At 41.7% G+C, this 72,089-nt stretch overlaps 1 protein-coding gene and 1 long non-coding RNA gene across 2 annotated transcripts in view; both read right to left on the bottom strand.

Annotated features, from left to right (window-relative positions):
- Positions 1 to 10,634: 10,634 nt before the first annotated feature.
- On the bottom strand, positions 10,635 to 32,351 carry LOC308621025. Its single transcript, XR_014016373.1, has 3 exons — positions 32,314 to 32,351; positions 31,345 to 31,390; positions 10,635 to 10,668 (listed from the first exon to the last, which is right to left on the bottom strand). It is a non-coding gene; the product is annotated as an uncharacterized lncRNA (long non-coding RNA).
- Positions 32,352 to 52,092: 19,741 nt separating this feature from the next.
- The window catches only part of FMN2 (formin 2), a gene marked incomplete at both ends in the record, with an annotated part of 311,706 nt that continues 291,709 nt past the window's right edge, over positions 52,093 to 72,089 (bottom strand). The window contains 2 exons of the mRNA XM_081254035.1: positions 52,093 to 52,119; positions 53,420 to 53,501. Of these exons, the coding sequence (XP_081110161.1) occupies positions 52,093 to 52,119; positions 53,420 to 53,501 (109 nt within the window). The remainder of the gene's footprint in view (positions 52,120 to 53,419; positions 53,502 to 72,089) is intronic.

A 72,089-nucleotide genomic window follows, 5' to 3' on the forward strand; every position in this document is an offset into this window, starting at 1 on the left:
TCAATGGCTGTCAGTCTAACTGGAAATCACTGTCCACATACAGCAAGTGCAACTAAAATTCAACGGATATCCGTCCAATGGGAAATCAGTGTCCACATATAACAAGCTCTATTACAGCATCAATGGCTATCTGTCTCAATGGAAAACAGTATCCACATATAACAATGTCAACGACAGCCTCAACTGCTATCAGTCTCTCTGGAAATCAGTGTCCACATGTAACCAGTGCAACCACAGAATCATTGACTATCATGCCCACTGGAAATCAGTATTCACGTATAAAAAGGGCACTGACGGAATCAACGGTTATCTGTCTCACTGGAAATCAGTGACCACATATGCCAAGGGCAACCACAGTATTAATGGCTATCAGTCACACAGTAAATCAGTGTCCACGTATATCAAGGGCAACCACAGGTCAACGGATATCATTCTCACTGGTTTCTGTGTCCATATATATCAACAGCAACCACAGCATCAACCGCTAACACTCACTGGAAATCAGTGTCCTCCTATAGCAAGGGCAACCACAGCATCAGTGGCTCTAAGTCTCACTGGAAATAAGGTCCACATATACCAAGGGCAGCCACAGTTCAATGGCTAGCTGTCTCATTGGAAATCAGTGTCCAGATACAAGAAGGGCAGCCACAGCATCAACAACTATTAGTGTCACTGGAAATCAATGTCCACATATAAAAGGGCAAGCACAGCATTAATGGCTATCAGCCTCACTGGAAATCACTCCCCTCATATCTTTTGTAGTACTTGAGCTAATCACACAGCAAGTAAAGTCAGGGAACTGGAAATAGTGTAACTCCTGTTTCTGATTTAATTTACAGAGGATTTGGGTGGTCAGACTCAGTTAGTCCAAATAACTAAGAAGTCAGTTGGAAAGAAATCATCACCTGAGTTCTACTTGTTGGCACAGTAACACGATGTGTGCCTGGCGAGTAGAGGGTATTCACATGACGACGAGAGGAAGACTTGACATTCCAAAGAATGAATAACAAATACGATATAGAACATACAAATAAGGTGTTATGGTCCATTCTTCAGAGATGTCACACCTGAATTTAAACACTTAAATTACAAATCTCCAACCTGTCACTTTCTCAAATATATATCTTAAGAGAATCTGGATAAAACAGGGGCTGCATTTGACGTTCAAAAAATTGTTGCTTAATAATGAATCATACACAGTTACTGGACAGGTGAGCTGGTCAGCAGTGCACTGGCAAGAGGGACAAGGAAGGTATGTGGGATCTTGGAAGATCCTTTTATTATAGTAGGAAAATCAAAGTTGGGCAAGGGAAAGCAGATGGAGTTCTCTAATTTTTCAGAAGTATTTGACCTATATTTAGAAATCCATTTCTATGTAACTTAATATCTGATTTGTTGTTTGACTAGGAAGAAAAAAAATTCACTCAAGCATAAATGTCTCTTTCCTAATCATATATTAGGGAGGAAACGTGTTTCATGGACCTTACTTGCAACAATGATAAGAATACATTTATGATATAACAGCAATAATGTTGTGAACATCACCCAGGGAAGTCAGCTAACTTACCCAAGGTCATTGCATATCCAGGAAAAGAAAGTATATTGTCCTACCTCCAACTAAGCAGATAAGCTTTCCTGCAGTACAAAGAGCCTATATACTGAGACCCTGAAAAATGATGGTTTTTAAAAAAATCCAAGCTGAATACAACTTGATATTCTGGTTGGATTAAATATGTAACAGAGTTTCTAGTATTATCCAATGGAAAGAAATAAAAAACAAATGGAAGTGGTAAGATGTTCTGGCAATTAGCAAGGTACATTTATAGTTTACAAACATTAAGTTAAACCTTAGTTCATAGTGTTACTTTTGAAAAAGTTACTTAATCTCCCTGAACTTCCAATTTTCCTGGGTACAATGAGGATAGTATGAGTTAATTTTTGCAAATCACAGTGCTTCAAGCTCTGGTAAATGCTCGATAAATAAGTACCAACTGTATTTATTAATAATAGTTAATACTGTAATAATTTACTACTCTCAACTTCTGATGACCCAGAAAACAAAGCTATTATTTCTCTCAGTGACTGACAACTTAAGGAAAGCATTAACCTAATATAACAATGACTAAGAGAACACTATTTTAGTGAAGCCACGCACGCCCACACATCTCCCACCACTACACACACATTTCAGTTCTCGGAAATAATTAACTGTGAGCAACTATTTTATTCCAGATATACAGTAAATGCTGTAAAGTGATCTACATTTCTACAGCTTTAGAAGATGGTCTCCCCATAAAGTATTAGCTAACAGCACAACACTGCAGGGGGAAAAATGACCTGTCAGAGTGAACAAAGAAAACTGTTAGGTAAATCCATAGTTTGATAAAGTCCTTAGTTACACACCTTCTAAGACCAAAAAAAAAAAATTTTTACTTTCATTTTCTGGATTTCATAAGTACAGTTAAGGGTAAATGAACTTCAAATTGAAAATTCTGTTCTTCCATTCTTCCTAAAGCCTTCAAAAGCCTTCTGAAGTGGCAAAATAAATATTTGTTTGTTTCTAGACCATATTTTTCCTTCCTTCTTCTCGTCTTTCCCATGTATTATTGCTCAGACGATGAACAACTGTGTCTGTTCATCCTCGGTGACCCTTACCAACATTCAGATACTCAAATTCCATGTTCGTGGTCAGAACATTTTGCTTTACTTTTTTGGGATACAGGTCTTGACACAGCTCTTTTATTTTGCATGAGGCCTTCCCACTACAAAAGTGGATTTCTCTTACCATCCCAGGGTCCAACAGCCTGTCAGCTCTGGCCTGCTCTAATTCAGAGGTTGGAAATATTAAAAAAAAAAAATCCTCCTTGGAGGCAAGTGCATGGCCTGCTTGAGAGACAAGCCTGCCAGGCACCACCTCCCACCCCATCACCATGGAGGAAGCCAGGTTCCTGATGCAGCGTGGCCTCCCCAGAAAGCCTCTAAAAACAAAGCTTGCACAGCAGACATGAATTAAATAGAAACTCCTCTGCAGAGATTTAAGGCTTTTGAGCAACTAATCAATAAATATGAAGTACCCTAAAATGAAATTTCATAAGCACTGACTGGGTTGGAATTTAAATAAATGCTTTTGATCTGCCTCAAACCAAGCTGAATGCTTCCCACTGCATGGGAAGCATTCTCAGTGACACACATTCCTAACAATCCCAAGTTCTAGCCAATATTAAAAAAAGGCATCTAATTAACTTTGATGTGCCAACTTTCAGTTAAATGATGTAACTATGGAGTCCTTTCGTAAACTAACAAACTGTGAATTGTTCAAAAATTTTGACAGTATCAATTATTAAAAATTAGTAAAAAATTACATCTTCCATCCAGTCTCCCAAACTAGAAACCTTGGCTTTTGACAACCCTGCACATCCTAAATCCAGTCAGTCACCCAAACCAATCATCTCTAATTCAGACAGGCCTCTAGAATTAGACTCTCATTCACCCCAACCACTTTCATTCTTGGACCTAGTTTGAACGATTTCAATACTCTCTTCCTTGGTCACAAGTCTCTTGCATCCACCTCTCAACATGCAGTAAGACCTCACCAAAAGCAAAGATAAGCACGCCCATCACTTGCCAGGAAAAACCTTGGAGATCTCCAGTGATTCTGAGATGGAATTCCGGGTCCTGGTCTGGCCTGTGATGATTCCCTCATGGATGACCACCTGCCAACCCATCTCCTCTTGTCCTTCTCAAGTCCCCCTTTGTTCCTGCCACCCATGATGCCTCCCCACTTCTTGGATGTGACAGGACCCATCAGAGCCTCTGGGGTAGAATGAGCTCTTCTCTCAAAGACAGCTCAGCTTTATACCTGGTGCACTCCTACTTAACCTTCCAGTGCCTCTTTGAATGCCCCCTCTTTATGGGGGGCTTCTCCCCCTTTTCCTTCCCCAAGCCCTTGAGTACATTATCGTGTGTTTCTGCAGCATGTTTAGCATCAGCATTACCTCTGTGTGAGTGTGGTCTGTGTGCTGCCCTCTCCCCAGCAAGAGCATGAGCTCCCATAAGACATGAACCACGTACTATTCCTAGGCCGGTATGAATGCTAACATTGACTGAATCCTTTACTGCGTGTTATCTTCATCATGATGTAACACAAAGTACATGAAATTAAAGCCAGGCAACTCCTGGGTTTAAATCATAAATCCTAGCACCGTCTTCTTCTAGAAACTTAGCTGTGGAGCATTGCACTTCGTCACCTGTAAACTAGTAACACATCCAGCTCATGGGAAGGCAGGGGTGGAGGGAGGGAGAACTATGGAAGATTAAATGAGATGATACGACCACTGTCTGGAAACGTCCGGGCATGAATATATTTATTAATGATAACAAAGAAAAAACGGCCCTGGCACCCACTCTGTGCTGTCATGAGGTTAACAAACTCCCCATCTAACCAACTAGTAACAAAGGCCCACGGACGACATAGGAACTGACGGATCCCACAGGGTAAGTGCCAGCAAGCCAAGACTCAAAGCCAGTTGGGGATCTAACCATAAGCTCCGAAAATTACTTTACTTACCTAAGTACCTGATAATTTATCTGATCCTCATCAAAATTCCTTTTACCTTCCTCATTTTATGGATGAAAAAACTGAGCCTCAAATACATAACTTGCCACAAATCATACATACAGTTACAGGGTAAACAAGCTAGGATTCAATTCCAGTGTGCCTAAACTCAAAACACTTCAGTCAAAATCCCATAGGCTATTTTCAATATAAAATGAGCAGACATACTATAAAACAGAAGACTGGCATGAACCTCTGGAACAGCACCTGTGTGGTGGTGATTCAAAATGAAGCCAGATTCCCCCTGGTTAAGGTGATCAGGAAACCATCCTGGAAGGTTTTTAAAAGTATTTAAAAAAAATAAAATTTGACATTTGAAAAATGATAATTATTATTGGAAACAAAAGTATGGCTGGAGAGCATTCAGGATAAGGGAGAAATCTGCAAATCAGGGACAGAGAAACACAGGGTCCTCAGGGGACCAGGGGAGGGTCAGAGTTGGGAGGGCAAAGGTGGGGAGTGGGGATCCAACAAGGGTGTGCACCACATGAGAAGGAAATAAGGCAGACCCGGTCCTGGTGAGAAAAAGCCACAAAGATAAGGGGATGGGATGTACGGCGACTGGTAGACGCAAGAGGCCCAGAGCAGAGATATGGTGGGGGCCCTGGGCAGAGAGGCAGACTTCCCAGGAGCTGAGGGACACAGGTGTGGGTCACAGGGTCTCAGTGCAGGGGAGATTTTACACATGGAAGAAAGCCACAGTCATGCCCTTGAGAAAGGAGGACCACTTGATGACGTTCTGCAAAGGAGTCTGATTTCAGGTAAGTTGAATCTGAGATGCCAGTGGAACACCAAGGTCAAGTCTTTCATCAGGCAGACAGACCCACAATCAGAGCTGCAGGTGTGACTGGAGCTGGGTGTCTGCATGTACGTGGGCACATGCATGTGTGGAGACAAAGAACGAGGGGCGGGAGGGGAGAGAAACTCAAGGACTTGACTTTCTACATTTTAGCAGCAGGAAGAAGAAAGGGGAAGAAATCATGCTATGCAGCAAGCGGAGTTTGCAAGAAGCGTTGTCTAAAACCACCTCAAATCCTACTAGAAGTTATGGAAAGTGAATTCTCAAAACTAAGGGAAGAGACACCTTTTCATAAATATCTGAAATGTGTTGATGGGCCTGGAAATTGGATAGTTAAGGACGAAACGGTGATAGAAAAGTAGAAGCAAGTTTTCCCGAAGTCTTGCAAGAAGAATTAGTCCATATAAGATGAAATTGAGGAAGGTCACATAAAACTGCAAACCTTCCAATAAAATGAGAAAGAGTCCCATCTCAGATCCAGTGTCTGGATGGTTGCTGAGAAGAAGGAAAAACATTTGATCATGGCTACAGCTGTGATCATCCTCATTCAGAGACCAGCCACTCTCCAGAGCGCAAACACAACTACACAAAACAGAGGCCTTGACAAGCCATTTCCAAAGACCAAGCACTTATAGTAATGTCACAATCAGGACTTAGAATCAACAAATTTATCAATAGGACCCATGTATGCACAAGCTATCCAGGGAAGATAGTTTATTAGCTTCACTTTACTACATATCACTTATTTTCTGAAGTTATTAACAAAGGAAGCCTCCTGTTAGAACATGTTCATTTGCCTTAGACCATACTTAAGAGATGCTAACATGTTTGTGTCCATAGACTGTACTGATTCTGAAAGAATTTCAACGGCCTCTGCATGACAGACACAGTCGTCAAGAGGAGGCGTGTCAGAGTTCTACAGACTTAGATGGTGACCATTTCCTGCTAATTGCAATGCCCAGTCTCCCTCTCTCTAAAACAGAAATTAATAATAATACCTCCAGGGTGTTATAAGGTGTGTAAGATCAAATGACATGTGTAAAATCATTAGCAAAATAACGGCTCCACAAATGTTACTGTTATTTGAAGGATCATGGAACTGTACTTCATTTTACCAGTGAGGTAACACAACTAGTAACAGAGCTTAGAAACAAAATCAATTTTCATCCCTTAGTTCAGTGCTCTTTAGTTGGATTTTAATTTCAAAGTATTATTAAATGTCAGTGTGATCTTAATTAAAGTCGTGACCCAACAAGATCCTGAGTAGGAGGTGCCTTAATTGTGTTTGCTTGGTTACATTGTGGAAACTTTGCTCGTGCTCAAAGACACTGTTTCTTGCTCATAGCTAAGGAGAACATGGGATGGCCTGGTGTCTCGTTTAATCAACGGTAGTTTACTGCTGGGTACAGAAGAGGTTAACCGGTTCCCATCAGTACTCTGTGTTCACTACGTCTGATTTGTAGCCCATCATATCTGTAAGCATCCATGATCTTTATATCTTGATATAAGCTCCTTCACAAAGTTTTGTACAAATCTTTAAAAGTGAAAGAATATTTCAATACAAGTTAATCCCTTAGCTAAAGAAGATAATGGCTTAGCAAATTCAACTTAATGCAAATTGTTTTTTCTAAAAGGGAAGGTGTGTTGTTTTAACCAGAAACTCAACTGAAGGGAGTTATCCCAAGCTTTAACTGAAAGAGTGCTGGGTCGGAAGAGTAAAAAAGTCCTATAACTTCATCAACATCAGCATTCAAAATATTGGATTATTTTCTCTAATATGAGTGTAACCAGAACTATATCTATACTTGTTTTCATCTGTTCTTAGAGAAAGAAAACTACAATGACTCTTTTCTTGAGCAATGTAGAAAGCAGCTTACATTTCACTCCAATTTTAAAAATTTGCTAAATGAACAAATACTTTACATTTTAAAAATCAAAAGTAGTAAAATTAACTTTCCATGGAATATATTTTGTGGTGCTGAAGTTTGAAAACGTCTTCCAGCAACTCTGTAGCCTTGGAAATTACAGCTGACCATTGAACAACAAGGGTTTGAGCTGCACAGGTCCACTTATACTCGGATTTTCTCAATAGTAAATAGTGCAGCCCAACCAGCTCCTTGAATGGCAGACATGGAGAGCTCACTACAAATTATAGGCAGCCTGTAGACTGCTTGGAGAGTAGCCCTCACCCCAGGTTGTTTGTTCAAGGGTCAACTGTAATCCTGTTCTGGGAATTCCCTTTCCATAATTTGAAATCATCAAGAGGGCACAGGTAACTATGTGATACTTGGATTCCCTGGGCATGAATGTGAAGAAACTTTCAAAATGAAGCTGAGTTCTATTTTTCACTGAAATTAGCACCTCACTTGCTCTTTTTGCTGAGCATAGAGACTTGCCTAGAAGAAATGGCCACCTAATTTCTCTTACGCACAAACAGGGGATAAAAATCAACACTGCAATAGAATAAATGCAGTAGAAATGCCTGACAATTAACAGAACAAAGACATGGAAGAATATAATATTTATAATACCTTGCTCATTTTATGCATATGCATTTATGTGAAAAAATTAAATAGCTTACAAATCAAATCAGAAATAACCTGGTATATGTGATAATGGTAGACATTAAAATATCTGTAAAAATTAATCTGTAAAAAATAACTTTATCTGTATATGCAGTACGTAAAAACATCTTAATCTAGACTACTTACTTACCCTGTAGACAAGTTTCTTGAAAAGTTTAAAAATTTTTCTCTATAGAATTGTTTGATACTTTGATAAACTCACAAATAATTATTCTAAGTCTTAATATTCTCTAACTTCAATGTTCCACAACCCCTTATACTTCAAAAGTAAAATTCAGAAGAACATGCTTATAAATATATAAAGGAAAAAAATCCCAGGGATTATGCCTGGGGCCACAGTAAATATTGAATAAGATTAAATTTAATAAACTTTTTTGTTAAAGATAGGGATTTATTCAGAGTTACATTTCCAGGTCTGAATATTTTAACATCTCAACATTTTTCAAATAAAAACAATGAAAGAGTTAAACAGAGAAAGTTCCCCTAAGAAATTATATGTGGTATTAGCTCCACTGAAGAGTCTGTCAACCACCTGGAGACCAGCTCCATCTCTCTCAGCTGAGCAGCTTCTCAATTACACACAGAAAGTGGACCAAAGCATTAACCAGCCGTCCGGGGAAGATGTTCTGTAAATAAGCTTAGGGCTCACCCAGCGGACCTCATCACCTGTGCAAAAACTCTTGAGAATTCAAAGGTAGGACTTCCTTGGAGTTAAATAGGCAAAAAGCAGCATCTACAGCAAAGCTGCAACTAATTTCTACAGAACACATTTTCTGGAGCAAGGCTTTCCCAAACCTGGCTGATCAAAACCCCTATTTTCAGAGTCCAAACTCAGGCTTAGCCAGTCGGACATTCCAAAACTGGAGGTCAAACTAGCATTTTAGGAGCTGCAGACCCAGCCAGGATCCCTCTGAGGGAGGGCCCTGCAGGCATGAGTGAGGGCTCTGAGCCTGCCTCAGGTCCGAGTGAGCATCTCCAGCAGGTGACGGGATTGCTTGTCTGTGGGGAAGGAGCTGAGGGGCAGGAGGAGACACGGAGGCCAAGTAGAAGGCACAGAGGTGATGTGCACCAGAGTGATGACAACAGAAGAGAAACAAGGCCAGAATTTATAGATGGACAGGTGACCCCTGAACAACACGTGACTGATTGGCGTGGGTCCACTTACATGTGTATTTTGTTCAAGAGGAAACACTTCAGAACCACATGCTCTGCAGAGAGAACCACGGCTGCAGTTGGAGGGCCGCCCATCACTTATGGGAGGATGCTCCACTGCGGGGGTTCGGGGGCCCTGAGCCCCGTGCTGTTCAAGGGGCAGCAGCATCTCTGAATCAACAGCTTTGGCAAAAGATCAGCTACAGGAGGTAAAGAAAAGGCAGGAGACATGGGATCAGCTTTCCTTGGTGTGGCTTCCACCTCTGCCGCTTACAGAACTGTGCGACTTAGCAAGCGACACTTTCTAAGTCTCAGTTTTCACACCAGGAAATGGAAATAGGGTTAAATACATAAATGTTTACATTAAAATTAATCAATTTAAGTGATCTATGGTAAACACTAAGCACAGGGCTTAGCTCTTAGACTAAATGCTGGCTGCTATTCATGGGTTTTGTTGTAAATGATGCTGCTGTAAGAACACCATTCGCTGAGACCTACTTTAGGCCAGGCACTGTGAAAATAAAGACTTTTTTTGAAAGGGAAAAAAAGCTCCCCTGATGATAAATGTGTGCTCCCCAAGACCACTTTCAGTTTCCCCCATAATGCCTGCAGACCTATTTATTTTTTTTGCAAAACAGAGAATTGCTGAAGTATGGAAACAGTTTAGTTTGTTACCAGGATCCTCAAGGCCACAGGTCATCTACAGTATGTGTCTCATGGTATCAAGAACAAGAAATAAGCCCCAGTTTTCTGACTCTCCTCATTCCTAACACCGGGACTGAGGGAACAAAACACACCCACGTGGGTTCACTTAACCTGCATTTGCCTTGGACCTAATCACTCCCTCTCGCATTTTCTCACTCACACTAAAGAAACCATTGCCCACCTTTAGGTTTTCATTGCCTGTGTCCACAGTGAGTCTGAAATTCCTGCTTTGTCAAGATACCATTTTAAAGAATGCGCCTATAGCAGTTGTCAACTGAAATGACACAATACTTCTATCAGATCGGTGCCCGATAAATCAGGGGCAGCTTCTTAAATATCAAGTCAATATATCCTGTATGAGAGTAAATTTTTCTTATTAGATAGCAAACAAGACGTTATACTCCTCAGTATATATTGTACTTCTCCCAAGTACTATGAGAGTCAGCATAGGTAGACCACTGTCTTTCAGTTCCGTAACTGACACTTGGGAACAGGAGTGATGGATGCATCAATGGGGGCCCCTCAAAGACCCTCTGCCTCTTGTTGCACGAATCTCAGAGCCTGTGTTGCAAAGCATTAATCAAGATCAGCATTCTAAGTTGCATAATGCAGGATTTCTCCTGGGACCTTGCCCTGGCTTCCACTGCCATCTATTTTGATTCTGAAAATCACTTCGTACTGCAGTAAACATTGGTTGCATTCATAATAGAAAACTGGAAAGGCCTTCTCCACTGTGTGTTGTGACCCTCCTCAGGACTCACCTGTCCTCCTTCTCCACCTCCACGTGTCCAGACGTCCTCTTCCCCGTCCACCTTCAGTAAATATATAGACAACATACAACCAATATTTACTACAAAAGGAGGCCACTTTCAGATTCAGATTCCATTAATGTCAATCCCTAACCTCAGTTATATTTTGACTTTGCATCAGATGCTTTGTTTTCAAGGATAACCTATTCTCATGCCCCCGACGGGATCAGTAAGACCTTCACTACAGCCCATCTGGTATCTCGAGAAGCTTGGCCTTAAAAAATCATGGTGAAAACAACCAGGCGCCTTACTCCTAACCTGCAGGCTCACATGTGGTCTCTCCAGACTCACAGGTATCAGGACACGCCAACACGTTTCTGAGCTGCACCCACGGCCCAGCCCTTCAGTCTCTGAACAAAACAGACCTCCTCCCAGGCGGCTGCTCTGAGTGAACTTGTGACACTGGGGTTCTCATATGGAACGCTGTGGGAAAATTCTCGTTTTTAAAGTTCTCCTTTCAGGGCAGTATTTAAAGTACATCTTTGGGTACTGATTTTCCATGCAGATTTCTCAGGCTACTAATACTAGCTCCATTCTTCCTAGGCCACCTTTGAAACCCCAGTATTTACTTACAAGGATCCCCAAAATCTTTTTCAAACAGCTTAAAAAATATCCAGGATTCTTTACAGCACATTAACCTGAGCCAGAAGTCACACAATTGCTTCGTTAAAGAAATACTCATTACCAACCACTGTTAAGGAATGAGATGGTACCATTAGCCACCAAGAACATGGGGAAAGTTAGAACTTGTTTCTAGTGGAAGAAGTTTTTCCTTCTCTCACAGAGGCAGGGTGGTGTGCAGGAAAGTGATTGACCTGAATGTCAGGAGACTGAGATTTCTGTCTCTGCCCAAAGAATTTCGGCCACAGGTAAGTCACTTCCCCTTTCTAAGCTGGAGTGACCTCATCTGTCAGCTTTTTCCACTCTCAACTCCCATCCTCACTCACCTTCAGATGCATCACCCGGCACAGTGCCAGCCTGAGTTCCATGCCTTGCTTTGCCTTTGTCACACCTAGTGCTGCGGCAGAGCCAACATTAACCCACCACCCTGAACCTCCGCCGGCCTCCACAGCACCCCCATCCCTCCTGCGGGCCCTCAGTCCCACTTCTGGGACATCCAAATGAACCGTTTACACACCTTTTTCAAACATCTGGCCTCAAACGCCCCTACTCACCCAATGCAGAGGTGGACGTCACCTAATGCACAGTGAAAACGGAAGGTGCCAGCACTCCCTCACCTTCCCGTGAGCCACCTAGAGAGCCCACCTGCACTGCATCCCCCTTCCCACGGCTGTTTTCACACATGTGTTCCTGTCTGTGTCCCAGGCCAACCCCCACCTGAGGTATACATGCCCTCCCTCTGCTTTCCAGCACCACAGGCTATCCATCAGTTCACCTTCTCTATTGGATCCCTCCCATCACCATCTGCACAGGCTGTAAACATTCCCAAGCTTTTTTAAAAAAAGGTACTTCTCTTTCCCCACTCATAACACACCTGACACAAAGTCGCTGGCTCTCATCACACACCTGCACTGACCCCCTCTGATCTCCCTATCTAACCTTGACTCTCCATCCAGCCTCAGCCTGCAGAGGCCTGGCCAGCGACCCTGCACCCCACCCAGACTGCTCTCTACATCTGCAAGGTTATTGACGATTACTTTGGCAAATTCAATGACTACTTTTCAGTCTTGCTCTTCCTTGACTTCTAAGCAATATTTTTACATCACTTAATACACAATCTGTTTTCTTAATCTTTATTTCTGCCCCCACTCTGACTGCATTTTATCTACCCCATGGGGCTTTCCACCTGCCCGTTGCATACATGTTCATCTGTATGTCAGGCCCTGCTTGATTCTCAATCTGCAGGCACTTTTCAATGCATAACATCTTCAGGGATCATCTACGAGGTGAAGATTCCTCCATCTCTCTCCCTCTAGGCTCTGTGTCCTGATGCCTAGACACAAGTAACCAGTTACATTTGAGTACCTTTCAGGAGATTATCCGTAAATTCAATAAGACCTAAACTGAATTAACTGTTCTCCCGACCTGCTCCTCCTTTACCTCACACAGTATAGAGCACCACCCTCTCCCCTGTCGCCCAAGCTGGAAATCTGGTCACATACCCTCCTTATTCCTGCCCTCTCCCTCACCTTTATACCATCAGCCAAATCCCTGAGGCTCATCATCTGGACCTTCCAAGGCAGAGCTTCTCAGAAGGTGGTCTCGGACCACCAGCAGCAGCATCACCTGAGAACCCAGCTCAGACCTCCTGACTCAGAACCTCTGGGGTGGGCCCAGTAATTTTGCTCAAGTGTCCTCCAGGTGATTCAATACTTGCTCGCATTGGGAGAACCACTAATCTACGAGTATCATCAGAACTGCCCCTTCTGCATCCCCAGCACCACGTCCACAGCTGAGGGCAGCACCTCTGCTCCCCTGGATCCCCACATCATTTACTCAAAATCTTCCAGCCTCCAAGTCAGACTCACAGAACACCCCTCAGTCCAGACTCCACAAGCACCCAGAAAGGTGTCTCTAAAACGTTCCTCTGCTGAGTTTAGGTCTGTGCTTTGTGATCTCGGCATCCATGTCTTGTGCCTGCCCTCCCTCTTGGGAGAAGGGCCATGCCTGTCTCTGCTAACAGCTGCTAACTGCTAACAGGGTGGATTGTGGTGGGCAGTGGGGGTGAGACCTGGGAACTCACTTCACCCTTTGGAAGCAGTTCCCTGGCTAGGGGCAAGTTGTGGCTCAAGAAGGTGGCTCCTATGTGTGCCTGGGTGTAGTTAACACGTGGCCCAGAAGCCTTCCATGGTACTGTCAGTCCAGGCAAATCCAAGAGCATCTGAGCATGTCTCTGACTTCCCAGTGACAGCAGGTTTCTCAGAATTTGAATTTAATGAAACAGGGTGTAAGTTTTCCACACTCTGTGTGGTCTGGCCTTGCAGGTAGGGAGCAGTCAGTCTAATTAAAAATTGGGCAGGTCCTCGTGACAGGTGCCAGAGGTTATGATACATGTTTCTTGTGTCTGTTGTATAGTGTGAATAAATGCTTGCAGCTCTTAGCCCTTTGTTGATCAATGAAGCACTTTTTTATTACTGTTTTTCGTCATATGTCAAGGAGGAACCGTAACTCTCCGCAGCTGTATATATAACCCTTTTCTCCTAAAGAGGAGTTGCGCAGTGCTCCTGTATTTCTTTCATTTTTTGGTCAAAGCAAGAAGTAAATACTTTAGAACTGTTAAATATATAAATAAAGTGAATAAAGTTTAGTGTTCTGCATGGTAATAAATAAATAAACAAAACATTTCTCTGTGTAAAACTCGCCAGTGTTTCCCCACAACTCCCAGGATTGAGTTCCAATTCCTAAACCCGTCTTCCAGAAGCCTCCACCAAAGGTTCTAGGTAACAAACAGAATCTTCTCTGCAGATGACACCCCCATGCCCGCCCCTCACACTGGACACTGTGCTCCAGCCACAGTGACCACTTGGAACTCAAGTCTTCTGTCACCACGAAACACTGTGTCATTGCATCTTCCCACCTGGCAGGCCTTTGGACAGTGAGCGACACAGCACAGGGAGAGGAACTGCATTTTTCATGAAAAAAAAAGTCAGTAACTGTTATGTGACTGGCTGGTGACCACATATGATTACAGACAGAAAGAAAGTCACACTGACAGGATACATTTACATTTTACGTTTTACCTAAGTATAGACCAGGGACCAGCAAACTTCAGCTGCTGCCCATGTTTGTAAATGAAGTCTTGCTAGGAAATAACAGCCACGCTTATTCACTGCACGTTTTCCATGGTGGCTCTCAGAGGATGACAGCAGAGCTGGGTACTGTGACAGAGGCTGTAAAACAGTTACTAAAGCCTAAGATATCTTCCCTCTGGCCAATTTTAAGAAACTGTGCCAACCCCTCATCTAGACAATAATGTAATACAAAGGAAATAAATCATCTTTCAGATTTACAAAGGCTAGTAAAACTCTGGAGGAAAAGCCCTCTAAGCTCCTGGTTAGCTGGTGTCCTCTGTGTCCAAGGGCCCTTCAAGTTCTGCACTCCTCCTGGCTCTTGAGATGGGAGAAGGAGACCACCAAAATATACTTGTTTATAATGGTGTGTTAGTTTCTGCTTTATTACCAAGTGAATCAGCTATACATATACATATATCCCCATATCTCTTCCCTCTTGCATGTCCCTCTTTCCCACTCTCCCTATCCCACCCCTCTAGGTGGTCACAAAGCACTGATCTGATCTCCCTGTGCTATGTGGCCGCTTCCCACTAGCTATTTTACATTTGGTCGTGTATATATGTCCATGCCAATCTATCACTTCCCAACTTACCCTTCCCACTCCCCATGTCCTCAAGTCCATTCTCTACATCTGCGTCTTTGTTCCTTTCCTGCCACTAGGATCTTCAGAACCTTTTTTTCCCTTTAAATCCATATATATGTGTTAGCATACAGTATTTGTTTTTCTCTTTCTGACTTACTTCACTCTGTAGGACAGACCCTAGTTCCATTCACCTCACTACAAATAACTCAGTTTCGTTTCTTTATATGGCTGAGTAATATTCCATTGTATATATGTGTCACATCTTCGTTATCCATTCATCTGTTGATGGACACTTAGGTTTCTTCCATGTCCTGCCTATTGTAAATAGAGCTGCAATGAACACTGTGGTACATGACTCTTTATGAAGTATGGTTTTCTCAGGATATATGCCCAGCAGTGGGATTGCTGGGTCGTTTGGTAGTTCCAATTTTAGTTTTTTGAGGAACATCCATACTGTTCTCCATAGTGGCTGTATCAACTGACATTCCCACCAACAGTTCAAGAGGGTTCCCTTTTCTCGACATCCTCTCCAGCATTTACTGTTTGTAGATTTCTTGACGATTGCCATTCTGACCAGTGTGAGGTGATACCTCTTCGTAGTTTTGATGTGCATTTCTCTAGTGATTACTGATGTTGAGCGTCCTTTCATATATTTGTTGGTAATCTGTATATCTTCTTTGGAAAAATGTCTATTTATGTCTTCTGCCCATTTTTGGATTTGGTTGTTTGCTTTTTTGATATTGAGTTGCATGAGCTGCTTGAAAATTTTGGAGATTAATCCTTTGTCAGTTGCTTCATTTGCAAATATTTTTTTCCATTCTGAGGGTTGTCTTTTCATCTTCTTTATGGTTTCCTTTGCTGTGCAAAAGCTTTTAAGTTTCACTAGGTCCCATTTGTTTATTTTTGTTTATGTTTCCATTTCACTAGGAGTGGGGCAAAAACGATCTTGCTGTGATTTATGTCATAGAGCGTTCTGAGTGGGTTGTCCACTAAGAGTTTGATAGTGTCTGGCCTTACATTTAGGTCTTTAACCCATTTTGAGTTTATTTTTGTGTATGTTGTTAGGGAGTGTTCTAACTTCATTCATTTACATGTAGCTATCCAGTTTTCCCAGCACCATTTATTGAAGAGGTTGTCTTTTCTCCATTGTATATTCTTGCATCCTTTATCAAAAATAAGTTGACCATAGGTGCGTGGGTTTATCTCTGGGCTTTCTAGCCTGTTCCATTGATCTATATATCTGTTTTGTTGCCAGTGCCATACTGTCTTGATTACTGTAGCTTTGTAGTATAGTCTGAAGTCCAGGAGCCTGGTTCCTCCAGCTCCGTTTTTCTTTCTCAAGATTGCTTTGGCTATTAGGGGTCTTTGTGTTTCCATACAAATTGCGAAAAGTTTTGTTCTAGTTCTGTGAAAAATGTCAGTGGTAGTTTGATAGGAATTACATTGAATCTGTAGATTGCTTTGCATGCTAGAGTCATTTTCACAATGTTGATGCTTCCAATCCAAGAACATGGTATATCTCTCCATCTATTTGTATCATCTTTATTTTCGTTCATCAGTGTCTTATAGTTTCTGCATACAGGTCTTTTATCTCCTCAGGTAGCTTTATTCCTAGGTATCTTTTTCTTTTTGTTGCAGTGGTAAATGGGAGCGTTTCCTTAATTTATCATTCAGATTTTTCATCATTAGTGTATAGGAGTGCAAGAGATTTCTTTGCATTAATTTTGTACCCTGCTACTTTGCCAAATTCATTGATTAGCTCTAGTAGTTGTCTGGTAGCATCTTTAGGATTCTCTCTGTATAGTATCATGTCATCTGCAAACAGTGACAGACTTACTTCTTCTTTTCTGATTTGGATTCCTTTTATTTATTTTTTTTCCTTCTCTGATTGTTGTGGCTAAAACTTCCAAAACTATGTTGAATAATAGTGGTGAGTGTGGACAACCTTGTCTTCTTCCTGATCTTAGAGGAAATGTTTTCAATTTTTCACCATTGAGAACGATGTTGGTTGTGTGTTTGTCATATATGGCATTTATTATGTTGAGATAAATTCCTTCTATGCCTACCTTCTAGGGATTTTTTTTAAACATAAATGGGTGTTGAATTTTGTCAAAAGCTTTTTCTGCATCTGTTGAGATGATCATATGGTTTTTATTCTTCAATTTGTTAATATGTCATATCACACTGATTGATTTGTGTGTATTGAAGAATCCTTTCATTCCTGGGATAAACCCCACTTGATCATGGTGTATGATGCTTTTTTTTTTTTTTTTTTTTTGGTGATACGCGGGCTTCTCACTTTTGTGGCCTCTCCCGTTGCGGAGCCCAGGCTCCGGATGCGCAGGCTCAGCGGCCATGGCTCACGGGCCCAGCCGCTCCGCGGCATGTGGGATCTTCCCGGACCGGGGCACGAACCCGTGTCCCCTGCATCAGCAGGCGGACTCTCAACCACTGCGCCACCAGGGAAGCCCCAGTGTATGATGCTTTAAATGTGCTGTTGGATTCTGTTTGCTAGTATTTTGTTGAGGATTATTGCATCTATGATCATCAGTGATATTGGCCTGTAGTTTTTTCTTTGTGACATCTTTGTATGGTTTCGGTATCAGGGTGACTGTGACCTCGTAGAATGAGTTTGGGAGTGTTCCTCCTTTTGCTATATTTTGGAAGATTTTGAGAAGGATAAGTGTTAGCTCTTCTCTAAATGTTTGATAGAATTTTCCTGTGAAGCCATCTGGTCCTGGACTTTTGTTTGTTGGAAGAGTTTTTTTTTTTTTTTTTTTTTTTTTTTTCTGCGGTATGTGGGCCTCTCATTGTTGTGGCCTCTCCCGTTGCGAAGCACAGGCTCCAGACGCGCAGGCTCAGCGGCCATGGCTCACGGGCCCAGCCGCTCCGCGGCATGTGGGATCTTCCCAGACCGGGGCACGAACCCGTGTCCCCTGCATCGGCAGGCGGACTCTCAACCACTGCGCCACCAGGGAAGCCCTGTTGGAAGAGTTTTAATCACAGTCTCAATTACAGTGCTTGTGATTGGTCTGTTAGTATTTTCTATTTCTTCCTGGTTCAGTCTCGGAAGGTTGTGCTTTTCTAAGAATGTGTCCATTTCTTCCAGGTTGTCCACTTTATTGGCATATAGTTGCTTGTAGTAATCTCTCATGATCCTTTGTCTTTCTGCAATGTCAGTTGTTACTTCTCCTTTTTCATTTCTAATTCTATTGATTTGAGTCTTCTCCCTTTTTTCTTCATGAGTCTGGCTAATGGTTTATCAATTTTGTTTATCTTCTCAAAGAACCGGCTTTTAGTTTTATTGATCTTTGCTATTGTTTCCTTCATTTCTTTTTCATTTATTTCTGATCTGATCTTCATGATTTCTTTTCTTCGGCTAACTTTGGGGTTTTTTTGTTCTTCTTTCTCTAATTGCTTTATGTGTAAGGTTAGGTTGTTTGAGATGTTTCTTGTTTCTTGAGGTAGGATTGTATTGCTATATACTTCCCTCTTCGAACTGCTTTTGCTGCATCCCATAGGTTTTGGGTCATCGTGTTTTCATTGTCATTTGTTTCTAGGTATTTTTTCATTTCCTCAGTGATCTCTTGGTACTTAAGTAGTGTATTGTTTAGCCTCCATGTGTTTTTATTTTTTACAGATTTTTTCCTGTAATTGATATCTAGTCTCATAGTGTTGTAGTCAGAAAAGATACTTGATATGATTTCAATTTTCTTAAATTTACCAAGGCTTGATTTGTGACCCAAGATATGATCTACCCTGGAGTATGTCCCATTAACACTTGAGTAGAAAGGGTATTCTGTTGTTTTTGATGGAATGTCCTATAAATATCAATTAAGTCATCTTGTATAATGTACTATTTAAAGCTTGTGTTTCCTTGTTTATTTACATTTTGGATGATCTGTCCATTGGTGAAAGTGGTGTGTTAAAGTCCTCTACTATTATTGTGTTACTGTCATTTTCCCCTTGTATGGCTGTTAGCATTTGTCTTATGTATTAGGGTGCTCCTATGTTGGGTTCATAAATATTTAGAATTGTTATATGTTCTTCTTGGATTGATCCCTTGATCATTATGTAGTGTCCTTCTTTGTCTCTTTTAATAGTCTTTATTTTAAAGCCTCTTTTGTCTGATATGAGAATTGCTACTCCAGCTTTATTCTGATTTCCATTTGCATGGAATATCTTTTTTCATCCCCTCCCTTTCCGTCTGTATGTGTCCCTATGTCTGAAGTGGGTCTCTTGTAGACAGCATTTATATGAGTCTTGTTTTTGTATCCATTCTGCCAGTCTATCTCTTTTGGTTGGAACATTTAATCCATTTATATTTAAGGTAGTTATCAATATGTATTTCCTATTACTATTTTCTTAATTGTTTTGGGTTTGTTATTGTAGGTCTTTTCTTCTCTTGTGTTTCCTGCCTAGAGAAGTTCCTTTAGCGTTTGTTGTAAAGCTGCTTTGGTGGTGCTGAATTCTCTTAGCTTTTGCTTGTCTGTAAAGGTTTTAATTTCTCCTTCAATTCTGAATGAGATCCTTGTTGGGTAGCGTAATCTTGGTTCTAGGTGTTTTCCTTTCATCACTTTAAATATGTCCTGCCTCTCCCTTCAGGCTAGCAGAGTTTCTGCTGAAAGATCAGCCATTAACCTTATAGGGATACCCTTGTATATTATTTGTTGTTCTTCCCTTGCTGCTTTTAATATATTTTCCTTGTATTTAATTTTTGATAGTTTGATTAATATGTGTCTTGGCAGGTTTCTACTCGAATTTATCCTGTATGGGAATCTCTGTGCTTCCTGGACTTGATTGACTATTTCCTTTCCCATATTAGGGAACTTTTCAACTATAATCTCTTCAAATATTTTCTCAGTCCCTTTGTTTTTCTCTTCTTCTTCTGGGACCCCTATAATTCGAATGTTGGTGCATTTAACGTTGTCCCAGAGGTCTCTGAAACTGTCCTCAATTCTTTTCATTCTTTTTTCTTTATTCTGCTCTGTGGTAGTTATTTCCACTATTTTATCTTCCAGGTCACTTATCGGTTCTTCTGCCTCAGTTATTCTGCTATTGATCCCTTCTAGAGAATTTTTAATTTCATTTATTGTGCTGTTCATCAATGTTTGTTTGCTCTTTAGTTCTCTAGGTCCTTGTTAAATGCTTCTTGTATTTTCTCCATTCTATTTCCAAGATTTTGGATCATGTTTACTATCATTACTCTGAATTCCTTTTCAGGTAGACTGCCTCTTTACTCTTCATTTGTTTTGCCTGGGGTTTTTAACTTGCTGCTTCATCTGCTGTGTGTTTCTTTGTCTTCTCATTTTCTTTTTTTTTTTTTTTTTTTCTTTTTGCGGTATGCGGGCCTCTCACTGTTGTGGCCTCTCCCATTGCGGAGCACAGGCTCCGGATGCGCAGGCCCAGCGGCCATGGCTCACGGGCCCAGCCGCTCCGCGGCATATGGGATCCTCCCAGACCGGGGCACGAACCCGCATCCCCTGCATCGGCAGGCGGACTCTCAACCACTGCGCCACCAGGGAGGCCCTCTCATTTTCTTAACTTACTGTGTTTGGGGTCTCCTTTTCACATGCTGCAGGTGAGTGGTTCGTATTGTTTTTTGTGTCTGCCCCCAGTGGCTAAGGTTGGTTAAGTGGGTTGTGTAGGCTTCCTGGTGGAGAGGACTGGTGCCTGTGTTCCAATGGATGAGGCTGGATTCTGTCTTTCTTGTGGCAGGATGGCAGCCAGTGGTGTGTTTTGGGGTGTCTGTGACCTTATTATGATTTTAGGCAGTCTCTGTGCTAATGGATGGTGTTGTGTTCCTCTCTTGCTTATTGTTTGGCACAGGGTGTCCAGCACTGTAGCTTGTTGGTCGTTGAATGGAGCTGGTTCTTAGCGTTCAGAAGGAAATCTCTGGGAGATCATTCTCCGTTTGATATTACGTGGATCTAGGAGGTCTCTGGTGGACCAGTGTCCTGAACGTGGCTCTCGCATCTCAGAGGCACAGGCCTGACACCTGGCAAGACAATGAAGACCCTGTCAGCCAAAGGGACCAGGTCACTCAGTGGCTGGGACGGGATGGAGAACAGCTTTCATGGATTCTGGATTCCCAGCTTTCCCCAATATGTATGTATTATATAAGTTTTATGTAGAAAAATTTATGATACATAATATATATATTATACACATTGCCTATAATATATAAAATATGTATCCTAAACTTATTCTATATAATCAATTCATGATATAGAATATGTTTTTTATATATAATCTGGTATATTATATATAGAATACCTACAAGTGCACATACGTACACAAACACACCTTGTTAGGGTTCAGTTTCAAATTAGGATTTTTGCGTCTGGAAGGCTTGCACTGTGTGACTCCTCAGTCTATATTGGAGCTGATCCCCTCGTCAGTTCCATCATTGGCAAATCAATGTTTTCTCACGTTCACTCAGCTGCCTTTTTCATCGTGAGGACACTTTTCCTGTGACGTTTAAAACACTTTTCAGTCGCCTGGAACCCCAACTGCCTTATTGTGCTTCTCTTTCCCTAGCCTGAGGAGAACGATCCACAGACATGCTTCTAAGGCTGAGGTGCAATAATGTACTGCCTATGGGTTTCTTCTAGGGCTGGGCTGGCTTAAGGTTTTATGATGTTGTAGTCGATTTGGTGTGAGGTTCTTGTTGTACGTGGCACAAGAAAGGAATCCAGTGTGATGCTTTTGCATGGAGCAGTCCAGTTTTCCCAGAACCATTCAATTCACAGGCTCTCTTGTACCCATGGACCCTCTCACCTCCTTTGATGGCATAAGCATGGCTTTTTTGGGGGCTCTCTGCTCCCTTGCTTGGATCTATGTGGTTGTCTTCTGTGCCAATGCCATGCTGTCTTGATGATGCTAGTTTGCAATCCATTTGGAAATCAGGCAGTGTTGGATGTCCGAAGTCTGCACTACTTTCTGAAGAGTGTATGGAAACTCTCTAGGTTCATTTGGGTTTCCGGACCCATTTCGGTATTCTAGGTTATACTTGTCTGAGAGAATCTGTGGGTATTTTGAGAGCAATGGCATCAACTCTCTGGATTGCCTCGGGTGTGTGGAATGATTTGCACAAGATGGACGCTTTCGATACATGAGCACTGCCTATCTTTCCATTTTGCATGTGTGTCATCTCATTTTCTTTCATCAGTATGTCTCTCATTCCGTTTTCTGAGCTACGGGTCTTGTAGGTCGTGGGTTAGATGGACTCATAGGTATTTTCTTTGTGTTTTACCATCATTGTTGATGGGGTTGTCTTCTTCCTCATTCAGATAGATTGTTGTTAGTGTAGAGAAACACAATGGATTTCTGTAGCGTCAATGAAGTTTCTACCCTACAATTGAACTGAGTTTCCAGAGTTTTGTTCTGTTTTGTTTTGTTTTATTTTTTGTGGAGGGGCTGGGGTTGCCTGCAGCATTTTCTATTAAGAGAATTGGGTCAACTGGAGTCTTTCCTCTGCCGTCAGATACTTCTTCTTTCTTCTTACCATGTTGTTGTTATGGTGATGACTTACTCTGCCTTGGTAAATGAAAGCAGGCCGTGTGCCAGGGTTAGAGTTAGGTGTATGTAATAACTGGCCCTCTTCTCCTTCCTCCCTCACCATCTCTCTGGGTCCTCCAGGAATGGCAGGACATGGCCAATGCCCCATAGGACTCAGCTCGGTGAGCTGGATGGCTGTTCGTCTGCCCCTCCTTCCCATACGTAATTTGGTCTACCATCTGTGACCCTTATGTGGCTGGAGGTTGGGGCTTGGGGGTTGTGGGTGCCTTCAGACCTTTCCCTCCTTTGAGACCAATCCTCTGTTCATATGTGTAGGCAAATTGCTGTCCACCAGATTGGTGGTCTGAGGCCAGCCTTTGGTCCAGGCCCAAGACCAGCACCTGGGGTCTCACCCTGTGGGGCCCAGCATTCAGCCCCAGACTGCTCACCTTTGTACTCCTCCTTGGTGAGCTCCAGGTCTTGCAGCTGACTTGGGGGGAAGCATGGCATGGTGCTCCTGGTCAGAGCCAGCTGTGCTGAGCTCTCTTAGTAGCCCAGAAGCGGGAACTGTAGTCCCCTGCGCCCAGGATCCAGATAATCCTCATGGCCAAACTACCCATAGCCGGTACTGGCCCTCATGGGGAGTTGGGGCAGGGTTCGGGGTGGGGCAACATGTCCGTACACTCGTGGAGATGCATTGGTTGTCCCCATCAATGAGCTCCTCACCGATCTCCAACCTGGGGCTCTGCCATGACAGTGACCAGCAGATGGGCAGGCCTGCCCCGAAGGGATTAGGGCCCTGCCCAGCCATTATCACTGCTTTTTCTGCCCACTCGATCTTCTCTTCCCAGATCAGGCACAAACCTAGGTCGGATCACATATCCACCTGGGACCAAAGAGATCGACCTAGAGTCTTTGGCATAAACTTTGGGCTGAAGATCACTGTCTGGACTCACGCCATACTGACTGGCCAGCTTGGGACAGGGCTGTGGACGTGTCCAGCCCACTGGGCTTCTCACCCCTCATCAGCCTGCCCATGACGGAGGCAGACCTACCCCCCAAGACAGGAACATCCAGCCCCCAAACGCACTCCACACATCCAGGCAAGGTTCAGAGGGCTACAGGGTTGGCATCAGGGTGGTGGCCTTGCCTGGGGCTCCCTGGCTTACCTTTGCGGTCCTCCGGGCAAATGGCCCAAGTCCTCTTGGGTGAGACCTCACCCAACGTTGACAGAACAGGAGGACACCTTAACTATGACCTTTTCTAAGACCACAGCCCCAGAACAAGGGGCTGATCTTTCAGCAGAAGCTATGCAAGCCAGAAGGGAGTTGCAGAACGTATTTAAAGTAATGAAAGAGAAAAACCTACAACCAAGATTACACTACCCAGCAAGGATCTCATTCAGAATTCAAGGAGAAATTAAAACCTTTACAGACAAGCAAAAGCTAAGAGAATTCAGCATCACAAAACCAGCTTTACAACAAATGCTAAAGGAACTTCTCTAGGCAGGAAACTCAAGAGGAGGAAAAGACCTACAATAACAAACCCAAAACAATTAAGAAAATGGTAATAGGAACATACATATCAATAATTACCTTAAATGTAAATGGATTAAATGCTCCACCCAAAAGACACAGACTGGCTGAATGGATACAAAAACAAGACCCATATACATGCTGCCTACAAGTCTACAAGAGACCCACTTCAGACCCAGGGACACATACAGACTGAAATGGAGGGGATGGAAAAAGATATTCCATGGAAATGAAAATCAAAAGAAATCTGGAGTAGCAATTCTCGTATCAGACAAAATAGACGGTAAAACAAAGACTATTATAAGAGACAAAGAAGGACACTAAATAATGATCAAGGGATCAATAAAAGAAGAAGATATAACATTTGTAAATATTTATGCACCCCACATAGGAGCACTCAATACACAAGGCAAATACTAACAGCCATAAAAGGGGAAATTGACAGTAAGACAATCATAGTAGGGGACTTTAACACCCCACTTTCACCAATGAATAGATCAACCAAAATGTAAATAAATAAGGAAACACAAGCTTTAAATGATACATTAAACAAGATGGACTTGATATTTATAGGACATTCCATCCCAAAACAACAGAATACACTTTCCTCTCAAGTGCTCATGGAACATTCCTCAGGATAGATCCTATCCTGGGTGACAAACCAAGCCTTAGTAAATTGAAGAAAATTGAAATCATATCAAGTATCTTTCTGACCACAACGCTATGAGACTAGATATCAATTACAGGAAAAAATCTGTAAAAATGCAAACACACGGAGGCTAAACAATACACTACTTAATAAATAAGAGATCACCAATGAAATCAAAGAGGAAATAAAAAATACCTAGACACAAATGACAATGAGAACATGACGACCAAAAACCTATGGGATGCAGCAAAAGCAGTTCGAAAAGGGAAGTTTATAGCAATACAATCCTACCTCAAGAAACAAGAAACATCCCAGATAAACAAACTAACCTACACTAAAGCAATTAAACAAAGAAGAACAAAAAAACCCCCAAATATAGCAGAAGGAAAGAAATCATAAAGATCAGATTAGAAATAAATGAAAAAGAAGTGATGAAAACAATGGCAAAGATCAGTAAAACTAAAAGCTGGTTCTTTGAGATGATAAACAAAATTGATAAACCATTAGCCAGACTCATCAAGAAAAAAAGGGAGAAGACTCAAATCAATAGAATTAGAAATGAAAAAGGAGAAGTAACAACTGACACTGCAGAAATACAAAGGATCATGAGAGATTACTACCAGGAACTATATGCCAATAAAATGGACAGCCTGGAAGAAATGGACACATTCTTAGAAAAGCACAACCTTCTGAGACTGAACCAGGAAGAAACAGAAAACACTAACAGACCAATCACAAGCACTGTAATTGAGACTGTGATGAAAAATCTTCCAACAAAGAAAAGCCTAGGATCAAATGGCTTCACAGGTGAATTCTATCAAACATTTAGAGAAGAGCTAACACCTATCCTTCTAAAACTCTTCTAAAATATAGCAGAGGGAGGAACACTCCCAAACACATTCTACAAGGCCACCATCCCCCTGATACCAAAACCAGACAAAGATGTCACAAAGAAAGAAAACTAGAGGCCAATATCACTGATGAACATACATGCAAAACTCCTCAAGAAAACACTAGCAAACAGAATCCAACAGCACATGAAAAGGATCATGCACCATGATCAAGTGGGGTTTGCCCCAGGAATGCAAGGATTCTTCAATATATGCAAATCAATCAATGTGATACACTATATTAACAAATTGAAGAATAAAAACCATATGATCATCTCAATAGATTCAGGAAAAGCTTTCAACAAAATTCAACACCCATTTATGCTAAAAACCCTCCAGAAAGTAGGCATAGAGTGAACTTACCTCAACATAATAAAGGCCATATATGAAAACCCCACAGCGAACGTCGTTCTCAATGGTGAAAAACTGAAGCAATTTCCACTAAGATGAGGAACAAGACAAGGTTGCCCACTCTCACCAGTATTATTCAACATTGTTTTGGAAGTTTTAGCCTCAGCAATCAGAGAAGAAAAATGAATCCAAATCAGAAAAGAAGAAGTAAATCTGTCACTGTTTGCAGATGACATGATACTATGCATAGAGAATCCTAAAGACTCTCCCAGAACATGACTAGAGGTAATCAATGAATTTGGTAAAGTAGCAGGATACAAAATTAATGCACAGAAATCTGTTGCATTACTATACACTAATGATGAAAAATCTGAAAGTGAAATTAAGAAAAAACTCCCATTTACCATTGCAACGAAAATAATAAAATACTTAGGAATAAACCTACCTAAGGAGAAAAAGACCTGTATGCAGAAAACTATAAGACACTGATGAAAGAAATTTAAGATGATGCAAATAGGTGGAGAGATATACCATGTGTCTGGATTGGAAGAATCAACATTATGAAAATGACTATACTACCCAAAGCAATCTCAGATTCACTGCAATCCCTATCAAACTACCACTGGAATTTTTCACAGAACTAGAACAAAAATTTTCGCAATTTGTATGGAAACACAGAAGACCCCGAATAGCCAAAGCAATCTTGAAGAAGGAAAACAGAGCTGGAGGAATCAGTCTCCCTGACTTTAGACTATACCACAAAGCTATGGTACTCAAGACCATGTGGTACTGGCACAAAAACAGAAATATTGATCAATGGAGCAGGATAGAAAGCCCAGAGATAACCCCATGCACATATGGTCACCTTATCTTTGATAAAGGAGGCAAGAATATACAATGGAGAAAAGACAGCCTCTTCAATAAATGGTGCTGGGAAAACTGGACAGCTACATGTAAAAGAATGAAATTAGAATGCTCCCTAACATCATACACAAAAATAAACTCAAAATGGATTAAAAACCTAAATGTAAGGCCAGACACTATCAAACTCTTAGAGGAAAACATAGGCCGAACAGTCTATGGCATAAATTCGAGTAAGATCCTTTTTGACCCACCTCCTAGTGAAGTGAAAATAAAAACAAAAATAAACAAATGGGATCTAATGAAACTTAAAAGCTTTCGAACAGCAAAGGAAACCATAAACAAGACGAAAAGACAACCCTCAGAATGGGAGAGAATATTTACAAATGAAACAACTGACAAAGGTTTAATCTCCAAAATTTACAAGCAGCTCATGCAGCTCAATGTCAAAAAAACAAAAATCCCAATCCAAAAGTGCACAGGAGACCTAAATGGACATTTCTCCAAAGAAGATATACAGATTGCCAACAAACACATGAAAGAATGCTCAACATCATTAATCATTAGAGAAATGCAAATCAAAACTACAATGAGATATTATCTCACACCAGTCAGAATGGCCATCAGCAAAAAATGTACAAACAATAAATGCTGGAGAGGGTGTGCAGAAAAGGAAACTCTCTTTCATTTTTGGTGGGAATACAAATTGATACAGCCACTATGGAGAACAGTATGGAGGTTCCTTAAAAAACTAAAAATAGGGCTTCCCTGGTGGCGCAGTGGTTGAGAGTCCACCTGCCGATGCAGGGGGCGCGGGTTCGTGCCCTGGTCTGGGAGGATCCCACATGCCGCGGAGCGGCTGGGTCCGTGAGCGGTGGCCGCCGAGCCTGCGTGTCCGGAGCCTGTGCTCTGCAACGGGAGAGGCCACAACAGTGAGAGGCCCGCGTACCGCAAAAAAAAAAAAAAAAAGCAAACAAACTAAAAATAGAACTACCATATGACCCAGCAATCCCACTACTGGGCATATACCCTGAGAAATCCATAATTCAAAACTAGTCATGTACCACAATATTCATTACCGCTCTATTTACAATAGCCAGGACATGGAAGCAACCTAAATGTCCAGTGACAGATGAATGGATAAAGAAGATGTGGCACATATATACAATGGAATATTACTCAGCCATAAAAAGAAACGAAATTGAGTTATTTGTAGTGAGGTGGATGGATCTAGAGACTGTCTTACAGAGTGAAGTAAGTCAGACAGAGAAAAACAAATACTGTATGCTAACACATTATATGGAATGTAAAAAAAAAAAGTTCATGAAGAACCTAGGGGCAAGACAGGAATAAAGATGCAGACCTACTACAGAATGGACTTGAGGACATGGGGAGGGGGAAGGGTAAGCTGGGACAAAGTGAGAGAGTGGCATGGACATATATACACTACCACATGTAAAGTAGATAGCTAGTGGGAAACAGCCCCATAGCACAAGGAGATCAGCTCGGTGCTTTGTGATCACCTAGAGGCATGCGATAGGGAGAGTGGGAAAGAGGGACACGGAAGAGGGAAGAGATATGGGTATATATGTATATGTATAGCTGATTCACTTTGTAATAAAGCAGAAACTAACACACTATTATAAACAAGTATACTCCAATAAAGATGTTAAAACAAAAAAGACTAACATATTGTGGGCAAAGTTCTACATTTCTCATATGCATGAGTTTATTTAAGGATTATACATATCTGACTGGGCTTCTCATCCTCACCATCCCTCAGATGATATCTGACCACCTTTGTCTTCAGTGGGAATCCTGTCAGGTCGGCTTAGCCAGAGTCTCCCTTAATTATCCCTGCTGTTGCCTCTTAGGAACTTTCCATCCAGTGACACCTGCCTCCCCTCCTCCTTGGCTATAAGTTCCCACTTGCCCATGCTGTGTTCAGAGTTGAACCCAATTTCTCTCCTGCAGTGTAAAATCCTATGGCAGTGGTCTGTATCCCTATCTTAATGGTCCTGAATAAAGTCTGATTACTATGTTTAACAAGTATCAGTGACTGTTTTTTTCTTAACAGCACACACATACACATGCTTGAGCACATCCCTCAACTCAACCAACGGCCCAGATTTTCTCTTGGCTCTTGATTCTCTTCGTGTTCAGGGTGACTCAGAAAAATCTCCTTGATGGATCCCAAGACCCCAGGTAGAACTGCAGATTTTTATCCTCAAAGTTAAGAATGACTGTCACAACCACACCATGACCTCTGTGACCCCTCCAAAATATGCCCTGCACATCGGCCACTAGGGGGCAGAATATGTTAGGTCTACAGATTCCTGGCCTAATGTTTCTCTATTTAGAAATCATGCCTGCTTGCTTGTATGTCTCTATGAAAGAGTGAGAAGTCTGTTCTTCAGAATACATCCAGAGGTTTTACAAATCATCAAAAACAAAAAGACAACCCAATTGTATGAAGAGAAAAGGACTTGAACAGACCCTTCTCTAGAAGAGAAATGCATATGGTCAATAAGCACATAAAAAGATGTGTACCAAGAAGAAAGGAAACCCACAAGATGGAACTGTGTCAGAAGAAAGCAGGAGTCCATGGAAAGAGCTCTCAGTAGGCAAAGCAGGAGTGAATTGAACAACCAAATACTGTTCTGCTGATTTATAACCAAAAGCTTAAAATAAAAATCTGGGTGGAGTGTCCACAATGGTAAAAAAATAAATGATTAAACAGTGTGTGTGTGTGTGTGTGTGTGTGTGTGTTTATGAGTTATGTTTAATACAAATCTTCTATGTGGAAGAATTCCAAATAGTTGATGTTTGTACCTAGTCACTTATTAAGAAGATAGTGCTAACTTCTATCTCCTGATGTGTGGGTCCTGCATAGTGACTTCATCTTAAAGAAAACACACAGTACAGACTTGGGGAAAAAGTAATGTCACAGTGAGGAAAATCTGACAAACACTACCTGAGCCAGGAAGGCCAAGTTAACATGAACAGTGATAAGCTGCCTTGAAGTACATTCCCATGATAAAAAGTCATGCAATATACTTCCTCAAAATGCAAAACCCCATTCTAAACACAAGAAAAACATGAAGTTATTTACTAAGTGATACAGTCTACAAAATACCTGACTAGTCCTCCTGAACACTGCCTAGGTCACTGAGAGAAGGATACTGTGAGAAAATGTCAAAGCCAAAAAGATCCTAAAGTGACATGATGACTAAATGCCATATGATACCCTGGGTGTGATCCGATGGCATAAAAAGTAGAATTAAGGGAACCAGAATAAATTATGGATTTTAGTTCATAGTAATGTATCCATATTTGTTCATTGACTGTGACAATTCTGTAGAAAACTAGGATGAGAGGTGAAATTGAAAATCAAATAAGAGCAAGCTATTACATCGCCCTGTAAATCTAGAATAAAAAGATGATTTCCTAATAACACACAAAACGAACCCTAAAATACAGAAAATACAAGCACACCAATGAACCATCCTATGACCCTTTCTCCGGGCTAGTTCTTCTCTCATTGTTCTGGGGTTTCCCTCTCCTGGGACATAGATGAAACAGGCACAGAGCTGTTTGGCAGCTCCCCTAAGATCTGACCCCACCCAGGGTCTTCATCTCCCCAAGACACGCCCACCCAATTGGTCCTGATGTGTCAGGACTTTTTTGATTACAAGGGACTAGAAATGCTTACTCATGTCAAGTAAATTAATATTATTATAAATGATAGAAGTAAATTAATACAAGAGACAAGCTGAAGAGTGGGGTTGGAGGTGTCAGGCCCAAGGGCTCATGTTCTCTTGGTGACCTGGTCCCTCTCCAACTGTCCATCCTGCTGAGTGCCTGAGCCATCCATGCACAGGCACAGTCTCCCTCACTGCATCCAGGGCCTCCAGCAACTCCAGGCAGGCACCTGTTCCACGTCGGTTCTACCTGGAAGGGTTTGGCCTTCCCTAGGATTCCATGAAAACCCATGATTTGGAACGCCTTTGGCCTGGCTTGGGTCACATTCTCATCCTTGAACCCATCACAGCAAGCAGAGGACAGAAAATGGGATTGGCTAGACTTGGATCATCCACCCATCTTCCAGGTGAGTGGAATGTGGGGTCTGCTCTCTGAAACTGTTTGGACTGGAAGCAGGTGAGATATAGTTCCCACAGGAAAGCTGATGTGTTGCACTTGGACATGAGGACAGATGCTGCCTCAGTGAAAGCAGCAGATTCCATATCAGTGATGGCCTGATGCACATAACAGAATCTGAAGCATAAGGTAGGAAAGCATTCACGTAGGGTCAGGGCTGCAGCCACCCACCCGAGGCTCTTGCTATACTCCCACGAGAGCAAGAAGTTCTTTCATTTGCTGAAAAGCAAGGTTGAGGACGGTGGTAAACTCAAGTATCCTTCCTTGGCTGTTGGGTCCTTGCATCTCAGACACTGGCCCAGAATAGCACATGTGCCCTAGGAAGACACACGGACCTCATTTTTGTTCCTGGGAGGTGGTCGCCCAGGATTCATGCCTGCTCCCTGGCCATGTTACTCACCGTCCTCGAAGAACAACGTTGCTCATTTTCCAGTCTCTTCTCTCTCCTGTACAAAGAGCAGAGACCAAGGGCTAGGGATGTAAGGAGACTCTTGCTCAGTGAAGAACTGGGAAGCTCAAGGATCATTCAATACCACAGAATTCATAGTCAACAGACTTTTCAAAGTCCACCTGGGTGCACTTGGCTCTCCAATGCCACACAGCCCCTGGGAAACCACCAGTTGGGAGGCCCAGTTGCCCCCATATCTTTCATGCTTAATAAGTATAAATGTCAAAAGTTTATAACGACTAGAAGACCAAAGGATTGCAGGGCCGTGATCTGCCACATGGTTCTTGTTGCAGGACCACACTCAACATTTTGAGGTTCATTACCTGTCTTGCCAGGCTAAGAGGCTCTGAAGGAGGAGACCCTTTTCTCAACCACAGGGATGTTGGTAATGGAAACATCCCTAGGGGCTGTATATGCAGCTTAGGTGTAATTGGTCATGGGGGCTTGACAGGGCTTAGGCTGCCTGAACTGGAGAAACAATGGGTGCTTAGCTTGATGGTCAGAGGTCAAGGGTTACCCTGTCTGAGATTTCATTTTCTTTTGATGCCTGCTCAAATGGGACAAAGGATCTATCAAGTCCCAGGAGGGCTCAGCAGCCCTCAAGAAGGCAGCACCTGAGGGCCAGCTGGTCACTGCACACAGTCCTGTATAAATCCACACATGTCTTCTGAGTGCCCTCGTGTCAGAACTGTGCTGGAACCTGGGACTGCCCAGGCAGAGTGGGGCCAGCACCACAATTTTCAACTGGGAGGAAGGGCAGAGGGAAACACTGTGTGACTTCAGATGCCCTCCACAACCCTCAACTGAGGTTGAGTTGTATTTGAAACAGTCAGAGACAAGGACACACATTTCATTCTTCTCTTAGAGCCCAGGACAGGGAGGGGATGGCGGGGCAGAAAAACAATGATACAGCTCACCTACCTGACTCAGGTGTGACCCTGGGAGAATCCTGTCCATCCTGGAGGCCTCAGGGAGATGGAGAAGGGAGAAGGAGAATGAGGGCAGGTTACACTTAAACTTAACTGTAACCCTAACCCTAACCTATAACCCTCATTTCCTAACCTATAGCCCTACACCTAACAATCTTAACCTGGGAATCTAGACCTTCCATCCCGACACCCCAGCTCTAATCCCTGACCCTGACCCTTAAACCATCACCCACTCCCCTGACTCCCCAATGCTGAACCATAATACTGACTATAACCCTATACCCTGACAGTGGCTCTAACCACAGACTGAAACCCTAGCAAAGTAGATACCAAGGGAAGACTCTATAATCCCTCAAATAAAACAAGGAAATAAGTCTTCAAGACCTTGCATTTGGCAGTTGATTCTTAAATCTGACACCAAAGAACAAGCATTAAAGAAAAAGTTGATACACAGTATTTCCTCAAAGTTAAAAACTTTATCACATCAAAAATGCTATCTGGAAAGTGAAAAGACAGCCCACAGAATGGAAGAAAGTATTTTCACACTATACAACTAGTAAGAGTCTGCTATCCAGAACATATCAGGAAACTCATCAACAAAACCATAAAGAACTCAATTTTTTTCCTTTATTTTATTTTTATTTGCTGGGCCATGCAGCATGCAGGATCCAAGTTCCCCGACCAGGGATCAAACATGTGCCTCCTCCAGTGGAAGTGTGGAGTCCTAACCACTGGACCACCAGAGAATTCCAAGAACTCAATTTTTTAAATGCACAAAGGACATGACCAGACTCTTCTCCAGGCAAGACATAAAAATGGTCAACAAGGACATGAAAAGATGTAAAACATCAGTAGTGCTGATGGAAATGCAGACTAGTACCATAATGCAATACCCTTTCAAACACACTAGAATTGTTATACTCAAGAAAAATTAGGAGAGACCTTCAAGATGGTGGGGGAGTAAGATGTGGATATCACCTTCCTCCCCACAAATACATCAGAAATACATCTACATGTGGAACAATTCCTACAGAACGCCTACTGAACGCTGGCAGAAGATCTCAGACTTCCCAAAAGATTTTTTTTTCCTTTTTCTCTTTTTGTGAGTGTGTGTGTGTATGCTTCTTTGTGTGATTTTGTTTGTATAGCTTTGCTCTTACCATTTGTCCTAGGGTTCTGTCTGCCCGTTTTTCATTTTTCTTTTCTTTGTTTTAGTATAGTTTTTAGTGCTTGCTATCATTGGTGGATTTGTTTTTTAGATTGGTTGCTCTCTTCTTTCTTTCTTTTTTTCTTTCTTTTTTCTTTCTTTCCTTCTTTTTTCTATTTATTACTTAATTTTTAAAATTTTTAATAATTTTTTCAACTTTTATTTTAATAACTGTATTTTACTTTATTTATTTTTTCTTTCTTTCTTTCTTGTTTTCTCCCTTTTAGTCTGAGCCATGTGGCTGACGGGGTCTGGATGCTCTGGCCGCGTGTCAGGCCTGAGCCTGTGAGGTGGGAGAGCAAAAATCAGGACATTGGTCCACCAGAGACCTCCCAGCTCCACAAAATATCAAATGGTGAAAGCTCTCCCAGAGATCTCCATCTCAACGCTAAGACCCAGCTCCACTCAATGAGCAGCAAGCGACAGTGCTGAACACCATATGCCAAACAACTAGCAAGACAGGAACACAACCCCACCCATTAGAAGAGAGGCTGCCTAAAATCATAATAAGGTCACACACCCCAAAACACACCACAAGACGTGATCCTGCCCAACAGAAAACAGGATAAAGCCTTATCCACCAGAACACAGGCAACAGTCCCCTCCACCAGGAAGCCTAAACAACTCACTGAACCAAACTTAGCCACTGCAGGCAGACACCAAAAACAATAGGAACTACAAACCTGCAGCCTGCCAAAAGGAGAGCACAAACACAGTAAGTTAAGCAAAATGAGAAGACAGAGAAACACACAATAGATGAACGAATAACATAAAAACCCACAATACCAAACAAATGAAGGGAAAATAGGCAGCCTAACTGAAAAAAAAATTCACAGTAATGATAGTAAAGATGATCCAAAATCTTGGAAATAGAGTGGAGAAAATACAAGAAATGTTTAACAAGGACCTAGAAGAACTAAAGAGCAAACAAACAATGATGAACAACAAAATAAATGAAATTAAAAATTTTCTAGAGGAATCAATAGCAGAATAACTGAGGCAGAAGAACAGATAAGTGACCTGGAAGATAAAATAGTGGAAATAACTATCGCAGAGCAGAATAAAGAAAAAAGAATGAAAAGAATTGAGGACAGTCTCAGAGACCTCTGGGACAACATTAAATGCACCAACATTCAAATTATAGGGGTCCCAGAAGAAGAAGAGAAAACAAAGGGATTGAGAATATATTTAAGGGATTATAGTTGAAAACTTCACTAATATGGGAAAGAAAATTGTTAATCAAGTCCAGGAAGGGCAGAGAGTCCCATACAGGATAAATCCAAGGAGAAACATGCCAAAACACATATTAGTCAAACTATCAAAAATTAAATGCAGAGAAAAAATATTAAAAGCAGCAAGGGAAAAACAACAAATAACATAAAAGGGAATCCCAATAAGGTTAACAGCTGATCGTTCAGCAGAAACTCTGCAAACCAGAAAGGAGTGGCAGGACATATTTAAAGTGATAAAAGGGAAAAATCTACAACAAAGATTACTCTACCCAGAAAGGATCTCATTCAGATTTGATGGAGAAATTAAAACCTTTACAGACAAGCAAAAGTTAAGAGAATTCAGCACCACCAAGCCAGCTTTACAAAATGCTAAAGGAACTTCTCTAGGCAGGAAACACAAGAGAAGGAAAAGATATACAATAACAAACCCAAAACAATTAAGAAAATGGTAATAGGAAAATACATATCGATAACTCCCTTAAATGTATGGATTAAATGCTCCAACCAAAAGACATAGACTGGCTGAATGGATACAAAAACAAGATCCATATATATGCTGTCTAAAAGAGACCCACTTCAGACCTAGGAACACATAAGGACTGAACGTGAGGGGATGGAAAAAGATATTCCATGCAAATGGAAATCAAAAGAAAGCTGTAGTAGCAATTCTCATATCAGACAAAATAGACGTTAAAACAAAGACAATTATAAGAGACAAAGAAGGACACTAAATAATGATCAAGGGATCAATCCAAGAAGAAGATATAACAATTGTAAATATTTATGCACCCAATATAGGAGCACCTCAATACATAAGGCAAATGCTAATAGCCATAAAAGGGGAAATCGACAGTAACACAATCAGAGTAGGGGACATTAACACCCCATTTTCACCAATGGACAGGTCATGCAAAACTAAAATAAATAAGGAAACACAAGCTTTAAATGATACATTACACAAGACAGACTTAATTGATATTTATAGGACATTCCATCCCCAAGCAACAGAATATAATTTCTTCTCAAGTGCTCAAGGAATATTCTCCAGGATAGATCATATCCTGGGTTACAAATCAAGCCTTGGTAAATTTAAGAAAAGTGAAATCATATCAAATATCTTTTCCAACAACAAAGCTATGAGACTAGATATCAATTACAGGACAAAATCTTAAAAAAATACAAACACATGGAGGCTAAACAATACAGTACTAAATAACCAAGAGATCACTGAAGATATCAAAGAGGAAATGAAAAAATACCTAGAAACAAGTGACAATGAAAACACAACGACCCAAAACCTATGGGATACAACAATAGCAGTTCTAAGAGGGAAGTTTATAGCAATACAATCCTACCTCAAGAAACAAGAAACATCTCAAATAAATAACCTAACCTTACACCTAAAGCAATTAGAGAAAGAAGAACAAAAAAACACCAAGTTAGCAGAAGGAAAGAAATCATAAAGATCAGATCAGTAATAAATGAAAAAGAAATGAAGGAAACAATAGCAAAGATCAATAAAACTAAAAGCTGGCCTTTGAGAAGATAAACAAAATTGATAAACCATTAGCCAGACTCATCAAGAAAAAAAGAGTGAAGACTCAAATCAATAGAATTAGAAACGAAAAAGGAGAAGTAACAACTGACACTGCAGAAATAAAAAGGATAATGAGAGATTACTTCAAGCAACTATATGCCAATAAAATGGGCAACCTGGAAGAAATGGACAAATTCTTAGAAAAGCACAGCCTTCCGAGACTGAACCAGGAAGAAATAGAAACCAACCAATCACAAGGACAGAAATTGAGACTGTGATTAAAAATCTTCCAACAAACAAAAGTCCTGGTCCAGATGGCTTCACAGGCGAATTCTATCAAACACTTAGAGAAGAACTATCAGCTATCCTTCTCAAACTCCTCCAAAATATAGCAGAGGGAGGAACATTCCCACACACATTCTACGAGGCCACCATCACCCTGATACCAAACCAGACAAAGATGTCACAAACAAAGAAAACTACAGGCCAATATCACTGATGAACATAGATGCAAAAATCCTCAACAAAATACTAGCAAACAGAATCCAACAGCACATGAAAAGGATCATGCACCATGATCAAGTGGGGTTTCTCCCAGGAATGCAAGCATTTTTCAATATACGCAAATCAATCAATGTGATAAACCATATTAACAAACTGAAGGAGAAAAACCATATGATCATCTCAATAGATGCAGAAAAAGCTTTTGACAAAATTCAACACCCATTTATGATAAAAACCCTCCAGAAAGTAGGCATAGAGGGAACTTAATTCAACATAATAAAGGCCATATATGACAAACCACAGCCAACATCTTTCTCAATGGTGAAAAACTGAAACCATTTCCTCTAAGATCAGGAACAAGACAAGGTTGTCCACTCTCACCACTATTATTCAACATAGTTTTGGAAGTTTCAGCCACAGCAATCAGAGAAGAAACAGCAATAAAAGGAATCCAAATCGGAAAAGAAGTAGTAAAACTGTCACTGTTTGCAAATGACATGATACTATACATAAAGAATCCTAAAGATGGTACCAGAAAACTATTAGAGCTAATCAATTAATTTGGTAAAGTAGCAGGAGACAAATATGTGCACAAAAATCTCTTCCATTCCTATACACTAATGATGAAAAATCTGAAGAGAAACTAAGGAAACACTCCCATTTACCAATGCAGCAAAAAGAATAAGATACCTAGGAATAAACCTACCTAAGGAGACAAAAGACGTGTATGCAGAAAATTATAAGACATTGATGAAATAAATTAAAGATGATACAAACAAATGGAGAGATATACCATGTTCTTGAATTGGAAAAATCAACATTGTGAAAATGACTCTACTACTCAAGGTAATCTACAGACTCAAAGCAATCTACAGACTGCAATACCTGTCAAACTACCAATGGTATTTTCCACGGAACTAGAACAAAAAACTTCACTATTTGTATGGAAACACAGAAAACCCCGAATAGCCAAAACAATCTTGAGAAAGATAACCGGAGCTGGAGGAATCAGGCTCCCAGCCTTCAGACTCTACTACAAACCTACAGTAACCAAGACGGTATGGTACTGGCACAAAAACAGAAATATAGATCAACGGAACAGGATAGAAAGCCCAGAGATAAACCCACGCACCTATGGTCACCTTATTTTTGATAAAGGAGGCAAGATTATACAATGGAGAAAAGACAGCCCCTTCAGTAAGTGGTGCTGGGAAAACTTGACAGCTACATGTAAAAGAATGAAATTAGAACACTCCCTAACACTGTACACAAAAATAAACTCAAAATGGATTAAAGGCCTAAATGTAAGGCCAGACACTATAAAACTCTTGGTGGAAAACAGATGCAGAACACTCTGACATAAATCAGAGCAAGATCCTTTGTGACCCACCTTGTAGAGAAATGGAAATGAAAACAAAAATAAACAAATGATACCTAATGAAACCTAAAAGCATTTGCAGAGCAAAGGAAACCATAAACAAGAGGAAAAGACAACCCTCAGAATGGGAGAAAATATCTGCAAATGAAGAAACTGACAAAGGATTAATCTCCAAAATTTACAAGCATCTCATTCAGCTCAATATCAGAAAACAAACTACCCAATCCAACAATGAGCAGAAGATCTAAATAGACTTTTCTCCAAAGAAGATATACAGATTGCCAACAAACACATGAAAAGATGCTCAACATCCCTAATCATTAGAGAAATGCAAATCAAAACTACAATGAAGTATCACCTCACACCAGTCAGAATGGCCATCATTAAGAAATCTACAAACAATAAATGCTGGAGAGGGTGTGGAGAAAAGGGAACCCTCTTGCACTGTTGGTGGGAATGTAAATTGATACAGCAACTATGGAGAACAGTATGGCAGTTCCTTAAAAAACTAAAAATAGAACTACCATATGACCCAGCCATCCCACTACTGGCCATATACCCTGAGAAAACCGTAATTCAAAAAGAGTCATGTACCACAGTGTTCATTGCAGCTCTATTTACAATAGCCAGGACATGGAACCAACCTAAGTGTCCATTGACAGATGAATGGATAATATTCCACATATATACAATGGAATATTATTCAGCCATAAAAAGAAACGAAATTGAGTTATTTGTAATAAGGTGGATGTAACTATAGACTGTCCTACGGAGTGAAGTAAGTCAGAAAGAGAAAAACAAATACCGTATGCTAACACATATATATGGAATCTAAAAAGAAAAAAAAAAAGTTCTGAAGATCCTAGGGGCAGGACAGGAATAAAGATGCAGACATAGAGAATGGACATGAGGACACTGGGAGGGGGAAGTGTAAACTGGGATGAAGTGAGAGAGTGGCATGGACTTATATACACTACCAAATGTAAAACAGATAGCTAGTGGGATGCACCCGCATAGCACATGGAGATCAGCTCGGTGCTTTGTGACCACCTAGAGGGGTGGGATAGGGAGGGTGGGAGGGAGATGCAAGAGGGAGGGGATATGGGGATATATGTATACGTATGACTGATTCACTTTGTTATAAACCAGAAACTAATGCACCATTGTAAAGCAATTATACTCCAATAAATATTTTAAAAATAAATAAAATAAAATTGCTTTCTAAGTAATAGATTAAAAGAGTCTGAGTAGGCATGTATCAATGTTTACAGCAGTAATGATATCAAAGATTTCTGAAGATGGCATTTTTGTCCTAGATTTTTATAGAGTTTCTATTTTTTAATCTTCCTTCTTGTTTGTTTCAACACTTTCTATATGATTTGAAAACTTGTTTGCCAGTATTTTTTGTTATTAAAAATCTTTAGCAACATTAAAAAAAAGAAAAATTCAAAATACCGAATATTGGCAACAATGTAGAGCAAATGGAATTTTTAAACACTGCTTGTGGAAATGGAAAGTGGTGTAGCCTATGTGTACAATACTTTGACACTTCCTCAAAAATATAAATGTACAGTACAATTTGGTTCAGCAACTCCACTCCTGGTGTTAGACCCTCAAGGATTGAAAACAGGTGTTCAAACAAAAACTTGTACACGAATATTCATGGCAGCACTGTTCACAATAGCCACAAGGTCAAAATAGTTAAAAGGCCCATCAACAGGTGTATATATTAACAAAATGCAGCACATCCATGAACTGCCATATTAGTCTGCCATGTACACCAATAAAGTAAAATAGTGCAGCCACTGTGGAAAACAGTTTGGCAGCTCCTCAAAAAGTTAAACACAGAGATAACGTATGATCTGTCAATTCTACTTCAGGGTATTAACTCAAAACATTTGAAAGCAGGGACTGGAACAGATATTTGTACACTCATATTCATACCAGTATCATCAACAATAACAAAGGCTGGAAAACCCCCAAGCGTCCACAGACAGATACATGGATAAACAGAATGTGGTACATACACAAGAAGATATTATTTAGCCTTGGTAACTAAGGACATTCTGACACATGCTACAATGTGGTTGAACCTTGAATTTACTATACTAAGTGAAATAATTTGGTCAGAGAAGAACAAATTCAATGATTCCACTTACATATCGTATCCAAGCGAGTCAAATGCATAGACAGAAAGAATGTGGTTGTGAGGAGCTGTGGGGACTCAGTGGTTAATGGATACAGTTTCACTTGGGAAAATGAAAAAGTCCCGGAGAGGGATAGGGAGGATATTTTGATAACAGTGCAGGTGTAGTTAAAGCCACGGTTTGACTGGTAAGTGTTACGTTATGTGTTTTTAATCACGATGAAAAAACTGAAGGATTAATTCATGCTACAACATTGATGAACACTGACAACGCCCTAAGTGAAAGAAGCCACACAGGAAATGCCACCCAGATCACATGCTTATCTTGTGCTTTAAATCCATCAAGATTTTGAATATGAGGGAGAGTCTCAGTCAGAGTTCCAGAAAAAAAGAAAGAGAGAAAGAAAGAAAGAAAGAAAAAGAAAGAAGGAAAACTAAGTCAGAATGAAAAAAGGCACTTCCATAGAGTTGGGGCAGATGGTGAAAGTTGAAGTGGACATGTAGATTGGATTATTATAACAAACTGTAGTGATCCTCATTTGGGGGTTATGTGCTGGTTCCCTGGGAGAGTGTCCTTGTTTGGGGTAAAAACACACTGGAGTATTTTGTGTGAAGGGGCAAATGTGAGTACTTTGAGTACTGCTGTTGAAAATTTTCTGTACGTTTGAAATGACTGGAAAATAAATTACTTCTCGAAACAACCATGTCAACACAAGAACAGAAAAGTCGAGAAGACATCAAACTTGGTTACAGAGGCCAAGCCCTACCCAGATCCTGCTCACCCAAAGTGATGATGCAAGTCACTCTTGTAGGGTTTCACCTGTTTTTAAGGGAAACTGTGGGAAGATTCTATTAGGAGCCACCATGTCTTGGGTGTTATGGATGACCTGGGTGTGGTAGAAATAGCGGGGTTTCTAGTTCCTGTTTTCCACATTAAAGCACCAAAAAGCTCTCAGAACTAATAAATTAATTCAGTAAAGCTGCAGGATACAAAATCAACACACAAACTTCAGTCGTGTTCGTATACACTAATAATGAACCATCAGAGAGAGAAGAAGACAATCCCATTTACAATAACATCAAAAGAAAAAAACACCTAGGAATAAACGTATCCAAAGACGTGAAATATCTGCACACTGAAATCGTTGAAACATTGATGAGGAAATTGAAGACTCGGATAAATGGAAAGAGATCCTGTGCTCATGGATGCAAAGAAGTGGTAGTGATGAAGTGTTCATTCTACCCAAAACAGTACATGCATTCAATGCAATTACAACCAAAATTCCAATGGCATTTTTCACAGAAACTGAACAAACAATCCTGACATTTGTATGGAACCACATAGGACCCCAAACAGCCAAGGGGATCCTGAGAAAGGAGAACAGCAGCTGGAGGAAACTCATTGCATGACTTAAACCATATTGCGAAACTACATAAGCAAACCATGTTGAAATGGCACAAAAAGAGGCACATGGGCCAGAGGAATAGAAGACAGAATGCAGGAATAAACCTACACATATGTGGTGAGTTAGCTGATGACAAGGCTGCAAAGGACATACACCTGGGAAAGGACAGTCCCCTCAGTAAATCACCTGGAAAACAGAACACCACAAGCCAAAGAAGGACACTGGACACCATCAACACTGCACACAAAACTCACTAAAACCCACAATTTTCCGCTGAAGACGGACCCCCTCCCAGCAGTCAGCCACACACAAGAAACTTCTCCCCACTTTTTCCTCATCTTTTCTTCCCATGGAGGCCCCTCCCAGCTGGTCCTGAGGAAAATGAGTTCCTCTTAGTGTGAACGCAGCCCCAAGTTGTCCCAAGGCCAAATCCCCGGTAGGTCCTGAGGAGACCAGGCTCCTGTCAGCTGTGCACAGGGCCAAGACTGCGGGCAGAACAGACAGGCACTGCCCTGGAAAGAGAGGCGGGCTTGTCGCCCTCTGGCTGCTAACTGTGAAATGCAGGCTGTACCTGCCCACAGTTCAGTGGAGGCCTAGATCCCTGCTGGCCGTCCTGCTGAAATAACTACATTTTGGAAATCCAAACAGATGCAGGCAAAGATCCCCAGACTTCTAGAAAAATAGTTATAGAACAATTAGAAACCATATGCAATGAACTGAATGTAGACACAAACTTTACAACTTACACCAAAAGTCATTCAACATTGTCCACAGGCAAATTTAAAATAGGAAACTACAAACAATATAAAAAAAAAAAACAGAAGAAAACCTACATGGCCATGGGTTTGGTCACATAGATCATGAGCTTTGACTTTTAACACACAACATACACAGCCTACACACAAAAATAAAAAAATTAGTAACATGTACTTTATAAAATTAAAAAATTTCTACTCAGTAAAATATCTTATTCAGAAAACCAAAAGACAAGCAAAAAAACTGAGAGAGAAATATTTACAAAACACATATCTGATAAAGAATTTGTACTCACATTACACAAAGAACTATAAAACAAACAGCTGCATAAAAAACTGGGTAAAGATCGAAACAGACACCTGGTCAGAGAAGATATACAGATAATAAGTGGACAAAAATAGGATCAGCACCATATACCATCAGGGAATCACAAAGTAAAACAACAAGGCAGCTCTACCTCCCAATTAGAACTGCTAAGCTCCTCCCACAATGACGATAGAGATGACTGGAGGGTGAGGAACAACAGCAACTCTCCATTGCTGATGGAATGCACACACGGCCTCTTGAGATACAGCTTGGCAGTATTTTCCAAGCCAAACAATTTTCACACCTTAAGATCCACCCATCATGCCTCCAGTTTTCACACAATGGCACTACTAAACTATATCCAAACAGAAACAAGGACGTTATTATGCAAGGAACTCTACTCATAATGTCTAAACCTTAAAGGAGTCAGGAAGTCTTCAGATGCATGCATAAGCAAATCGGGGTACACCATGTGAAGGGGAGCAGAATAGGACACCCCAAAATATGGGATTTCAAGAGACCCCAAAGAGCCAAGACAATTTTTGCAAAGGAAATCAAAGTTGGAGGTGCACACTTCCCCACTGTGTGGGAACACACTGTGATGCTGGCATGAAGATATACACATAGACGGATGTGGACTTCCCTGGCGGTCCAGTGGTTAAGACTCCGCGCTTCCACTGCAAGGGCACAGGTTCAATCCCTGGTCCGGGAACTAAGATCCTACAAGCTGCGTGGTCTGGCCAAAACATCAACAACAAATAAAAACATATAGACAGATGGAATTGAATGGAGATCCCAGAAATACACTATCCATCTATGATGAACTGACTTTACACAACAGTCCACAGCACCAAATTGGGGGGAAATGGTGTTTTCAATAAATGGTGCTGCTAGGCAATTGGCTATCCACATGCAGCAGAATGAAACTGGACCCTTACCTCATGCCACATACTAAAAATTATCTCAAAATACATAAAAGGCTTAAATGTCAAAAGTAAAATTTCAGTCAGCCCCTTGTATCCACGGGTTCCACATCCATGGATTCAACCAACTCCAGATCAAAAATATAAGAAAAACATGTATGAAACTGTTTCAAAAAGAAAAACTTGAATTTGCCACAAACCAGCAACTATTTACATAGCATTTATATTGTATTTACAACATTTATACAGCATTTATATTGTATTTGTTATTATAAGTAATCTAGAGATGATTTAAAGTATACAGGAAGATGTGCCCAGGTTATTTGCAAATACCATACCATTTATTATAAGAGACTTGAGCATCTGTGAATTTTGGTATCTGCACGGTGTCCTGGAACCAGTCCCCTACAGACACCGAGGCACAACTGTATAAACTCCCCAATAAAACTTGGGGATAAACCTTCCTAACCTTGGATTTAGCAATGGTTCCTTAGATCTGACAGCAAGGCACAAGCAACAAAATGAAAAAAACAAAATTGGATGTCCTCAGAATTAAAAATCTTTGTGCATCAAAAGATGCAATACAGGGCTTCCCTGGTGGCACAGTGGTTGGGAATCTGCCTGCCAATGCAGGGGACACGGGTTTGAGCCCTGGTCTGGGAAGATCCCACATGCCACGGAGCAACTGGGCCCGTGAGCCACAGCTACTGAGCCTGCGCGTCTGGAGCCTGTGCTCCGCAACAAGAGAGGCCGCGATAGTGAGAGGCCCGCGCACCGCGATGAAGAGTGGCCCCCGCTCGCCGCAACTAGAGAAAGCCCTCGCACAGAAACAAAGACCCAACACAGCCAAATAAATAAATAAATTAAAAAAAAAAAGATGCAATACAGAAAGTGAAAAGACAGCCCACGGAATGGAAGAAAATATTTACACATTATATATCTGATGAGTCTTTACTTAGTATATATCAAGAACTTTTACCACTCACCAACACAGACTGACAACCCAATTTTAGATATGGACAAAGGACTCAAATCAACTCTTCTCCACACAAGACATTCAAATGGTCACCAAGCAGTTGACAAGATAGGAGGGAAATGCAAATTAAAACCACAATGCAATAACTCCTCACACACTCTAAAATGGTTATCAAGAAAATTTAAAAATAACAAATGTTGGAACTTCCCTGGTGGCACAGTGGTTAAGCATCCGCCTGCCAATGCAGGGGACACGGGGTCAATCCCTGGTCTGGGAAGACCCCACATGCCACAGAGCAACTAAGCCCATTCACCACAACTACTGAGCCTGTGCTCTAGAGCCCGCGAGCCACAACTGCTGAAGCCCGCATGCCACAGCTACTGAAGCCCGCGTGCCTGGAGCCTGTGCTCTGCAACAAAAGAAACCACCGCAGTGAGAGGCTCGCACACTGCAATGAAGAGTGGCCCCCGTTCGCCACAACTGGAGAGGGCCTGCGTGTAGCATCGAAGATCCAATGGACCCAAAAACATAATTAATTAATTTAAAAAATAAGTATAAAAATAACAAATGTTGACAACAATGCAGAGAAGTTGGAAACTTTAAACACTACTTGTGGAAATTGAAAAGGATGCAACCTATGTTTATGATGTGAATATACAATTACAATACAGCTCAACAACTCCACTCCTAGATATATACCCCAAAGAATTGAAAACAGGTGTACATGTATATTGATAGCTGTGCTGTTCACAAGAGACAAAATGTAGAAATGGTGCAAATGCCCACCGATGGGTAAATGGATAAACAACATAGCGTTGATCCATAAACTGCCCTATTATTCTGCCATAAAAGGAATCAAGTGAAATGGTGCAGCCTCTATGGAAAACAGTGTTCCTCTTCCTCAAAAACTTCAACATAGAATTAACCTATGACCCACCAATTCCACATCAGTGTATACACCTAAAAGATTGAAAGCAGGGACTGGAACAGATATGGGTATACGCATCTTCAGATCAGCATTCATCACAATAGCAAAAGGTGCAAGCAACCCAACTGTCCATTGATGGATGAGTGGATAAACTAAATGTGGTTGTATACACACAGACGAATGGAATTCAGGCTGAAAAACGGAGGACATTCTGACACGTGCTACTACATACATGAACCTTGAAGTCATTATAATAAGTGAAAAACCCTGTCACAAACAGAACAAAATGACATGATTCCACTTATATGAAGTACCTGTAGAAGTCAAATTCAAAGGCAGAAAGTAGAATGTGTTTGCCAGGGACTGAGGGGAATTTGTCTTTAATGAGTACACGGATTCACTGGTGAAAATAGAAAAGTTCTGAATACGGATGGGGAAGATATTTGTACAAAAATGTGAGTGTGGTTAATACTATAGAATGGTGTACTTAAAATGGCTTAAACGGTAAATGATCTGTATAGCTAATCACACACACATACATGCACACAATGAATGAAGTACTGATACATGTGACAGTACAGAAAAGGTCGCTCAGATCATACTCATCTTGTGTGCTTTAAATCCATCAAGGTTGTGAAAATGAGGGAAAGTATCAGTCATAGTTCCAGGAAAATAAAACTGGATCAGAATGGGAAAAGATATTTCCCTAGAGTTGGAGCAGCTGGTGAAATTTGAAGTGGGCCTGTGGATTGGACTGTAACATGGAAACCATCATAATTTCCTCATTTGGAGGTTACATGTTGGTTCCCTAGAAGAGTGGCCCTGTTTGGGGTAAAATGCACTGGAGTATTTTGTGTGAAGTGGCAAGTGCAGTAAAGCAAGGACGGCTGGGAAATCTGAGCATGCAGATATACAGGACTTCGCTCTGTTATTGCAAGTTTTCTGTATGTTTGAAACTACTGGATAGTAACTCACTTTCCAAAACACCGTGTCAATCCCACACCAGAAAAGCAGAGAAAATGTCACACTTCCTTATAGAGGCCAAGCCTTGTTACCCAGATCCACTTCACACGAAGTCGTGAACCTAATCGCCCCCGTATGAGCCCACAAGGAATTGACAGGCACTCTGTTAGATGCTAGTAGGAGCCACTATGTCTTCCATGTTATGGATGACCTGGATGTGATAGAAACAGTGGGATTTTCGAGGAGTCGCAATTTTCTACATCATTCCATCAAAACACCATTAGTCTAATACATGAATTCAGTAAAGTTACAAAATCAATACACAAAAATCAATTTCTCTTCTAAACACAAAAAACAAAACATCAGAAAGAGAACGTAAACAATCCAATCGACAACAGCATCAAAAAGAACAAAATACCAAGGAATACATTTAACCAAGGAGTTGAAAGACCTGCACACTGAACACTTCCAGACGTTGATGAAGAAAATGAAGAAGATACAAATAAACGGAAAGATATCCCATGCTCATGGAATGGAAGAACTCGTATTTTTAAAATGTCCATTCTTCCCAAAGCAATGTACACTGTGAATGCAATCTCTGCCTAACTTCCAACGGTATTTTTCACAGAAATAGAGCAAATGCTCTTAGTATTTGTGTGGAAACACAAAGGACCCCAAATAGCCAAAGTGATTCTCAGAAAGGAGAACAGGCTGGAAGCATCTCACGCTCTTACTTCAGACAGTGTTGCCAAGCAACGGTCATCAAAACAGTATAGAACTGGCCAACAAAGCAGGTGCACAGACCAGAGGAACAGGACGTTACCGAGCCCAAGCTCCTTCTGCTCCCGCATGAAGGGCCAATACTCCCCGAGACGAGTTGCTGGAAGAAGGAATAACGACTTTAAACGGAAAGCTAGCCCACCGAGAAGATGGCCGATCAGCACTTCAGACAGCCGTCTGCCCTTAGTCCCAGCTGGGGCTCCTTCTATACAGAAGGGGGAGGGATGGGGCCCGCGGCGCCGGCCCCGCCCCCACTACAACTGCATGACGTCAGTCAGGCGGTGATGGGCGCTGAGAAGAAATGAAGCCGGTTAAGGGGTAAAGACCGCCAGCTGCTTTTCTTGGAGGGCGCGGCAGGGGCGGTTCTGCAGGAACCCGAGGGTCGCCGTTCCCGTGCCGCCTCACTGATGCTCGGAGCCAGGCTCGAGTAACAGCCCAGAGGCCGGCCTGCCACCGTGACCCGCCCCGGTTCCCGGTCCTCACGGAGGCGCGTCTCGGGCCTCCCCGCGCCGTTCTTCACTCCGGTTTCCGCCGCGCCCCCACGCCGGCGCAGGGGGGGCCAGGTCACCGGAACCGGGTCCGGTCGCCAGTGCAGGCTGGTCCCCTGGCTCCGCTGCGCGACGCCGGCGTGGTGGAAGCCTTCGGCCTCGGCCTCTCGCCGCCTCCCGTTCTCTGCGGGGCCGGCTCTTCCACGCGGTGGCGGTCTCTTCGGCTTCCGTTTTCCAAGCTTTTCCCTCAGCCCTTCCCTTCCTTAGAAACGTCGCCTCACGTCCGCCAAACGCCCATTTGGAACGTTTAAGACCTCCCTTGAAACAGGCTCCTGGGTGACGTCAGCGCCGCTGCCCGCCCCGCCCGGGACCCCGGGCATCCAGCCCCCGAGCCGTAATAAACTTACCTTAGCTCCCAGCACAAAGTCCCTTTCTGCGGCTCAGGCGACATCTCTGGCCGTCCTTTCCCCTCTGTGCCCTGCTCCTGAGTCTCGCCTGGTTGCAGGTCTGAGAGAAGTGAGGCTCCCGGCGCCTACAGGGCCTCCTCTTCTCCCCTGCACTCACCTCTTCCTCATCCCTCTGCATTTAGCACTCTGCACTCTTTGAACTGGGCATTACAATGAGTTTTAATTGTTGCTTTACACGTTTTTCCCCCAACTTGACATTTAGTTCTTTTCCTTTATAGTTTTTTAAATTATTTTTTGTTGTGCTAACACTGATTTATAATATTACATAACTCTCATGTGTACACTGTATGTCGACTTCTGTACACACTACAGCCTGCTCACCGCCAAAAGTTTAGATTCTGTCCATCATCATACAGTTGGCATTTTACCCATCTCACCCTCCCTCCACATTTTCCTTTTAAAATGTCAGTTATTAGTTAGCACCAGGCCTTGGCACAAAGGAGATGACAAGCCAGTGTACAGGTGATGAAAAATTAGATCAGACCTAAATGCAAAGATTATTTATGAAGAAAGTCTTTTCATGCTTTTCCATTAGCATAATGCTTCCTTTTTATTCCTTCTATTTCCCTGTCTACATCCTTCTCTTTGCACCAAAATGTCCTCTGCCTTATTGTTTTCCAATAACCTGTCACCACTTAATCTGTATCAGATGAATTTTTGCATATAATTTCTAACTTTTAGAAAAAAGACTTCTCAGATATTAATACACTGGTGTCCATAAGTGGGAAATACTTCTTCCTTAAAATTGCATAAGGAAATTTTAAAAAAATGTTTGGATTTAGCACAATGATTGTTATCTCTAAAAACCAACATTCATTAAATACTTCACTACTATCAACTGTTAAGCCTGAAATAAGAAACGTTAAAGATCTTCAAGACCTAAATAGACATTTTTCCAAAGAAGACATACAGATGGCCAACAAACACATGAAAAGATGCTCAACATAACTAATTATTAGAGAAATGCAAATCAAAACTACAATGAGGTATCACCTCACACCAGTCAGAATGGCCATCAACAAAAAATCTAGAAACAATAAATGTTGGAGAGGGTGTGTAGAAAAGGGAACCCTCCTGCACTGTTGGTGGAAAGGTAAATTGATACAGCCACTATGGAGAACAGTATGGAGTTTCCTTAAAAAACTAGAAATAGAACTACCATATGACCCAACAATCCCACTGTTGGGCATATACCCAGAGAAAACCATAATTCAAAAAAACACATGCACCCCAATGTTCATAGCATCACTATTTACAATAGCCAGGTCACTGAAGCAACCTAAATGTCCATCAAGAGTAATGAATAAAGAAGACGTAGTACATACATACAATGGAATATTACTCAGCCATAAAAAGGAATGAAGTTGGGTCATTTGCAGAGACGTGGATGGACCTAGAGAGTGTCATACAGAGTGAAGTATGTCAGAAAGAGAAAAGCAAATATCGTATAATAACGCATATATGTGGTAGATGATCTTATTTGCAAAGCAGAAATAGAGACACAGATGTAGAGAACAAATGCATGGATACCAAGGGGGAAAGGGGTGGGGTGGGAAGAGTTGGGAGACTGGGATTGACACATATACATTATTGATAGTATGTATAAAATAGACAACTGACGGGAACATACTGTATAGCACAGGGAACTCTACCTAAGGCACTGTGGTAACTTAAATGGGAGGGAAGTCCAAAAGGGAGGGGATATCTTTATGTGTATGGCTGATTCAATTTTTTTGTGTGTAGTGGAGGCTAACACAACATTGTAAAGCAACCATACTCCAATAAAAATTAATAATAGGGGGCTTCCCTGGTGGCGTAGTGGTTAAGAATCCGCCTGCCAATGCAGGGAACATGAGCCCTGGCCTGGGAATATCCCACATGCCATGGAGCAACTAAGCCTGTCTGCCACAACTACTGAGTCTGTGCTCTAGAGCCTGCGAGCCACAACTACTGAGCCCATGTGCCACAACTACTGAAGCCCGTGCGCCTAGAGCCCGTGCTCTGCAACAAGAGAAGCCACCACAATGAGAAGCCTGCACGCCGTAACGAAGAGTAGCCACACTCGCCGCAACTAGAGAAAGCCCACGCGCAGTAACGAAGACCCAACACAGCCAAAAATAAAAATAAATAAAATAGATTTATTTCTTAAAAATTAATAATAATAAAAAAAGATCTTCAGACATGGACGATCTAACTTAATTCCGCCCCCATGGTAAGTATTTTGCAAGTATCTTTAGGTGATACATACACAATAGGCACAGAACTCTTTTATTATTCATTTTATTTTCATATAAATTAACATCCTAGAAAAATTAAAATAGAAACACTAAATACAGTATTGCACATAGCGATCTCTGTTAAATGCCCTATTATATCATTGAAGAAAGTCATGTACACATGGAGGGGCCGAAGGAGACAGGAGAACAGCAGAACAGCAACCCGAGAGCCACTACTGTGTCTGTGCATGTCGACTACAGACTGAAAGCTAAGTACCGTACTCTACATAAATACAAACATAGTTATGATTCAGAGTTTCTTTTTAAGTTGATTCCATAATTGGTTTACATTAGCAACACACTCTCCCTTTTATTCACAGCTGTACCCCAAAACATATCATTAAAGGAATTTTTAAAAATATCTATTAATGTTAGACAAAACCATCACAACGCATCAGGAGCTGACTTTAAAATACTTTCAGAGAGAGTGGAAGATTTACTTTTTTTCCCTCTCAATCTAAAAATCTTTTCCTAGGCTCCTTTAGATCATAAATCCTTGCATACTCATTTCATAGTTTTTAATCAACTGCCATTAACACATAAAGACAACCCCAATCAGGTCACAATATTCAGGCAGCTGGGTTTAAGTAACAAGTTCTAGGTAGATGCCAATCCATCCAGAAGTTACTCTTTTTTTGCCAACAGTTAGTCACGTTTGGCAATTTTATGAGCATCATTTATTTAAATTCCTTAAAAGTATTGTGTCATTTTCTTTGTGAAGGGCAATGGTAAAAGTACAGAGAGGCACAACTTTGGTTTAATTGACCTTTGCTGCAGATTGGCTTTATGTAAGGTCCCAAAGGACATAGTTGATAAACACCCTCATTTCTGATTCCTGCCTATTTTAAATGATTTATAGGAAGGGATTTCCTTTTGCTATATTCTTTTCTATTCATTATCTGATGAGTAAAAAAAAAATGATAATCTTCTTTCACAAATATATAGTTACAGAAACCAACCCAAGAGCTGGGAAAGCCTTGACTATGACATATATAAATGGTACTTCGATTTCAAAATAGAAAATTTATATGTAGACGTGAAACTGATACAAACAATTCACTAGAAATAACATTTTAACCATAACTCTAAATGCAGTGATGTGGAGTACTGGTCGTCAGTAGAAAGGAACGTGTTTCACTGTGACAGGGCTATTTGCACATCAGTAAATTGGAGGTTACTGTTTAGCATGTTCAGAATTAATGCAGATACTGCCTCTTACACATGCTGTTTTGGTCTATCGGTAAAATACCATAAACTTTTACAAAAAGAAAAGGTGTCACATTCTCCACTGGCCTACTGCTTTTGCTTTTTTTTTTTTTTTTTTTTTTTTAGTATACAGTAGAATTCAACAATCAGTGAACTGTCTGGAAAACACAAAGATTATGCAAGAGGCCAAGAAGAAAAGTGATCAAAATGATGAGTTTCCTTCCTGCCCTCAGGTCGGCTGAATTCTGTGGAAGTGGCTGCAGGGACTCATTTTCTTTCTGCTTTTCGTTGTTCAGGTTTTCATGCTTATTTTCGCTTTCTGAAAATAAATGCACCAGGGAAGAGTTATAGTTAGAAGGAAGAACTTTAAAAAATGTATGGCGTTTAGAATAGCCCAAACAAGGTCTTTTCATTTGGATCAAATTCTCTGAAAAAAGGTTAAAGATACACAAGGTCATAAAGGAAAAAAATAGAAGTAGAATCTGTTTTATCTTTTAGAATTTTCACTAAGACAAATCAATGAATGTTTTTGAGAAAAAAAAGTTTTGAAAATTTAGCTTCTAATCGACATGAAAGAATACCAGCTCACCTTTCTCACTTTCTCATATTTATGTGTGCAAATACATAAATATGAAAATTGAATCGAGGCTTCATCTCATGGTTAATGTGATTTAACTCTCTTCTATCCTTATAATACCGTAATTGTGGTTAATAAATAACTTCCTGCTCATTCTATACATGTACTTTAAGATTGTACTTTCATCAAAAAGACAGAACATAAACCAAACCATAATATAATACTTGTTGTTACATAAGATTTTTATACAGAGAAACTGAAAGGAAAATATCTTTTAAATGAAGATATAATTTCTAACTTTTTCTAAATAAAGCTGGTTAATTGTATTCCAATTTGGTTTATTTGAGTATCTTCCACTTAGACTATATTAGACTAACTCAATTCAAACTGCTCCTATTTTAAGGCCTAAAACATCATCATTTACTTACACTGTGGGGTCAAATGACAACCCCTCGAACACTCAACAAAACATTGACAGTATCACAAGGGAAAACTCGTCATTTCCACCACCCTTTCCTCTCTGGGGGCACAACTTGGCGTTTTATTTTGAAGGGGAGAGCGGACAAAGAGGGAACACCTTGGCTTGTTACACTCAGGCTGTGAGCTGACAGCTGCTGGGCAGCCGACTCCGCAGAGCCTGAGCCCTGGTCCCGGCAAAGGACAACACTGCACCTGGCATTTCATGTGTTAGATCCCAAGGGTGCTCCTCCAATTACAACAGTTGTGCTGTGACCCGTGTGTGATGAGGAAAGTGAACGATGGCCCCCAACTCTGCCAGCAACCCCACACACATGCGTGCACCCCCTCAGTGGATTTATCTTAATTGTTAGTCTTTGAATGCTGAACCCTGAGATTCTTTTAGCCTTTGGGGCCTGATTAAAGGCAGAAGGAAAAGGAGATTCTTTAAGTCAGAGGCTCATTATTTGTTCAAACTTAAGAGGAAAATAATTAAAATATTATTAGATAAATTTGTATATATTGAGAAAAGAGTGCCTAAAAGCCAAACAAAATCACAAGTTAAAAAAACAGAATAAATACTTACAATTCCAGAGTCATGCCTTGGTTTTATTTTATAAAGTGATTTTCCCTTTTTCTGCCTACACACCTCTTCAGCTTCTTTTACTCTGGGTGGGGGAGAAAACACACAATTAAGCAAAGATTTAGAAAGCTCACTACAATCCACGTATAGCAGGTGAGTTATTAGAGAAAAATACCACATACCACAATGTCACCTGATATTTGATTTAAAAACAGAATGTTAGAGCTAGAGGCGAATTCACCTAGTGGTTCTTAACTTGGAATCAAAGGATGTGGAATGGAATAGAATACAGCACATTTATATTTTTAGGTTACACTTTATCCTATACTAATGGAGTCTTACATTCAGAAGGAAAGTAAAGAAATATCCTTCATTTTCAGTGAGGGTGCTGAGCTTGGCTCCATTACATAAATGGGGCTGCCACTATTACATAAATCAGAAGCATTAAATAATTAAATAAGCAGTACCATATAAAAACTCATATGTTTATTTAAAACAGTCTCAGGTTCAGTTTCCACATAGCGTTTCCCCAGGCATGGAAGTCTGTGCAATGAATACTTGGGGCGGTTTTTAAAAAACTGAGCTTCATCAAGCATGGGAATGAGCCATTGGAAAGCAGAAAATAGAGAGTGAGCAGTGATGTTTGAACGCGTCTAGGATTTCTTTTTAAACACACGCTCCAAGGGAAAACAGTATTGAGTTTACCAGAGGAACAGTTAAAAGAGGACGTCATGGGGAGGGAGGCTGTGCAGCAAGTCTGGCTCTGCTGTCTGACGCTGGGTAACGTCTGCTCACTCTGCCCTCTGTGTCCCTTAGGAAGGACAAGGGCTCGATAATGCAGAAGAGCATCACTAAGAAGATCACACAGAGCTGCTGCAAAGGTCCAAAAAGTTTTACTTTAAAAGTTCTTTATAGTAACACAATTATATTCCTATAAGGATGTTAAAAAAAATCAGTCCATGACTTTATAAACAGACATGTTTATATATATATATATAAAAGTTCTTTATAAAGTACTGTAAAATGTTACCAATGATTGCTTTAACTAAACAAATAGTAAGAAATCTGTAAACTGGAATTCTATTAATAAAAATAGGTGCCATAAGAAAGAAAATAACCTATTAGGTTAATTTGTTTTTATTACTGTGGTTTTCCTCGGGAATTAAAAATAGAATATTTCTGGAGAAACTGAAAAGGCCATGACTTATCTTAATAAAAGACTTAGATCTTGAAACCTGTTTCCTGAAAGAGATGAGTTTTAAATATATTTCTTGAGCCTGATGGTAAAAGTTCTAATGATAGAAGAACCCCTGTTTTTAAACAACAGAAGGAAACAAATCATGGAGTACAGCAGCTATGAGGTTACTGTTACAGCTCACAGTAAAGGGTGACAGATCAAAGTAACTCCTTTTGGATGTAAAATGCCTGCTGACTTGCTAATGTCAGTAATTCCAGAAAATGATGACAGTTTAGAAGACAATCCATTGTTACCACTTCTACCACTTTCTTCCCAAGCCATAAATTTGCCTTTAATCTTTTCTCCAAACATTTGAATACAAACACATTATAACAAACTAAGGATTGCAGAGTTCCCATCTTCCTCTGAAATAACTACCAGTTAATATAAATTGAAATATTTGGACAAGAAATTAAGGAAAACTTTTTTTTTTTTTTTTTTTTTAGCAGTTAGCAAAAATCCAGTAGATCCCCTTTTAAATTTACTTGGAGCTCTTTAAAGCGTTTTGTGACATTTAAAAAAATCTACTTCACAAGTTTATAAATCACCAAAGCATCTTAATTTTCTCACTACCTTACTTAACTTGTTCTTAAAAGTTTTTTCTAAGTATCACAGGAAGCTGAGTCTAATACAAACATATTAAATTTTACACAAAAACAAGTCCAGCCATTCCCACAGCAGACACAAGGAGAGATAGAGAGAGTGGTCAGGGAGCCCTCGCAGTGACTGGGCACCGGGCTAAGGACACTTAAGCCCAGCGTCTGCCAGGGGAGAGGCCCGTGCGCACAGAGGCTGGGGCGCTCGGAGCCCAGCGCCGGGTTCGGGGGCTGTGCCCCGAGGGGACCCTGGGGTTGGCGGGTGGGGTTCCTGAAATCCTTCGGAAGCAGGTCGACAGGCGGAGCTTCGTTTCAAAGAGAAATCTTAATTTTCCATACTTTTCTTGGAAGGGGAAATGGGGCTGAGGGTGAGGGGAGAGGGCTTGTACAGAGTAACTTGGGGGCGCCGCGGGGACCCTGCTGCCTGGGACCCGCCACCGAGGCGAGAGCTCCCCCGCTCCGGTGCTTCCCTGTCCGACCAGGGCGAGTGGTCCCTGCGTCCCCAGACCCCGGCCGCGCACATGGGTCCCCAGCGGTCGCTCAAAGTCAGGAGCAGAGGGATCATGGAGAATCAGATAAAACGCAGCTCCCGGGCCCCCGCGTGTCTGTTCTGGGTCAGGTGTCTCTGTTCCCCCACCGTACCCCGCCACACAACCCTCCCCCCCCCCCACCCCAGCCAGGACGCGCTCGGGAGCAGCACTGGGAGAGTCTGATCTGATGTGGGCGCCTGTGGGCGACACCAGGAGAAGCTGCGCCCCGGAACCGAGGCGGCGGTTCCCCACGCGGCGCCCCAGGACACTGGCGCTCCCTCCCCTTCGAGGCAACGCCGTGAACCCCGGGTCACAACCCCAAACCGCAGGAATGGGCTCCCTGCAGTCCCCTTGGGGCCCACCCATCCTAAGTCTCCTAGCAAATGCTGCTTCTTCCAAAGGCCAATTTTATTTCAACAAAACTCTGACAAGACATTTCCCCCACACTTTAGGCAGGAAAAAAGAACGTGTCCTTGGAGGTGAGCGTGCCGCCAGAGTTGGCAGAAATAAGAGGAAAAATAATGAGGTGAGCCGGAAGGGAGAGAGCCCCCGAGTGCCTTCCTACTTGGGCCTCCCTCTGGGGGCCAGGAGGAGTTCTCCGCTCCAAGTGCAGGCCTCTTGAGTAACCCTCTTCCCTCCTGCCTCGCCCCTCATTCAATGAGTGCTAAAATTTCCTAAACTGAGTAGGAAAAAGATGTTCATTTCATAACTAGATATTAAGTGAAAAGGCACAGTGGTGATAACTTTTCAAATAACAAAAATGACCTACACATCATATTTGGAAAGGAGGAGGGGAGTGAAAAGAGGGATAGTACTTCATTTTTAAAGAGAAAGCAGTCACATGAGGAAGGAGGAAGTCAGGGCTTGGCTGAAGGGGACAGTCCTTGGCCTGCACTTGAGTTTAACCTCCAGTTAGGAAGGGTCTGTGGTTGGCATATGGATTCATAGCTCTTGTGCATGATTCACGAAGATGATTTCTTTTTAATGTGGCTGCATAAGGGACTGCCAGGGCGTTCGTTAATCAAGATTTGACTCTATTAGTCAGTCTCCCAAGGCAACAGAAATAAAAGCAAAAAAAATGGGACCTGATCAAACTTACAAACTTTTGTACTGCAAAGGAAACCATAAACAAAATGAAAAGACAACCTACTGGCTGGGAGAAAATATTTGCAAATCATGCAACTGACAAGGGCTTAATTTCCAATATACAAACAGCTCACACAACTCAGTAATAAAAAACCAAACAACCCAACTGAAAACTGGGCAGAAGATGAAGACATTTCTTCAAAGAAGACATACAGATGGCCAATAGGCACATGAAAAGATGATCAACATTGCTAATTATTAGAGAAATGCAAATCAAAACTACAGTGAGGTACCACCTCATACCATTCAGAATGGCCATAATCAAAAAGTATACAGATAACAAATGCTGGTGAAGGCGCGGAGAAAAGGGAACCCTCCCACTGTTGGTGGGAATGTAAATTGGAGCAGCCACTATGGGAAACAGTCTGGAGGTTCCTCAAAAAACTAAAAATAGAGTTACCGTATGATCCAGCAATCCCACTCATGGGCATGCATCTGGACAAAACTATAATTCAAAAAGATACATGCACCCCTATGTTCATAGCAGCACTATTCACAATAGCTAAGACATGGAAACAACCTAAACGTCCATCAACAGATGAATGGATAAAGAAGATGTTATATATACATGCAATGGAGTATTACTCAGCCATAAAAAGAATGAAATAATGCCATTTGCAGCAACATGGATGGACCTAGAGATTATCATACTAAGCAAAGTCAGAAAGAGAAAGACAAATACCATATGATATCACTTATATGTGGAATCTAACATATGACACAACTGAACTTATCTACAAAACAGAAACAGACTCACAGACACAGAGAACAGACTTGTGGTTGCCAATTGGGAGGGGGCTGAGGGAGAGATGGCTTAGGAGTTTGGGATTAGCAGATGCAAACTGTTATATATAGGAGGAGTAAACAACAAGGTCCTACTGTATAGTACAGGGAACAATATTCAATATCCTATGATAAACTATAATGGAAAAGAATATAAAAAAATATATGTATGTATAACTGAATCACTCTGCTGTACAGCTGAAATTAACATTGTAAGTCAACTATACTTCAATAAAATAAACTAAAAAAAAAAGATTTTAACCTTATTAGATAACTAAAAAGGGAAGTAAAAATTTTTCAGATGACATCTTTGGTAGGCTAATTCTAACAACGGCAACTTCTAACCAGAAATTTAGACAACAAAGAAAATATGAACAAAAACAAATGATGTGATAAGGAAAACTCTTCTCTCATCACTTTTAGTGGTTTTGGAAAAACAACAACACAGAAAGCAGAGACTAGAAAACAGGAAAGGTAGACAGAACAGAAGGATACAAACAGTATGTCATGGCCATGAAATTGGATGTTTATGTTAAATTTTGGTGTAATATCTTTTATTGTCCATAAAACTTGAGACACAACAATGTGCTGAATACTTTTCAAAAGTATGCACTTATCCCTCAAATGAAGGACCAAAAGTAATAAAAGAATGTGAGGATCTCCTTGATCTTTTAAGGGAGAATTTAATCGTGGGAAAAAACCAAAAAACAGATGGAATCAGGTTTGGAAAACAGAGTAGGTGACCAATTTGAACAAATTTTTGTTCTTAATTTTTGTCCTGGCAATGGGTCAGAAAGAGTTAGATAAATGAATGGGTGATTCCCAGTAAGTGGAAACTCCCTCTCTACAAGGACCAATCTTTGTATAACCAATTTTTTTTGTGTGTGTGTGTGTGGCTTTTTTTTCTTTTTTTCGGTACTCGGGCCTCTCACTGCTGTGGCCTGTTGTGGCCTCTCCCGTTGCGGAGCACAGGCTCCGGATGCGCAGGCTCAGTGGCCATAGCTCACGGGCTCAGCCGCTCCGCGGCATGTGGGATCCTCCTGGACCGGGCCACGAACCCGTGTCCCCTGCATCGGCAGGCGGACTCTCAACCACTGCGCCACCAGGGAAGCCCTGTATAACCAATTCTGAATAGACTTTTTGAAAAAATGAAACGTTTCTCTTTCTTAAATAAATGGAAATATTTAACCTTTACTTGATGCCGCCTTCATCACTGTTGTGATGTGCAGACTCAGGCCTCCCTCAAGGCTCCGAAGGCGTCGACAGCAGCTCACCCACTCTGACGCCACCCTGTGCTCTGTTGGACTTGACCTCATAGCCAGTTTTAAATCCTCTGTCTGTTCCTAAGATGGCACGTTGTGATCACTCCTCACGGTGCCAGCATATCTGCCTTACGTAGAGCCTTTCTCTTCTTTAAAAAATTCCTGTCCTCTCTAGAGGGGAAAACCAGACAACTAAGCTCATTTAAATGAGCCTCAAATTAGAGCAATAATGCTCTGAGTTCAGTCCCAGCTACACAGATACAGCTCCTGGGCCGGGAGGCAGTCCTGTCAGCTGCCAGGGCTTCTCCCCCACACACCGCCCTCCACCTCCCACAGCTGGGTCTGGAAGGTTAGGACAGCCAGGAGTCTGACTCACAGTCGGGCAGGACAGGACAGCGACAGCCAGCGACAGCGCTCAGCGTGTCTGGTGAGAAGATCCTAAGATACCGCACAACCCGACCTGCCCATTCAGCAGCTTGTTTGGGAAGATGTCAAGTAAGGCTGGAGTGAATGTGAAACCTGAAATTCAAGCTTATCAAGGTAGAGAAGTGTGACACCATTAGTCAGTAATGACAGATTTTGTGATGCTACAGAGAATACAGGATAAGGAGTGAGCATTTTGTGATCAATGTGACTATGAGATGAGTCCTCCGTTGAAACTGTTGTCTGGGCAAAAATGACTGCAGAAAACATAACATCTCTATGTGTTAAAGCTTAAAATTTCAAGAGAACTCTTATACTAAATTTATCTTCTAAAAAAAAAGTGGTAAGTGTAACCTAAAAAGAAGCTAAATAAATTTCAATACATCTATATAGATTTTTATTCCCTACATGCAAAAATTTTCAGTTGTAACAGCTTCACTTGGCTTTAAGATATTAAGCTTAGAAGTTATTAAGCATAGAAAATTTGAGTCCAGGAGACAGAGAATATTTTTAAGGTTTATATCACAGAGAAGACAAAGGTAGGTGACAGAATGAAAAATATTTTTTTATCATAGAATTTCTTGAAACATCATAATCTATAAACATACTGAATCACTATGTTGTACACCTGAAACTAACATAATGTAAGTCAACTATACTTCAATTAAAAAAAAGAAACTAGTTTAAATTCCAATAATAATTTTGCCCTTAATACAATTGGATACATTTATACTAAAGGTTATTCTAAACAAAGAGGGTGGTTTCTTATTTCTCTCCTAATAAAAATGTATATTTCTCTGCACTTTCCTTCCCAAGCCCCAGACCCATTTATTGTAAGGCAAACATACAAAAAGTTCAATGTGATTCAGTGTAAAGACAGTTTGTGAGATGCTACAGTGACACAGACACAGAGAAGAGAAACCACATGTCCCTGTGGCCCGCAGGCCGGGTAATCTTTATCTACTTTGTAGAGCAAACACCCGGCGGCCTCACCCTCATTAAGAAAACAGGTACGCTATCGTCATTCAATGGAATGAGAAGTAACACTGAGCAGTAACAATCTGGTCTAAGTGAGTGTCTGGCCGGTTCACTGCCCGCAGGGGCGGGGGCACGGGGTCCCTTCGTGGAGATGGGTCTCCGCCCACCCGCTGAGAGCAGACCACTACCCCGCCCAGCTCAGCGGAGTCCCCACCGCTGCCTACTAAGCCCAGAGAAACCATTCTAATACAAAAGAGAGGGGAGGGGGCTCTGGACGGAGGCTGGGTGGAGCTGGCATGCGGCTCCAGTAGAGCAGGAAGCAGGTGTAGACGTCCTGTGGACTCGACTTCGTCTAGGCCTGCCCTCCTTTATGACCAAGATGCTCACCTCCCCCCAACCCCCCTGAAAATATAGTGGAAACAATCAACCACAGCGCTCCTTATCACTGCAAGGGAAAAGAACTGAAGTCTCGTCAGGCACGTATTTCTGAATTTGAGTCTAATTTCTGAATTTCATCGCTCATACTCTCTGACTCTTTCAGAGAAAACCGCCTCTGCGCCTCCAGGGCTGACGGCGCAGTTAGAACCAGCCACGGCTGCAGCGACTCAAGGCGGCCACGCTTTACACGACCCCCGCCCGGGGACCGGCCTGGGGAACCCCGCCTGGGGACGGTGCCTCGGAGACTGGCCTGGGGACCCCCGCCTGAAGACCACGCCTCGGGGACCAGCCTGGGGACCCCCGCCCCTGGACCACGCCTCGGAGTAGGTGGGTCAAAAGAGAGGAATCATTCATTCATAAGAAAACATTCAAGCAGTCAAATGAATTCTTTATAGTCGGCATCTCTTTGATAAATGTCTAATGTTCTACAAATGTAGGACATTGTAACTCATGGATGAGCTACCATAGGAAGAAATGTTTCTCCCTAGGTTTGGAAAGGCTGTAGGTGAGGAAAGATGGGTCCGGAGTACACGGCTGGGTTCTCCGGCTGGGCTCTCACTTCAAGGCAAACAAAACAAAAAATCACACACACACATCTCAGAATAACCCCATGAGGTGGGTACTGCTGTTACCCAACTTTTACGGTGAAGAAACTGAAACTTAAAATGGTCACATTACTCGCTTAGGGTCAGAAACCAACGTTGCAGATCCAGACAGACACAGACAACACCTCCTCAGCTCTAATAAGCATCGCTCTGTGTGGCCTCCTCACAAAGCAAAGGCACGGGATGATGAAAAACACGGCCACCGGGCTTCCCTGGTGGCGCAGTGGTTGAGAGTCCCCCTGCCGATGCAGGGGACATGGGTTCGTGCCCTGGTCTGGGAAGGTCCCACATGCCGCGGAGCGGCTGGGCCAGTGAGCCATGGCCGCTGAGCCTGCGTGTCTGGAGCCTGTGCTCCGCAACGGGAGAGGCCACAACAGTGACAGGCCCGTGTACCGCAAAACAAAACAAAACAACAACAACAACAAAAAAACACGGCCACCAAAATCTTCCTCTAGTTATTTATATGTACATAGTTATTTACATTTATGTATTTACACTTATCATGTATTTATATATTTACATTCATTATATTAATTTATATTTATTATTTTTATTTCTGTTTATTTAGAAGCATTTAATTTCAAAAGACTGAATTTTCTAAAACTCTGAACATATAAAACGTGGCAGGTTAAAATGGTTTTTGAAAGAGAAACTATTTGGGAAAGTGGGTGCATGTGTTTTACTAGCTCCTGGGGAGAAGCACTCTAACTGGACAAATTCTGAACCCTATTCAAGGAAAAGTATTAATGGAAACACAGTGGGCTGTAATGTTCATCTTTGAAAAAGGAAAACGTGCAAGATCATCCGGAGAAAAAACCACCACCACATTTTCTTGATTCTAATTTCTAGGAGGAATTCTTGACAGTGGCTCTCTACATAAGGGATGTGAACTGTAGTCAGTAAAAATCTAAAAATACAGAAGACAGAGAAACTTTTCCAATGGCTTTTTTCTTTTTAAACACAAATCCTCAATATAAACAGCAACTAAATTTTAAGCTTTAACTCAATGAAGGCATTTCTGAGGAAAGGGGAGTCGGCACACACTTGGAGTGTGTTGTGCCCTTGCTTTTTGGTGATCTAACCTGATAGAGGGCTACAACTCTGAGAAACCCAGAAGGACAGTGAGCACATTTCCCCCACTATCTCAGATCCCAATGGTCTCAACTGAACAGCAGTCAGTAGGTGGTTAGAGTCTCTGACAAATGTTGGAAATGCCAACACACTGTGCTGCTGAAGATGGGAGATGCATTTACCATAGGGACTAGATGATTAAACAGTAAGGTTCACACTCCACTGTGTAAATGAAGACCATGAATTATATTCTGTCAAACCAGAGTATCATTTTCTCATGTTCTTCCACAAAGAATTTACCATGGTATCAGAAAAAGTGGAGAAATCTGGAAGGTGCCATTTAGAACGTTTAAAAATGCCTAGATGATAAGCTTTTAACAGTTACTGAAAATAGTAATATTTGTATTCATAAACATGGGCTTCGCACTTGCCGCTCCGTCTGGAATGTTCTGTCTCAAAATCCCCTGGTTTCTTCCATCACTTCCTTCAAGTCCCGGCTTATCAGTCGCTTCTCAGAAAGCGCTGCCCGGCAGGCTTACATGCACCGCCAGCACCTCCTCCAGCCCTCTTTTCCCTCTACCCAAAGTCCCCAGAGGACAGAGCGGGCCTCCCTCCTGACTGAGCACTGGCACAGGGCACCTTCAGAGAACTCCGGACAACACAAGGCAGGTGCAGCTCACGCTAGGAGGACCATATGCCCTTTTAGTAAATGCAGAGTGGCCACATCCTCTCTGAGGCACAGCTACCCAAACAGGACTCTGTACAGCTCAGCATCAAGCTTTAAATCATTCATGGGAGGGGCTTATAAGGAGACATATCAGCCTTTCTCCAGAGAGATCAATGAGATCAGGGACGTGAGGGCAGGAACACTTTATCTAGAACAGAGTATGACACACAGGTGACAGCATAACTGCTGCTCCTAAAGGAAGGGGCGACCTTTGTAATCAGCTTGGGGTGGAGCATGGCCAGGGCTGTGGGGGACGATGGGGAGAAAGCTGAAGGATTATCCAGAGAATGTCAACATCCCTCAACAAGATAAAATGACAGATGAAGCTGATTAAAGTTTTCAAACTTAGAAAGACATTCAAGGTATCAGGGATCTTAAGCATTTTATTACTGATCTTACTCAGGAAACAAAAGCAAAATAAATCAAAATGGAATGAAATAAAGTAAAATAAAATGCTCCTGGGCTTCATATAAGACAACATTCAAAAAGAGCAAGCATAAGTTGGTGCAGCCACTATGTAAAACAGTATGGAGAGTCCTCAAAGAATTAAAAATAGAGTTACTATATGATCCAGCAATCCTATTCCTGGGCATATATCTGGACAAAACTATAATTCAAAAAGATGTATGCACCCTTATGTTAATAGCAGCACTATTTACAATAGCCAAGACATGGAAACAACCTAAATGTCCATCAACAGATGAATGGATAAAGATGTGGTACATATATACAATGGAATATTACTCAGCCATAAAAAAGAATGAAATAATGCCATTTGCAGCAACAAAGATGGACCTCGAGATGATCATACTATGTGAAATAAGTCAGAAAGACAAATACCATATGATATCACTTATATGTGGAATCTAACATATGACAAATGAACTTATCTATGAAACAGAAACAGACTCACAGACATAGAGGACAGACTTCTGGTTGCCAAGCGGGTGGGGAGGGGAGGGAAGGACTGGGAAGTTGGGATTAGCAGATGAAAACTATTATATAGAGAATGGATAATCAACAATGGCCTACTGTATAGCACAGGGAACTATATTCAATATCCTGTGATAAACCATAATGAAAAAGAATATCAAAAAAATGTATATATGTAAAACGGAATCACTTGCTATACAGCAGAAGTTAACACAACATTGTAAATCAACTATACTTCAGTTAAAAAAAAAAGAGCAAGCTGACAACCCTCTGGTGTATCCATAAGCTAATAATATCATATTATCATTAGAAAGCCTAAAGTGAAAAAAGAAGTCTTACATCATTTTAGGGACTATATTAAGTACGATATGATTTTCATTTTTTTGGTTCTGCAATATTATCACTCTTAAAAAGTGCAAATCATAGCTCCTAAAACTCCAAGAGCATTAGAATTTGAGTTTGATATGAAATTATAATATGCATATAAGAAATATCATGCATGTATAATAACTTAAATGATGATGATGACCACGGTGACAATGACCTAAAGGTCCTTCTAAGGAGGAACAAATCATAAACAAGAACTTTCCACATAAACCAAGGAACCCAGGCCGGGGGAAACTTATTTGCTATGATAGCTGTTCAATGGTGGACACCTGAATTGACTAGAAATGCCTGTGTCCAGACCACACTGTACTTCCATGGCCAGTTCTGCAGCACCAGCACGGCCAGTCCTCACTGAGGGCCCCCGTATAAATGGTCTACCCCTGCCTCAAAAAATGTCTGCTTTCTTCACATGGACTCAAAATTCCTCTCCTGACCTAGCAGCTGCCCATGGTTCACGTTTCTAAGCCTAACTGTTTATGACAAGCAGAAGCAGCGACCTGGTCAGAGGCCCGTGGGGAGGGTCCCGAGTGAGAACTCAGACGCCAGGTAAGGGCCGGTGGGCAGGAGTAGGGAGACATTCTGGTGAGAGGGTGGAGACCTCATGAAACACAAGTGAGAGATGGGTCTTTACCCCATAGCAAACGCAGACAAACTTCTTCCCCTTTTTATTTATTTTCACCATTATTATATCCACTTTTTTCCCCCTAAGTATTTATCTCTTTTCCATTAGAAATACAGTTTAAGAAAACTTGGACAATCTGACTCCCCGCATGGAGATTAGATTTGAAAAAAAGTTTATTTAGAATAGATGAGTAATTTCAGAATAGACACACGTACTGTATGTATGTGTATTTTTAACATGAATTAAGGTTTCCTGAGTCTGAAGTTTACACAGGGAAAGCACTAGTCATTTCATCACTACAGAGTCAAGCTATTATAAATCACTAAGTATTTAAATAGATGGAGATCTTTTTGATCTTGGAATTAACCGTGTGATTTTATTTTTTTACAATTTTTGCCAGCAGATTTGTCTCTGAAATTTTGATTTAGCTCATTTATTCATGTTAATAGTTAAAAGGTTTGCCTTCCTTGAGTACGTCCCCTGGGCACAGGGGAAATGGCCAGGAGTGGACCAGGCAGGAAGAAAAGTAACCAATGTACGATTTCAAAACTGTGACCAACCTGAACAGACCGCTAGGGTGGGACGTTCAATCCTGGTCCACTTTTAGGCTTAGTGGTTAATGTGAGAATTCTATTTACTTTCTTCAAAAAAAAAAAAGCTTTATTGAGATATCGTTAGTGTACTATTAAATTCACCCATTTAAAGTGGAAAATTCACAGGGCTGAACAGGGAATTTCCTGGTGGTCTCCTGGTTAGGACTCCTCACTTTCACTGCCGAGAGCCGGGGAGGGGTCGGGGAAGTAAGATCCTACAAGACGCGTGGTGCAGCCAGAAAACAAACAAAAAACTGGAAAAAACAAAACAAAACCCTAACCCACAGGGCTATGCAGCCATCTAGTTTTAGAACATTCCACCCCGCCAAGAAACCTCATCAGCAGTCACTTTCCATTCCTCTCTGCCCCCAGCCCCCGACAAGGGCTAACCTACTTCCAGATCCTATATACTTGCTAATTCTGGGTGTTTCATATAAATCAAAACACACCACATAGTCTTCTTCTGTGACCATCTGCTTTCACTTAGCACCCATGTTACAGCCTGTATCAGTGCTTCATTTCTTTTTTATCACGTAATGCTATTCCACTGTAAGGATATGCATGCTTTATTTATGCACTCATCAGTGGACAGACCTCCGAGTTGTTCAGGTGTCATGAGTGACACTGCTGCGTGTCCACAGGCCTCTTCCGCAGACCCGCGGCGGGAGCTGCGGGCCCATGGCAGCTCTAGGCTCACTTTTTTTTTTTTTTTAAATTTTCCCTGCGGCTTGTGGGATCTTAGCTCCCCGACCAGGGATGGAACCCGTGTCCCCTGCAGTGGAAGTGCAGAGTCCTAACCAGTGGACCGCCAGGGAAGTCCCTAGTCTGCCCCCTTTGAGGAAAGGCCTGTTTTCCAAAGTGGCTTCACTGCCCACAGTCCCCCCAGCACGTGAACGTCCCATACACTCAAATTGAGCTTCGCGCCTTATCACAGTTGCTTCTTAAATGTTAACCAGATTTTAGCAGGCAAAACCAGTGAGTGGACTGCTCTTTGTCCAATAAAATGATGCTGAAATGTCTGGGTCTAATGTTGCCATCAGCTGCAAACCTGTTGTAGAGACCGACACCTACATCTTCGGGACGATCTCGCCCACCCCCATCTCTCACGACTAGCTTTGAGTACTCATTACTGACCCCACGATCCCAAAATTTTAAATGTAGAAGGAACACCTTCCATTTCTCTGCGTTACCCGCACCCCCCCGTGTCTGAGGGAGGAGTCCCGAGGCGGACCAGGAGGAAGGGTGCCTGGCCAGTGGGCTCCTCTACCGGGGGCTCCGAGTCAGCCAGGAAGATGTCACAGTGGGGTGGCTGCGGGGGCATTTGTCACTACCTAAAAAATCCAGGCTCCGGCAGAAGTCCACACAAACCTAAGAATTCGGCGTTGGACAAATCTAACAGGTCTGGCCCCCTCCTCCGTCAGGTTATAACCATCACATTGTTTGAGAGGCTCCTAAAGAAATTTACAATGATCCCCAAATAACGGCTTGCTGGTAAAGATATAGCTTGTTCTAGGAGCTAGTTGCAGCTCATATAAGCTGCACGATGTTATTTTTAACAGGTAATCTTAAATATCTTTACTCCATGAAGCATATTTTTTGCCAAGACAGTTTTATGACAAACTTTGCTAAGGCACCAAAAAATATTTTTAGCAAATGCTGAAGGGAAATTTATAACTGCTCAGATACCTTTACAAGCGTCTGCAAACTCAGCAGAAGGTGCAACAATGTTTAAATCCTTTTAAAGCAAAAAAGTCTGTGGATAAGCTATTTTCTTGACTCTTGGCCCCAGCTGTCTGTTGGGAGTTGGAACCACAACATTTAAGGGTGACTTTCTTCCATTTTTGAACATGAGGCTTGGAGACAGGATTTTCCGAAATTTAAAAAGATCTCTTGGGACATGGAAAGATGAAGCAAATGCATAGATTTTTTCCATCTAAACTTCACCTTAGGATTTTACATCATTTTTGGAGAACTAAGTTTTAGAAAGTAAATTTCCTGATACTCAGGGCTTCAGACTTTGTAAATCAGTTTAGGAGAAGAAAGGGGGAAGCTCACTTTCCTGATCTCTAAGGTCTGGTTAACCTAAGCTCATCAGTCATGGAGCTGAGACTAGACTTTTCTGACCTCCAGAGCTGCCCCAGGCAGGAACCCGTACTAACGCGTGTGTGTAGGGTCCCAGCACCCTCTTCCCGTCTCCTCTGCTGCCTCTCCTGGTCCAGAATATCACACCTTTCACCTGGGCCACCTCAGGTTACTGAGGAGTTTGCTCAGTAACTCCTAACTTGCTTCTCAATACCACCGTCCAATTTCCTACCCATTGAGCCAACCATCTCTTCTCTGCATGAATCATATCAGGTTGTCCTCTTTCAAAAGCCCTGTGATGGCCTTCTACTGCACCCACGATAAAAGTCAGCCTCTTACCGTGACCGCAAGGGTTGGAACGGTCAGGCCTCTGCCTGTTTCCTCAGATTCACCTCATGACCTGGAGAGCAGTCAGTCTTGTCTGCCAGGCTGCTGTGACCTTCCCACCCCTCTACCTGCCAGGCTCACCACCGTACCCCTACACCAGTCTCAAATTCTTTAGGTGTCAACGTAAATGTTGCCTCTTCAGAAAGGCCTCCTCCGACCAAACTTTCTAAATGAAACTCTTCTGCTTTTTATTGTGCAAAAATGGTTCACTGTTTACTTTCCTCACAGTGCTAATTTCAACCTATAATTTTAAAATGTGCATGTTTACTTTTTTATTGTCTGCGTCTCTCACTAGAGGGTAAGATCTACATGGCCAGGGAATTTGCCGAGCACAGAGTAGGGCATAAATAATTGGTGAATTAATAATTCATGAATTTAATTTCCTACGACATCTTAATGCATATTAATTATTCCTTTAATGAGCGTAGGTCACATTCCCTACATATTCTCAGGCACCATTTGCACTGTCCTGTCTTGTTTGTCAATTTCCTGCCATGGCTTCCACTACAGGGGACAGAACTAGGAAGAGGGGTGCTTTATGGGTCGTTCCTGTACTGATGCCTGAATTAAAGGGGTAAGCGGTTGGCCAACTTCACGTACTGCTCCAATGTGACAGTGCTGAGCAGAGGTCCAAGAGGCAGTTCCACTTATGTGTCCAACAAACACATGACTACAGAATAATAAGCCTCTTTCCTTAGCTCAGGTTTATTTTCAGTTGCTTTGAAAGTGGTTGCTTCCTTCTACTCTGATGACATCATACTTCAACCTGAACACACAGCTCAGTGTATGAGGTGCCTCTGGTCTAATGTGTACCCTCCTAAGGCCAGACCCTCACACGCTTTCCCTCCAACCACAGACCAGCTGGGCAGAGACCAGACCTGACTACCACACGCTCATGCAGCTGGAGGAGTAGCTGCCCTTTCTCCTGGTTCCTCAAAGACCACCTGCCTCAGAATAAAGTGAACCAGCAAATTAACTTAGCACTTTAAACACAACTCTTACTAATGTCACCACTGATTTATGAAATCAAAATGTCTTAAGCTGGGACTCCCCTGGTGGTCCAGTGTTTAACACTCTGTGCTGCTAATGCAGGGGGCCTGGATTCCATCCTTGGTCAGGAAACTAGATCCCACATGCAGCAACTAAGACCTGGAACAGGCAAATAAATAAATAAATATTTTAAAAAAAGTCTTCAGCTGACTACAAGTGAAATGGTGATAGGCTGCACTGCACACGATGGGGCTTGAGGCCCGGGTGCCAGAGCCCAATTTCCTAGTTTAGGACGTCCTCCCCTCCCAGGACTGCCTGCGAAGCTCCTACTCGACTCAGATCTGTGTCCAAAGAATAATTCTGGAGGCACTGATGCCCCCTCTTGCTTCCCCCTCCTGTGACACCTCACCAAGGCTAGGCTGTCAGCTCCAGGGAGACGGGGCCTTCATCAAATGACTGAGGGTCTCCTGTGCCTGGACGCTTAACATGGAACGAGAGGACGGCCACACATCACAAGCTGGACTCTGCCTGAAAACTGAGTTTCGCTACAACAGAGCAAAAGCGGGCAGTGAAATTGTCTCCCCCAGGACCACAGTCCCTCCATCACGGTGGAAAAGCACAAGTGTTCCTAGTACCCTGTGCTAAGTCATCCAAGCTCCCCTGGGCCCCCAAGTGGCTTGGTGATGCTGATGGCTTCCTGGAGATAAGACATGGGTCACCTGGGTCCTCACACATGGACACTGCGCTCTGTGAGGCCATGGGGAGAGGCTGGGCACCGTTCACGTCAGTTTGTTCCCATATTCTGGACAGAGTCGAGCTGATTTTTTTTTTTTTTTTTTTGTGGTACACGGGCCTCTCACTGTCATGGCCTCTCCCGTTGCGGAGCACAGGCTCTGGACGCGCAGGCTCAGCGGCCATGGCTCACGGGCCCAGCCGCTCTGTAGCATGTGGGATCTTCCCAGACCGGGGCACGAACCCGTGTCCCCTGCATCGGCAGGCGGACTCTCAACCACTGCGCCACCAGGGAAGCCCGAGCTGATATTTTTTAAAAGTTATTTTTCATATGTTTTGTGTTGCTCAGTAATAAATAGTCCAGATTTCTTTGAAGAAGAATTTCTTATTAACAAGTGTACAAGCCTAGTTGCAAGTATATGAAGAAATATTTTTTCTGACTCACGACAAAACCAATGCGTCAGCTGTCTGAAGCATCAAAACAGGAGTAGAGCATAATGTAAATAATAATGTAAATAATGTAAGTAAGAAGGGATAGGTCACATGAACACTGTCAAACAAAAGTTCATCCTTGGACTCAGAATCAAGACATTTTACCAACGAAGAAAGCAACTGAGTCACAACAATGCCTTGTATTTACAGATGTGTTCTTTTTTTTGTTTAGTCATATATTTTATATACATCAGTGTATACATGTCAATCCCAATGGCCCAATTCAACACACCACCACCACCACCACCAACCCCACAGCTTTCCCCCTTGGTGTCCATAGGTTTGTTCTCTACATCTGTGTCTCAACTTCTGCCCTGCAAACTGGTTCATCTGTACCGTTTTTCTAGGTTCCACATACATGCGTTAATATACGATCTTTGTTTTTCTCTTTCTGCCTTACTTCACTCTGTATGACAGTCTCTAGATCCATCCATGTCTCAATAAATGACCCAATTATGTTCCTTTTTATGGCTGAGTAATATTCCATTGTATATATTTACCACATCTTCTTTATCCATTCGTCTGTCGATGGGCATTTAGGTTGCTTCCATGACCTGGCTATTGGAAATAGTGCTGCAATGAACATTGGGGTGCATGTGTCTTCTTGAATTATGGTTTTCTCTGGGTATACGCCCAGTACTGGGATTGCTAGATCATATGATAATTCTATTTTTAGTTTTTTAAGGAACCACCATACTGTTCTCCATAGTGGCTTTATCAATTTACATTCCCACCAACAGTGCAAGAGGGTTCACTTTTCTCCACACCCTCTCCAGCATTTGTTGTCTGTAGATTTTCTGATAATGCCCATTCTAACTGGTGTGAGGTGATACCTCATTGTAGTTTTGATTTGCATTTCTCTAATAATTAGTGATGTTGAGAAGCTTTTCATGTGCTTCTTGGCCATCTGTATGTCTTCTTTGGAGAAATGTCTGTTTAGGTCTTCTGCCCATTTTTGGATTGGGTTGTTTGGTTTTTTAATATTGAGCTGCATGAGCTGTTTATATATTTTGGAGATTAATCCTTTGTCTGTTGATTCATTTGCAAATATTTTCTCCCATTCTGAGGGTTGTCTTTTCATCTTGTTTATGGTTTCCTTTGCTGTGCAAAACCTTTGAAGTTTCATTAGGTCCCAATTGTTTATTTTTGTTTTTATTTCCATTACTCTAGGAGGTGTATCAAAAAAGATCCTTATGTGATTTATGTCAAAGAGTTCCTATGTTTTCCTCTAAGAGTTTTATAGTGTACCGGTCTTACATTTAGGTCTCTAACCCATTTTGAGTTCATTTTTGTGTATGGTGTTAGGGAGCGTTCTAATTTAGTCCTTTTACATGTAGCTGTCCAGTTTTCCCAGCACCACTTATGGAAGAGACAGTCTTTTCTCCATTGTATATCCTTGCCTCCTTTGTTATAGATTAGTTGACCATAGGTGTGTGGGCTTATCTCTGGGCTTTCTATCCTGTCCCATTCATCTTTATTTCTGTTTTCGTGCCAGTACCATATTGTCTTGATTACTGTAGACTTGTAGTATAGTCTGAAACCAGGGAGTCTGATTCCTCCAGCTCTGTTTTTTTTTCCCTCAAGACTGCTTTGGCTACTCGGGGTCTTTTGTGTCTCCATACAAATTTTAAGACTGTTTGTTCTAGTTCTGTAAAAAAT

Source organism: Mesoplodon bidens, assembly GCF_964165515.1.
Source record: "Mesoplodon bidens genome assembly, chromosome: 1".
In the NCBI taxonomy this organism is placed as follows: domain Eukaryota; kingdom Metazoa; phylum Chordata; class Mammalia; order Artiodactyla; family Ziphiidae; genus Mesoplodon; species Mesoplodon bidens.